This window comes from Ptychodera flava, chromosome 7, assembly GCF_041260155.1.
Source record: "Ptychodera flava strain L36383 chromosome 7, AS_Pfla_20210202, whole genome shotgun sequence".
NCBI classification, from domain to species: domain Eukaryota; kingdom Metazoa; phylum Hemichordata; class Enteropneusta; family Ptychoderidae; genus Ptychodera; species Ptychodera flava.
This window is the reverse complement of record NC_091934.1, coordinates 18,125,346-18,197,434: the sequence shown is the minus strand read 5'-3', so window position 1 is coordinate 18,197,434 and position 72,089 is coordinate 18,125,346. Positions and strand designations below refer to the sequence as shown.

Here is a 72,089-nt window from a genome sequence, read left to right as displayed (position 1 = left end):
TATGCAGCATACACAGATGTGTATCTATACCTATTAAATGTTACGAATTCACCATAGCCTGGACATAGTTTGTTTCAGTACGGCACATTACTTATTCACCGTTGCCAGTCCGGGACATGTATGTGTTTCTATACATCATTGTGCTAATTCACCACTGCAAATAGATGTCGATGGATCATTTCTAACTGACTATCTCATCTTGGATAGCTGAAAGTGGCTATACTTAAATTTGGGCTGTGTAGTATCTCGATAGATGATACGATGTATCTCAGTTTCTTTGATTGACGGCCCCTTCAGGTAGAATGCGCCTCGGGGACAGACATTTGGACTCTCAAATTTTTCTAAATCTTCCCTGTTCAACAACTTTGGGGCTCATTTTTAAGCCTTTTGGAGTAAGAAAAACTTTCACCGTCTTAGTTTTATGAATATCGAAAATTTTATTTTTCTTCAGTGGCCATTTTGAATTTCCAATATTATAGAAATAACGGACGCGCTGACCATTAACGTTTATTTATGGGCAAGGGCGAGAAGAAAGCCAAAAATTAATGGGCGAGGCTTGCCGAGCCCGTTAATTTTGGCTTTCCTCGAGCCCGCGCCCATGAATAAACGTTAATGGTCAGGGCGGAGTCTGTTATTTCTATTATATTATCAACGAACGCCAAAAAAGTCAAAATTTACGAAAATATCCAGTGCGAACGACAGCGGGGCCAAAGAACTCGTCAGAGAGTAGTGCGCGCTGCAAACATTTTGCAAATACGGAGATTTTTTTGAAAAAAGTGTCTAAACTTGGCCCCGGAACTTGGCCCACAAGTGCTCCATTTTATTTTGTGATTGATTATGATCTTTGTACAAATCACAATTTTCGTTTTAGCTGTAAAGTTACTATGTTTACGATGTTATTCATATTCACGGGCATGTAAACAGACCATTACTGTGTATTTGTGGACAGTCACGTGGTTCAGCTCGACCAATTAAAACGCGATGGACAGTGCATGGTAATATAATAGTAAATAGTGGGTAATTTGTTTCCCTAGTACCCAAATTTGCACGGTGAAGCCCGATTTTTGACTTTGAAAGAAAATGGTTGAAAGAGACATTGAGGAAAGTTTGAGCAAAAGTTAAAGTCTTTCACTTTCTAGGTACATACTACCTTAACGCGCAGATTGCATGTGCCACTTTTTCTTTGCAACTACATAAGGCCAAAGTAAGTAAATTCTTTGTTTTGCGTCCACTCAAAATCCTAAAAGGTACGCGGGTAAGCGGCTAAAAAACACACACAGAAAATTTAACACAAATTTGTTTGCCTTTATTGGACAATTTTTCTCAAACCACATGAATACTCCTGTCATAGTGTGACACACTGTGTGATCACTGTATGCATTTTCATAACAAATGGATCAAAATAAACAGCCATTCTTTGACGTTTGCTTTTCTCTTATTAGTTTTAGATTTCTTTCTGCGCACTCAAAGTGTCCACATGTCAATACCATTGCACAGTAACTTGACAGCCTCATCAAATTACTAAATCTGGACAGTTTGAGGAATGGGTACACTATAACAGTATACAGTAGCGATCTTTTGTCCTCAAGTTCTTGTACGTTTTTCAAGTTTCCTGTAATGTCTGTGCTCTGATGTAATGTCATAGTTTTGCTGAAAGGTGTCTGTTTTGAAAGAAAACAGCAAACAAAAATGTTAACTTGTAGCCTCTGCATTCAATTTTAGAAAGATGGGGCTCAGAGAAGAAGAAATTGGTTATATAAATGACAAAAGTATTCCCTGTAGGTTCCTCGGGACCATCCGTAAAACCAGCACCTTTCCTTTCCATCAAATAAAAGAAAACATTTCGCAATTGTCAGTCTCCACACACAGACTCATCAGACCCAAATTTAGGTGGAAGCTTCACATCTATATTCCTTGCACTTTCAAAGTACCACACCCCAGATTGATTGAAAGATGAAGTATCATGGCATAAATGGAAATATTCTACAGTGGGTCAAAGTATGATTGACAAATACAAAACAGCGAGTAGTCATAAATGGAGCATCATCTGAATGGAGAATACGTCACAAGTGGTGTCCCAAAGGGTTCAGTTCTTGGACCAGTACTCTTTCTAATCTACATCAATCATACTGGCGTTGAAATTAGTTCTGAACTCAAAAATTTACTGACAATACCAAGACATATCATCCCTTGCGAAATTGTAGTGATCCTGAAATTCTACAAGCTGATTTGGACAAGCTACAAAAAATGAGTGAACACTGGCGGACGCATATTGGCTACAACAACCCCTTCAATAAATACTCAATGAACAATATTTCACTGGGACGTACAACTGAAGAAAATGACTTGGGCGATCTACTTCATTCTACCTTAAAACCTTCAAGCAAATGTGATAAGTTTGCAAAAAAGCAAACAGAATGTTGATCTCATCAAACGATCATTGTCGATCAAATCAAAAAAATGTCATTCTTCGTCTTTACAAGCAACTTGAGAGCCCACAGCTTGAACATGCAGTACAAGCTTGGTCACCATGGCTACAAAAGGACATAAAATCTTAGCACGGCAACTAATACCTAAACTCCAACACTACAATTATCAAAATAGACTTAAAAAGCTTATTTTAATAACACTTGAACACAAAAAGAATTCCGGCGACACGATTCAACTCTAGAATTAGTTTTCAAAGGCCATGACCACTGTAACCTTTCACTTGAGTTAGCAGCCGACTCGAGAACTTGAGGACACTGTCCCAAACTTCGTAACTAACCGTTCGACTTAACACAAAACAGACACAAGAAAGTACTTTTTTCAGCAAGAGTTGTGGACATCTGGAATAAATAACCAGCCGATGTCATTAATGCAGAAAGTGTGACCTTCTTCAAGAGCAGCTACGACCGCCTACTACAAGTTTCTGAAGTTTGAACTTTCACAAAGGGATTCTAATATACTTTCCCATACCCAAACTGAACAAAAAAGTACGTAAAGGCCTTTCGTTTACACGATTGATCACTGGTTTATTTTTTGTTTCAAGTTTAAATGGACAATTAACCAAATTTTTGGCAAACCTAAAAGACCAATTACCAGGATAGGCTCAACACTTTCCGATTTTTCGGTCTGCCATACTCTCTAAGTCGTGGTACCCAAGTCCAATCGCGTTAATCGGCCGACTGAATCTCTCTCTGTTCAAGTCCCGATTGCTCACAGTGACCATGCCTTCAAGTTGCCGTGCAAAGGTTTCCTGTTTTTTAACTTCGATTTTTTCCCTGCTTTCATCCATTTTTTATCGTGACGACAAAGCCACAACAGGCAAAGCAACAACAAACAGGGAGAACGTGAGGCCCCGGCGCGCGTGAGGCTGAGAGTATCGACATGGGTAAATGTGTAGAGAGTACTGTTTTACGTCACCGCATGGTCCATTAGTGAAATCTGACTGCCGTAAAGGAGTTTTTCATCGCAAAGTTAAAAGCCACAACTTGTTTTTGCGACAAATAGCGCCACCAACGGCGAAATTTAGAAAGGGAAGTTTGTGTTTTTTTTTCCGAAAAATCTCCAAAAACCTAGGCGCGCGCGGACGCAAAACAAAGAATTTACTTACTTTGGCCTAATATACAGTAACAGATCGCAGGTCGGACAGGTCGACAAAAGCGGTGCAAAGACAGTCTTGCACTTGACCCGGTCAGGGTGAAGGACGCGTGATATTATCGTGCACTCGGACGAATGTTCATTTTGGAAGAAAATTATCCTCAGAAATTTCTTGGACACGTGTCAAATCAAATCCTTTTAAAGGGATACAGTCGTCGGAACTGCGCTCAAAGGTCGTATGGGACCCATACAACCAATGTAAACACTGTATCCAAGGTACGATGGTGATTGATGAAAGTTAAAAAGTTAAAACATGTCTGTCATAATCTACATCGTACAATTGAAATGTTGCAGCTATGAAGATGAGGTGCATCTAGATATCGTGCACGAAATACAGGTCCGACGACTGTTTCCCTTTAAGTTTGGTTACAGATTTACTTTTTTCACGCATGTCGCAAAAATTAAAAGTTATATCAGGTCATTAAAGTTCCATAAGCTGTATCTTTTGGCTATTTTTTCAGAACTTTTGTTTTGTGGTTTCCCTACACTTTCTGCATTGAATCCCTAAACTGTAATTTAATGCCTAGTATTTAGCATATCAACACAACCTATATGAGTATAATCTCCATTGTTATTGTTGACAATTGTATTCAAGTCCGGACTAGAATTCATTTGTAAACAATAAACAATGATCACTACACACATACAAGCTGTTTTGACAAAAAGAATACTCGAAATTTCAGCATGACAAACAGATTAGGGTCAGACACGGCAGTTGATATACAGAAGCAGAATACTGAAAAACTTGCCACAAGTTACAGGTTATGTCCCTTTAATGCGTGTATTATGGCCTTGACATTTTTTCCACTGAAGTCACGGGCAAGAAGCAGCACACCTGTGTCAAAGGACAGAGTCTGAAAAGGTGCGTCGACGTCATACATGTACTTAAAAGGTTAGCAGAGGAAGCTCGACCGAATTAAAATAAAATGAGGAACCAATATAAAAGAGTGCCTGCGATCGAGCGAAAGCAGATGAACTGTGTAATTGTCGCTACCTTGAATAGCTTTAGTCTTGTGCCACGGGGTCAAACTGCATGCCAGTGCATTGTTGGTGAAAAGCCGACTTCTCGCCCAAGAAAGAGTTTGAGATAGTGGTCTTATAAATAATATGAACGTACATACAATGTATTCATGACAAACAATTCTTTTTGCTTACGAAAATATGTATCTATTCCCTTTTAAGCATTTCTGCTATGCTCCTGAATAACCTACAACTTTAAATTGATTTCTTTAATCTTATTTTTTTATCTGTAGGCTGGAGAAAATCCAGCGTATTGAAAATTGGTCGATCGCCTGAGATTTTCATGACACGCTCATATGGCAAATAGTATGTATTTAAAGTACCATGAGAATTCTACCCATGACCCCCTTGACCTTGAATGATTGACGTTCTCTCAGTCAAGGTTAAGTTTCTCAGTCGAAGCTAATTTGAATTTTCGATAACGTGGTTGGCCCTCCATGCGGTCTTTCTCGTATGTCTGAGCTGCGGGTATATCTAGCCAGTTTTTACGGTCAAGTTTACCGCACTGAAGATTTCACGGCAAAATTGCAGATGGCTCAAACGGAACACAATCCTGTGGTTGACGGGTTCATGTTTTTGCCTTACTATGACCGGGAAAAACTAGAAAACCGAGCTGCCGACAACTTCAAGTTCCGACCCGGGGACGTAGTGGTCAGTAGTCTGCCAAAATCAGGCAACGTTTGGACGACGGAAGTCCTGAAGGCGATGTACGGTGACTGGGGTCTTCAGAAGTTTGGTGACACTGCAGCCGCAATGGTGCTCGATGAGCGAACTGTCTTCAAAAAGACACTGAGCAAAACGCGTCAACGCATCGTTGATGCAATCAGTGCTGAAGATCTGCCCTCGCCACGTCTTATCAGAACACACTTACCGGCCACTATTTTCCCTTGTCATGTATTGAAGTCCAACGATGTCAAAGTAGTCCATGTCACCCGAAATCCCAAGGACAACCTTGTGTCCTGGTACCACTTCCTGAAGACTTTTGCCTACGGTGCACTTACAACTGGTGACTGGGAGCGAACTGTCCTGGATTTTCTTGATGACAAACTACCATTTACACCGTGGACACAATATGTCGCAGGTTGGATCAAACTCGGCACCGATGATAATGTACTTCACGTTTCATACGAAGAGATGAAAGAAGACCTGCCTCGCGTTGTGAAGAAAATTGCAGTTTTTCTCCAGCGTCCTTTGACCGAAGGCGATATAGAGATAGTGGTCAATACTACTACTGTCGAAGCCATGCGAAATCGCCTATCGCAGATGATAATTACGGATGACGAGTTTGTACCTAAAGGAGAGAATCCGTACGTACGAAAGGGAATCGTTGGTGATTGGAAGAACCACTTTACTGTTGCTCAGAATGAACTTTTCGATTCTATTATAGGGGAGAAAGTTAACAGTATAAGTCCAAATATCCCATATCAGTAATTTTGTAAATATTGAAATTATGCGATCAGGTCTGTTGAAATCGGTAGAGTCTTATATGATTGTGCAACGCAAAACTATTTAGTGCGAAGAGTTATCTATGGCTTTGCTCTATTTTGCCCGTTCAGTCTGTGGTACTTGAGACTAAAATATATGTCAAATATTTACTACCAAAGGACTCGTTTTTCTTTATTTAATTCATTAATGGCAACTTTGATCACTCGGTCTCACGCTGCCGTTATCACAAAACAGACCCTATTTTAGACTGGCCCCCGTCGCTTTGCGTTCCCCAGCAGCAGTTATTGGCTGTAGGTCATTGCGTTCACCTCACTATTTACACAACAGCCTACCGCTGCACTGACGCGACAGTCTGCTGAAGTTTATTCCTTCAATTTACCCTGTTATGATATTTATATATGCCAACAGACTTTGAGCAAGTCGTACACAGACATGTGTAGAGTGCGAATGCTTGTACAAAAAACCATCGTAGCCTATGGTAAACAGGTAACAACCTTGGTTCCAGTTTTTGACAAATCGCAGGTCGCTGCGATTTCTTTGCAACTTGACAAGGGTCGCAGATCGCAGGTCGCCATTGACCTTCCATCATAGCAACAGTACTGTGTACTTATCTCGCGTTTCAAACAATAAGGAACTGGTGACGTGTGCTGATAACATCCACCATTCATGGTACAGGTTCGAGGATTTATTATGATTTATTTTTATGATTTATTTTGGTGCACTCTGTGGGAACGGGTTCGCTGTATGTTACGAGACAGCGATGCATTGTTTTTAGACCAGGGTCTCACGGTACTCTCACGGTGTGTGTGGCCGTATCTGTTGACTTCAAAGTTGGAGATATATCTATCGACAGAAGAGATGTCGCTTTTTGAAAAAAAATCCATCAGATCGAAATGTCAAAGCTGTCCACTGACGATCATCAGTAAAAGTCGAAGAACCATGAACACAACAAACAAACAAATAAACAAACAAACAAACAACTAGCATCAACCAAACAAGAACCTAATACGTTTGCCATTGTGTTAATACGTAACGAAATGCATTCATAAACAGAGACCCTATTGCTTCAAATCAAACTGTGATCAAGTTGCCATCACTTAGTTCTATACTCCAAAAACTTCTAGGAGTCGTTCTCCAAATCAATCACAGAGCTGATTTTAGTAGGCCATATATCCTGCCCCAATGCGATAAGTTTTGTGTATCTGTACAGTGCATAGGATGGAGACGAAATTCTTCTAAAATCGCTCTTTCACATGTGTGATGTTGGATCTGCACCGTGGCAAGCAGGTACCGCCGGTGAAATGTTCGTTGTTGAATGCTCCAAATAGTTCGTACGCGGTGGAAGTTGCCCTTACTTTGAAACATTTTTTTCTGCTAAAAACGACTTGGACATTTTATAAGTCCGGATTAGAATTCAGTTTTCAAAATAGCAATGGCCATTCGGCATTGCTGTCTTGACAAGCAGAATATTTAGCATTTAAGTATGCAATAGCGTCAGTTTTCTGTCATTAATATGCAAAAATAACTATTTGTCCGCATTTTCGGCAAGAACGATCGATGATATCAAAACCTGCTAGTGTTGTAATGAATACAAAAACTCACACTAATTCCTATGAATTTATGGCTCAGACTACAACTGAGCTGCAACAACGACCGCGCATGCAAAAATTTGTCCGAATTTCAGGCAGCGGTGTCTGAAGTCGCGCGTTCAGCTATATTTAGTAACAAACCTGACATCGCGATCAGCGCTATTGGAATTCGGCTAAAAAAATACTTGATACACAAAATTCAGAATAAATAGCAAAACAGTGATCAGGACTAGTATTTATTTGACACTTAAAAAGGAGGATTTGTACTCGAGGCTGTTATGATTTGTTCAGCTACCCACTCTTCTTACTGTAAAAATTGTAATTTTATGGAAGGGATAGTAGTTTCACCTTTTACCAAGATGTTTAGCATTTGTTTTCTGAGTGACAACTACTACTTTGTTATACTCAGTAACTTTTGCGGTTTTACATTTGGAATTTTTAGGTTTTGCAAGAACACCTTTTTGTTCTAAGCTTACCTCAACATGTTGAAATACATGATAGTGTACAGTTGTCAAAACAACTGTTACTACTCGTTTTTCTCCTATTATCTCATTACCTCATCTTTGCCTGCTTTTACTCATGGACTCGTCTTAGCTTGCTGAGAGGTGCGCTGGTAGTCTTCGATTGACTACACGAGATGTTCAGAGTTCGTTGGTACTACATAGACTTTATTTCTCGGTAGACAAGCTTGACAGCTGCCATCGCCCAAGATACGCTTCTCCAATTGTCTGTCCTCCTGCCCTGTCTGTTGCATTTTTCTCTCTTGTCCTTTGTATTCCCTTTCCTGTATTATTTTAGAATGGGATTTTAAACGTTATGTTTAAGGCTTGGTTTGGATCATGTGATAGATATGAATTAAAGTTGGAAATATACGTCCAATCGTAAACATCAAGACAGATCTCGATCTTAAATGTACATGTCATAATTAATATACAAATGTCACTTAGACACGTTGCAAATATATGAAGCCATTGCGTAAACGGTGAAGTTCTTATGTTCCTTCATTAGGTGTTGATTAAAATATATTTTGTTTTCTTAAAAACTTCGTAAACATCGTCGTAATACGTAATTTTTATCTTTTACATTTGTCGCAAATATGCTTTGTATTCATAATTGAGATCTTGTTATTTTAATTAATAGTTTTACTCTTGCCTATGACTACCTAGTGCATAACCGTCGTCAGAGACAAACTATAGATCTGCATAACACAACCAGTTGATTACTATCACACTGTACATGTGGTACATTAGGGCCTATGTACTGGTATAGTGTTTATTGCCATTGTTTATTATGGAATTTTTGTTCAGACTCACAGTCACCCAACTCTAAGTATGCTTGTTGTACTTATACAAATATAACCTTTGTTTCCAAGCATTGCTTTCAACGTGCTTAATGAAGAGCATAAGAAACACTGCATTGTAAATGTAACAGATGATTTTTCATACCTGTGACCCATAAACCGATGGGAAAGTTAAAGTTTATGCGATTGATCTATGTTGTGTTTTTTTCTGTGTTTGTTTTTTTTGCTGGCTGGCTTGTAGGTTTTTCAAAAATCCAAGGACAGCAAAAAAAGAATTTTCTTTACACGGTCTAATACATAAAAACACAAATATTGAGACATTGCCGTATGTGAAAGTAGTGGTGCTTTCATTACTTTTTTACTGTTTAGATTGATTTTGGCCTGTTTTAATTATTTAAATTTATTCATACATGATTTAATATTTTAATTTATTCATATATGCAAATTTTAGATCGTATTCATTCATCACCAGAATATAGGTTATCTTTGCCCCCCCCCCCCCCAACCGTGAAGTGCTTCCTACGCCCCTGGGTGTAACTTCAAGGGCGCACCCTGGCGATGTGATCTAGTAGTCTGGTTTGTATCAGCTCAAAAAGAGGTTTCTTTCAAATTTAAGCCTCAGTAGATGTAAAAATACTCAACAGTAAATGGAAATACTTCGTATGATAAAAAAGCATCTATATTCCGCAGGACTGAAACATGCTGAATATGTCTCATGAAAGGGTACAGTTCCGTAAGTCAAGTTTTCCAAGCATTGGAGAAAAACTTGTAACTAAATAACAGATTTTGGCCCAGCAGTCGACAAAGTCACTAGAATAAAGATGCCAGCTGATCACTGGAGACAAGCTAAGTCTTGATGGAAGCGGATGGGCACAATAATGAGGGCCAATAAAAGAAAGGTTTCCAAGTTAGAGGGCGCTCCTGAGGCGATTCCGTTGCAGAAAAGGGCGAAGGAGAAATTTGATTATTGCATGTACCTATATACGATAGAAATCTTTTGTGATATATACCACCCGTCGAAACAACGCATAATTTGATAAAGACTGCATTGTCACACAGTTACGTGCAGAAATTGATCAGCAGAATGCTTAGGATTTGATATAGACAAAACAAAGTTGGAAGGTTGATCTTTTAATATTGTTGACTTCCATGCGCTGGGTAAGTTGGCATGGGAACCACGATGCCGTGGGTTTATGGCTGGCCGAATCTCATCGACTACCATCAAAATGTTGCAAACAAATCAGAGACAAAATAAGCACTGGAAACAAAAACCTTCACGTTGTACAAATGTTGGCACCAGGGTAGGTATACAGAACGATGGTGTATCTATTGATGAGAAGAGTAAAATATATTCTCCACAAAACCCTACCAGTAATCATAATTCGACCTCTGTAAGCCGACTGAGTATGTTGCATTTTAAAACACACATTCGAAAAGTTGTTTTTAATTAGAATAATATTTTCAAGTGTCGCCAGATTGGGTTATTTCTTGTGTTAAACTTTGGCACGAGTATCTATAGTTGATATTACTATGTACCGACTCGAGCCATTGAAACAGAGAAAGGTTAATCATGTCCACAAAAACTGAAATGCCTCGATGACATATTATTTACAATGTCGACAGAAACCGGCGGCGTTATCTGTTGCGACTATCGGCCAAACTACACATAGGCAAGACGAGAAGTGTCGACGAGCAACGTGACAGGCAACTGGCGTTCCTGGTTTGTTGCCTCTTATAACTCGATGAAAGAACATGTGCATATCAGTTACAAATCCTTCGATGTAAACAGTGCAAATTCAGCCGAGGAGAACACTGCGGATATTTTTACAGGGCTGTCTCCGAAATTCATCGATCTTCGCTTCACAGTTGAGGCCAAAAAGATGACCAAATTGTATTCCTATACCTCAAAAGAAAAAAATAGGATACGTCGATGCGGTGTGTTCATTTGTTGTGAGGTGACCTGGAACTCAAGAAGGTGAGACAGATGCCGCCCCAAAATCTAATTTACTAAACACCGTGAGAATAGGAAAACTGTACTGAAAACTGTGATATCCATAACGTTTAGCACAGTCCTACAGTCCATGTACAGATGTCGATTTTAAAGTAATATGAGCCTTGATATTGAAAGACTTAAATTTTTGCTTAAATTTTCCTTTAGAAAACTTTTAACCAATCTCTTCACAATCAGGGTCACCTTGTCAAATGGCCACCAGCCCTGCGTTAACTCTATGGGAAAATGCATTTTCGATCTTCACTAAAACAAGAGGGTGACAATTTTGATCACCCAACCCATTCAATACGAGCCTATAAGTGCCGTAGATCAGAAAAGTATTGTCGTTATTTGAGGGTCATTATATATGTCCCCGGGGTGTGGTTTAGTGTCCAGTGTTTTTCGAATAATTCCAAACTTATTTAGTCCCATCTCAAAGAATGAGGAGGGAAGCTGTCAACTGTTTACACGTACAAAATTTATGAGAAACATCAATCTTGTGTAAATGATCTCGGTCCTCAAAGTAGGTGGGGCTTTCTGATCTATTTTGCATGTAACTACGTACCATGTTTAAGCCAGGGAAGACGTGCAAACATCCACCATGCGTTATATTCAATGACCGATCAGATTTTGTTTTTAAAATGTACGTGGTTCAGGGAGCAATCAGCGGTTACATCTTTCAACAACAATCAAACCAATGTCACTAAATCACGTGTTTAGTGTAAGTTCAAGTCAAACGTCGCAATGATTTTAGCGTCAGACTCTACAAGCTTTCAGGCTTTTGGGGAGGAAGGGGTGAGGAGGGTGAGTGATAGGTTTCATTTTCGCTAGCCAAATTTATCACCTCCGATCCCTTCATGCGTATCCAATCTGGTGACATGTAGAGTGTGTGAATATAACATGATTCACAGAATTCGTAACAGTCGCTTTTCACTTCCATCAAAAAGTTGCTTTCCAAATATTAAGTCGGCTGCTTTTCGACATTTTCTCATAACGCACAGCAAATGTCTTTTTGGTCAACTCGGAATTAAAAAAATGACCGTATGAACTACTGAAGTAGTATTACTTCAAGCGATTGCGCGTATAATGATACAGCCAATCAGTGAAAAACTAAGGCGTTATTAAAACTTTAATCATTGTTTAATGGTGAAGAAATTTATTTCGTATCAAATCTATTTCGTCCAGAAAAGAGTGTAGAAGCAACATTAAATCATGATTGTTTCGCTAAAATCTTTGTGTTTTCATAACGTCTAGACGTTGTAACCTCTACTCGTTGCCCATGTTTCATACCAGCACGGTGCCAATTTAAACTATCATCTATGAAACACGAAACTTTTACTCATACTAGTGACCACGATAAAACAAACAATTGCAATTTTAAGTCATATTATCGTTACTCTACTAATCAAAAATGAACTCTTGAAAACGAAAAAGAAATATCACACAGACACGACTTGCAAAGAAAAACGTCAAAACAGGAACGAAGTGATAAATCGGTGAAATTTCAACAGGGGAAATCTCTGTATACTGTGCTGGCTTTCCAGTGGCTGGGTGAATTTGTCTGCAAAATCCGGAATGTAGTCCAATGACGACAAAACGGGTATTGAATAAGACTTTGTTTACCTTGTTTAGGTCTGAGTGTGTGAAAAGGCAGCCATATGCTGAATGTCGTTAAGATATGATTCCAGGAATTACAGTATCTGTCAATTTCTCATTCTGTTTCTGAAGCGGGTTGAAGGTACGTTTTCGAAATCACACGTTCAGTGTGTGTGACAAGCTGCGAACCGTGTAGCTGACTTGTGGTTTCACACTCGACCAAAATAACGGATAGATACAGAGGTATTGTCCTCGAGTACGGAGCTTTGAACATTCTTGAATACACACAGTTTGGATCTGATAAGGGAAAAAGTCGGCCATTTTTCATGAATTTTGTTTGATACGAGATACTGCTTATATTGTTTGACATGTTGAAAGATACTGAATGAATGGGTGACCATGCATATATTTGACCCCGATTTTAGACAAATTAAATGAAACCATTGCGAAAATGAATTAATGGTCATGACCATTAATTCATTTTTGCGATGGTTTCATGTATCATGTCTAAAACCTGGGTCGAATATATGCATGATCACCCATTCATTCAGTATCTTTCAACATGTCTAACAATATAAGAAGTATCGTGCATCAAACAACATTCATGAAAAATGGCCGACTTTGTCCCTTTAAGGCTATACGCGCTTCGGAATTGAAAGTCTTCAACTTTTGCTAAAATTTTTATAAGGAAACTTTCAAGCGTTCTCTTTTAAACCAAGAAGAAAAATGAAAGGTTAACGTGCAAAAGCAAGTACAAGAGCAAAACTTTATCTAATATTTACCGACATTTGAAATTGAAAAACGCCACCATCCCTGTGTTAAGTCTACGGGGACACAAAATTTTCGATTTTCACAAAGATAAGCCAGCAAACACTTAATCTACTCGACGAGCTTCAAAATGAGGAATCACAAATGGTAGACTAAAAAGAATTGTAAAAGATCTTGAGTCAGAATATCTGTCTCCGAGTCACATCCTACAAAACAAACAAGAACTCAGAACATTGTTGAGTACATATACGTAGATACTGCTAAAAGACTATCTCATAAACAATAATTTCATTTTATCGCTGGAGACTGAGATGTTCTTGCTGGAGTAACCGTTTATCTTCACGACTTAAGGGGAGATGACATCCATGCTGCCACAGTGTTTGCGACGATATCTCGTGACGCCGACGACGATGGCCACCACTGTCGCCATGACAACCACGCCAACTATCACCGCAAGTAGATTTGTGGTTTTCTTGGACCCGTCTGGTGAGTGAAGGGAAAATTTATCATTGTGAAAAACTAAAAGAAAAAAAATATTCTACCTGTCACAGCATCTTATTTGTGATATCAATTGCAGCAAACAATACTTATTTCAGTAGAGCTGTGCTTGAATTTTAGACTTTTCAGATACTCAAGAAACAGGCAAACAGAATTTGGAACATTGCATTTTTAAAAGTCCCTTGCCAAGATAAAAGCCTGCTTGATAAAAAAACTTGTGAGCAAGATTCGTTTAAAAGATCATATTAAAAGAACATTTTTACAATGACAGCAACTTTCAAGATTTACACTGAGATATGCCTACCAATTTTGTCATCTTTGATACGTAATGGACCCCTGGACAGTCGCATGCTTCCTTGTTGCTTCTCAAGTTGGGATGAACGTCTTGATATTTTTGTCGCGCAGTCCTTGTCACACATCGACTGAATTTCATCGATATCACAGACCAGTAATTCACAGTGGATGTAAACCTGGTGGGGAGATGCGGCTAGTGTTATCAATTTTACCACTGTTACCTTCAGTATTATCATCACCATCGCTATCTCCCTTTCTGCCGCTGCCGCAGTTGTCGCGGTCATTGTCGTTGTCGGCGGCGTCGTCGTCATCATCACCATCATCATGACCATCATCATGACCATCATTATCATCATCACCACCACCATCACCACCACCACCATCATCATCATCATCATCATCATCATCATCAACATCATCATCATCATCATCATCATCATCATCATCATCACCACCACCACAACCACCACCACCACCATCATCATCATCATCATCATCATCATCATCATCATCATCATCATCATCATCATCAACATCATCATCATCATCATCATCATCATCATCATCTTCATCATCATGAGGTACAGGTTCATAGTTTTCAAATGTCTTTTACACAACAATATCGGGGAAATTGATTACCCCATTGAGATGGAATGCGCCTCGGGGACAGATATTAGGAGTCTCAAACTTTTTCGATTCTTTTCTGATCCAACACTTGTGAGGGTTTATTTTGAAGCACTTTGAGAAAGAAAGACTTTAAATTTCACCGTCTTTGTTTTCTTGAAAATCTAAACTTTTATTACTTTTTTATTACTTTATAGAGTTAACACGGGGGTGGCGGCCATCTTGAATTTCAAATATCGGTTATCTTTGGTAATTTGTTTCTCTAGTACTAAACTGATTTTCATTCTAGTTTTTGAAAGAGATTGGTTGAAAGGTTCCTTGAGGAAAATTTGAGTGAAAGTGTAAGTCTTTTACTTTCGAGGCGCATACTACCTTAACCAAATGTAATGTACAGGCTGCTCAGGGAAGCTGATTGGTGTTCTTGCCTCGGTATGATAGAGTTTAATGATTTGCATGTTACCTGGTTACCGACTTCATTGTCTCGGAAACGGAACGCCTCGATGGCAAACTTTTCACTCAGTGGGTCATCATCCGGGAACTCTACCAAAGTCTCGTCCATGGAACACCTGTGAGATCATAAGCGAGATACGATACAACACTGTGGATCTGTTTGCATGGACGAGTGCGTCGAAAATACTGAATGTATGCGTGTTTGTGTGATCTACATGTGTGTGCGTGTTTTTTTTTTCACTTTTTATAGATTTTTTTGTACTTTTTGCGTGTCCCAACGATGGACTGGTTGCACGCATTGATTTCTTTGAATCCGTGTGTCTTAGCTCTGATCAGATGGCAAGTGGGTAATGTACTAATCTTATCGTGCAATGAAACAAGGATATTTCCACAATGCAGGATTTTAATAAAATGAATGCCTTCGTAACGGATAGCTGACCCCCTCTTCTGATAAAAGAACGCAAATTAACTCACCCGTCGGCGAGGAACGTATAACTGATGGCGTTTTCATCATCCGGGTCAGCTGAGGACGAACCTCTGCAGGTATCGGTTCTCATTTTCCATCGCGTCTCCTCGTCCTGCGCAGAAGTCAGATCGATTCCAAAATATATTTCTTCGTTATAGTTCACTTCGACTGTGACTTCATCCGGGTAAGCTTCCTGGAACTCCTCTCCGTGGAAGAAATTGAACTGGCCCTGAATAAGCCCCACTTCGTTGTCCTCGTCGATTATCGTGTCGTATTTTTGCGGTATCTTGTATCGGTCGTTCATGTTGACCTTTAACCTTCTTGAATAGGTACAGCTGATTGGAATGCGGACGTCCGGATAGCGTCTTATCACAGACGATGGCGACAGTTCCGATGTTCTGATAACATTTTCGTAGATCATATCCTCATTTGTTTTCTTTAAATAGGAAAGACTACAGTCATTTTAAGGTAGAATGCGGGTGACAGTGACGTTAATCAGGATTTTTCTGAAACTTTCAGGAGATGTCTAGGATGAGATGAAATGTTAAAAAATGAGAAAAAAAGATGGGGTCCCCATGCAAATTTTGGAGATATGGCGCCCTTTATGTTGTCCCGCGAAAACATTTAGCTGAAATTGGTTAAAATGTTGTATTATTCGATTATCTAGTGTTATTAAATAATAAAACTGAAATATAGTAAAAACAATTTAAAAGATTTTATACAACACATGTCCCCGTATTGTATTGTATTAGTTTTGTGATCTGCATTTGAAAATATCAGAAAATATAGCAACGTTTCCATGAATAGTGCTTTTATAAAAAGAGCAAAGTTTGGCCAAATTTTGATATTTTCATTACAAATGTCATGATCTGAAATCTACGTTTTCTTTAAACTCTCGTAAATTAAGCCCAACAATATATGGATTGCGAATCAAACGAAAAAAATGGGGGTCACCGCACAATTTTTTAAGATATGGGCTTTTTTAATACAAAAAATGCTACACTGAAGCGCCCTCTAGCGACAGATCCCTGTTTAATATGATATTCAAAACTTGTTTTAATAGGTATGAAATAAAGTTTAGTTCACTCAAATACTGCGAATAATCCCACATTTGTCACACTTAAAACGGGCCTGTTACACAAAGTTTGCTATCTTGGTGTGAACTCTTTTGACAAACCAAATTTGAAAGTCGCACCTCAAAGTAATTATATGCTATATCGCGACAAAAAGACCACTTTCGGAAAGAACGTTCGTACGCGTGCGCAGATACGACGCGCAGTACGAATATTCGCGTTACCCGCAAGCTACGTTAAGGTAGAACGCGCATCGGGGACAGATATTCGGACTCTCAAATTTCTGATCTACCACTTGAGGGGGCTCATTTAAAAGGTCTTGGAGAAAGAAAAAACTTTCACGTCTTAGTTTTTCGAAATCCAAAATTTAATTTTCCCCAATAGAGTTAACACAAGAATGGCAGCCATATTGAATTACAAATATCGCAAAATGTTGGGTAATTTATTTCGCCAGTTCCAAACTTTGCACGGTATCCCCGGTTTTTATTGAAATTTCGATAAGAGAATGGTTGAAAGTTTTATTGAGGAAAGTTTGAGCAAAAGTTTAAGTCTTTCACTTTCGAAGTGCATACTACCTTAAAAATAATAGTAAAACGGTCGGAAACAACTTTCTCGCACGAAGAGAATTGTCAGAGCCACTGACGTACATGCAGATCATCTAATATCGTTCGTAAGAAAAGTCTATATCGCTGTTTTAGATTTGGGAGAGTATCGGAACTTTATGAATAATATTTTGTGCGATATAATTTCTTTCAGCACAAACAGAGAAGCTGAAATCTTTATGCGAAGCTGCAGCACCAGCAGTAGTACATGTATAGTGTAACCGGATTTAAACTCCTTAGGAACAAATAATTATCGAAAACGGGCGATCATGGTAGTTCTGCGAAAGAGGCGATATACACGTGTAATATAGTTCGCAGCTATGGCTGTTTATCTAGAGAGTCACATCCGCAAGGTGCTATATCAGAATCAAATCACAACTTACCGAATATGCACATAAACCGACTGAAAAATACTTACATTCAATGTTGTTCCACATGTCCCGATAGTGAAATTGAACATCACATGTGTGCCATTTTCGATCGGTCGACAGGACGAAGAGCGCAGACTCAGATTTGAGACGCCTATACTTAAAATGACATCCTTGATGATGACTACGTCGATATTCTTCTCGCCGCACGTCACAAACACGCCTGTACATGAGGCGAAGATAGCTATCATATACCATAGCCCCTGAATGGGGACTATTTACCCCAGGGCAGGTGACCATTTGCTCGCCGTCAGGTTTGCCAATGGTTACCTACCTCGAGGGTTTGTACAAGAAATCTCTTTTTGGAGCTACGTTTTTCAATTTGCTTTTTGGTTTGATATGCAAATGATAACCGTATTCTCGATTTCCATGATTACGAAACTCCGTAAGAAAATAAGACGATTTTCGTCATTCATCGGCGCATGAATACATTTCAATAACTGTTATGCGGTTATCGATTTTTCTTGCATAATTTGTACCAACCGGATTTCCTACGTAACAACGCAATTTGGCCACACCAAATATGAAATACATGTTTGGCTTAAAGTACGAAAACAGCGAAAGTATTGTCAAAAGTTACGGTTATTGCACCTTTAATTCGAATGCAAAAGGTTGGCAGTTTGGATTCAATTTTTCACTTCACGGTTTGGATCTGCCATTGCACACATAAAAAGCTCAATTGCATTTGCTTCACCAGAGAATAAGTGTTTCTTGAGGACTTCTTCATTGAATTTGATGAGCAATCTGATGTGAGTGAATTTGTGGTAAAATGCACTAGCTGAAAGAGTTAAACTTTTTTTCTCAAAGAATTGCTGGTTAATTCCATAGTAATATTAGGCTTCAAACACAATCGTGATATCAAATGAGCAAGATTATCTCTAAAAGCACATATTTAGAGTAATTACCAAAATATACAGCCGAAATGGCGGGAAATTGCGCACCTAATTAGCAGATTACTCAGCTATATAGCAAGTCATACTGCCCTGTTATCTTGGTAGATTGCTTATTACTTTAAAGATGCCAGTACCGTATAACTTTTGTGGCTTGCAAATTAAACATTATTTAGCGGTGTTAGTGTTTGATGTTATCCCGAATATGATATCTATGTTTCTTATGTTTATCTGTTCCCGCGTAGTAACAAGCAGACACCCCAATACTGAGTATTTTTACTGAGATAGTTTTATGGAAAGATCAACCACCTCCCATCCTTACTCCAATGTACTGAGTGTCTGTAATGGACTGAAACGAAAAACGATATCTTTGTCAAATCAATAAATACGTACGCTAAATTTACCAAATTTAAGTCGCAATATGGCCTTCTGTACCGCTGGATAATTTGCTGATTAGGTGCAAAAATCTAAAGGTACTTTGTAATCAAATACCTGAACAAAATGGAACTTCATCGCTCCATGTCCCGTCGTTACAAACGATCTCGTTGGCTCCGACCAATCTGTACCCAGTTTGGCAAGTGAAACGCAGCACAGAGCCATCTGCCGTTTTCTCGCCGTTCGCTGGCGTTCCGGGATCCACGCATACTGGCGCGATGAGAATTCAAGTGAAAAAAGACAGTAAATAGACTAAGAAAAAAATTGACAGCATTGAATTAAAAAATAATGTAAATTTTCACCGGCCAGGAGGGAATGTTGTGCAATTTTTGAAACATCTACTCCTTTGGGGGTTTGGGTAAAAGCTTTCTATGGAATTTACGTGCTTTGTTCTCTTTGCTTAACGTTTCCCTCACATTGGCCTGAAAGTGCCAACTTATCGGTAAAATAACATACTGATCACAATTTAGTGTTTTCTCTCAGATACAATGGTGATGGATGCATCACTCGGCGAAAATGAAAGTCTTAGATACTGATCAGGGGGTCCTTTGTCTCATTGCTTGCAGATTTGGTTCAAGCAATGTTATGATATGACGCTTGAGAAATATGCCGGTCACCTGTTCATGACACATAACATGTCTGTCTGTGGATCGGAGGTAATGGTACAGTTTATCGATGACAAATGTGTCTGCCTATTGCTGCTCTTGTTCCAAACTCTGCACACTGACCCCAGATTTGTATTCTTAATTTTGTAAGAAAGTGGTTGAAATTTTCATGGAGGAAAGTTTAAGCAAAAGCTTAAGTCTTTCAGTTTCGAGGCGAATATATGTATCTGCCTTAAATTTTATCTATTTGCCAGCTTCACAAAGGAAGGAAGCTAAGTACATGATTATAGTACCAGACTGGAATGGTGTGAAACTTGAAACCGAATCAAATTCATAAATTTTTGCTGTCCTCTTTCAGCAAAGTCTTGTGTCTGTCTACAAAACATGAGCCTCCCCTCCGTAAATCGGTTCGAAAGAAACTGTAAATAGCTGCCTCTAATGTCTTAAAGGGAAACAGTCGTCGGAACTGCACCTGTGCGAGTTTCTTGTTTACAAACAATGTATTTCGTGCACGATATCTAGATGTACCTCATCATCATAGCTGCAACATTTAAATTACTATACGATGTAGATTATGACAGACATGTCTAACTTCCATCAATCATCATCGTACTTTGGATACAGCGCTTACACTGGTCGTATGGGTCCCATACGACCTTTGAGCGCAGTTCCGACGACTGTATCCCTATATATGGTTATTTTGTCGGGAGGTGACAGAAAGTCTGTACGAAACAAAAACCCGCGTTGTTACTTTTATTTTCGGTCTTTACCTTGCGTAGCCTCTTCAGTTTGTCTGACGGTCGTCGTCCTCATGTCCAATTCTGTCTTATCACCATAGCCCGATGAATATTCAAGTGTGATTGGGTCTGTACTTAACTCTGTGAGGAGGTAATGATATTAAATATTTTATTATTATTATTATATCTTTATTTCGGACTTGAGCGTCCATATAAAGTCAAATAAGGCAATAGTATGAAAATTCAGTTACAAAGTTAAATTATGGTTGAAAAGATAGAAAAATTGATTATATCTACATACATAATCCAATGGGTTTCTTTTTAAACAGACATTTAAACAAAGAGTAATAGAATCTCACACCCCCAAGGACCTGGGATCAGATTTCTCACACGAGTTGGGAATATTTTGTCTCACACGAGCCGCAGGCGAGTGTGAGACAAAATATCCCCAACGAGTGTGAGAAATCTGATCCCAGGTCCTTGGTGTGTGAGATTCTTTTTCTCACATGACCACAAAATGCGTTAAATTCATATTGGACACGTACAATATTATCAAAAATCGTGACAACTCTGTCGTCTGCCGCTGTACTTTGACCTGCTTACTTTGTAGTTCTAGTCCATGTGTTACTCGTCGTGCCATTGGATAACATTTTGCGCGTGGAACAAAACAGACTGCTTATCATCCAATCAGAGGTCGTGTAATATTTACTGCAGAGTGTGGGACGGTTTCTGAGAGTGTGGGATCGATTTATCCCACACTGTCGATCCCGCACTCCCAGCAGCCAGGAATGTGAGAATAACTTATTCCAGTGTTTTACCATCTCTGAGTTGAAATACAATTATTTACATACATTTCGTACAGTTGCATTGCTACTTTTCAAAAGTCTTTGTGTCAGGCTGTTAATCTGATTTCTCAGAAGAGCATCAAAGTTGCTTATTCCGTTTAAACAAACATTAGACTCGCGCTGCTCCGTTTCTCATAACCCAATAACAGTCGTGCAGCATTATTGTAAGCAACTTTCAATTTTTTCAAGACATTTGCAGAATAGCTATTCCATATTGGTCCCCCATACAACTGATAACAATAGGTTTTAAATAGAATGCATTTAACATGAAAAGTACACATGTGGAATTTTCTCTTTAACATATTCGCTACTACGTACTAAATATGAGTACATATGCGGCTTATTTCATTCCTCCTGAAGCGACCCTTCACAAATGGATTTTGTTCATACTTGGCGATTGGAAGTCATCCATATTATCACACATTGGTGCTATACCTTGATATGGTGACGGGGCCTGACTTATATACCTAAGGAACTGAGAACATACAGGTATACTGCTTTTAGATCGCCGAAAGAAGAACGAGGTTAAACCTTTCTATTCAAGTTCATATTTCATGTCTCCCTGTAACATATCTTGATATTAACTATATCAGTCTTTGTGATTGACGTCTTCAACTGTCGCTGTTTTCACTTGGAAAGGTCTTTCTCTACTATAATCTTGAACTTCACACTTACAGGTTACTGATCAACATGCGATTAAAGGTTTACTGTCACATGTTCAAATTTTGCCACAGTTACCATGCAAAAGAGAAAATCTAACCAATCACAGATTAAAGCGCCCTCACACTGGCATTTTGAATACCAAGGAACGCCCCTTTGACCATATATGGGCACATTTAGATTACAGATGACTGTATACCTTTAAGGTAGAACGCGCCTCGGGGACAGATATAAAAAGTCTCAAACTTTTCCGATTCTTTTCTGATCCACCACTTATGAGGGTTTATTTTAAAGCCCTTTGAGAAAGAAAGACTTTCGCCGTCTTAGTCTTTTTAAAATCGAAAATTTTCTTCCCCCCCCCATAGAGTTAATACAGAGAATGGCGGCCATTTTGAATTTCAAATATTGGTAAATCTTGGATAATTTGTTTCCCTAGTTGTGAAATTTGCACGATGACCCCCGATTTTTATTCTTTATTTTGAAAAAGAATGGTTGAAAGATTCCTTGAGGAAAATTTGGACGAACTTTAAGTCTTTTACTTTCGAGGCGCATACTACCTTAAGGTAAATGCATCTGTTATAGAGTATGAGATATGTGCTGCATCATAGAACCATAACTGTGTCTAGTTGTATGCATCAGAAAACCAAGCCTTTCCTGTCTGTATGCCCCGACACGCTGCCATCGTGTTTGGCGATACTATCATAGACCCGGTCTGATCTTATTCATGACTTAACGTCACACTGGTGGTATAAACCAACCAATCAATGAAAAGATAAAGAAATATACAATATATGTAATATTTTTCTATGCATTTCTTTTTTTGCTGATCATTTTTACTAAGTGATTTATAAATCAATTTGAGGGGGAGTAAAATGGAGAAAGAATAGCGAAATGAACACAGAGTTACATGTAAATATGTCATTCTAATCCCTAGTTCTCACATTGGTGCATGTTTACATTGATTGTTCGTGTGATCTAATCTTTTGATCTTTTTTGAAAGTTGTTTCCGATTAATCAATTTGTTCATAGAATAAGCTAATAGAAATTGTCGCTTTACATTAGTTCACATATGTTTTTAAGTCACGTTGTCATCGAAAAGATATGGGTGCACCGCTTTTTACTGAACAACGTCATCGCGTATGTCTTTTTGCCATGGGAACGATTGTATCTACGGTAAAATTAAAAGTATTCATCAGACGATCATCTCTAAATCTTGCTGTGGTGGGAAGTGGACTTTTTTTACCAACAATGCATTTCAATATCATGCAGTGTGAAACCCTTAGCACAAGCAAAAGCTAAGCTAGAATTGTTACTACTGCAATGTTACATTTAGTTTCAGATGGGCTGAAGAACCCTTGGTCAATTTACGCACGTCACGGTCACAAATAAACTTATTTGAAAGGGAAATGTTCACATCCTATGCCATAGTTTTGTCTGGCAACATTTCTATAAGCAGTAGTTATGGCTACTCGTAAGGAAATCTGATCTATAAGCTGTATAAGGAGACATACCGTTCTCAAAATAACCTTATCAATGTTGTGTAGATCAATATAATACAATTTTCAAAGCTCACGGCCTTATTCATTTCCGGGAGACAGCGGAATCATACACATTTTTCTCAAATTTTGACAGCTTCTCTCCCCTACGATACAGTTACGGTAGAACGCGCCCCGAGGTAAGATATTAGGAGTGAGAAAGAAAAACTTTCACCGTCTTAGTTTTTTGAAAATGTTATTTTTCTCCATAGAGTTAACACAAGGATGGTTGTCACTTTGAATTTCAAATCTCGGTAAATCTTGGCTAAACTGATTTGCACGGTGATCTCGGATTTTTATTCTTGATTTTGAAAGTGAATGATTGAAAGATTCCCTGAGGAAAATTTGAGCGAAATTTTAAGTCTTTTACTTTCGAGGCGCATACTACCCTAACTTATCGGTTTGTTGTTTTGTGCTAGTTCGCAACTTTACAAACGGCGCCTGGCGTTAGCGCGTATGTGTATTACATACGATATGCTAGCCTGGTTCCCTGCCCACTTTCTTCGACATGATAAAAGAAATAAATGCACAGTCATGACCTTTTATTCTTTCTCTCGATGGTTTCATTTATCGTATCTAAAACCGTGGTCGAATATATGCATGGTCACACATTGACTCAGTATATTTCACCATGTCAAACAATATAAGAAGTACCTCATATCAACCATGTTGTCCCTTTCAGGAACCTTGACTTACGGGAGGCATGGGTTTTGATGGAACGTTGTTGTATATGTCAATGTCATTAAAAAATCACGCGTCACCGATAAAATGATAGTACTTTGTCCTTATATACTTCCGGCAAACGCCGAAAACCGAAACCTTTTTTGTAAAGATTGATATATTTCGTTTTCTGATACTCTGTTTAACGATGATATATAGATTAAGCATGCGTAGTGCAGTGTAGACCAATTCAATTTATTTGCATGCAGAAATGCAAGAAGTACATTTAACACGATTGGAACTAATTTGGGATAATCGGATGGAGAAGTAAGGTCGTTTTCACTTGCAAATGTAAGCTCATCTGGTTTTCTTTTTAAGTTACACACTTGTTTTTTATGAGTAATTTGTAATATTGCAACATTCAGCTATATGGCACCTAACACTTTTGAGAAATTTGAAAAATATGAAGATCCAATTATCCCAAATTAGTTCCAATCGTGTTATTTGTAATGTAGTCATTTTCTTGTAACTTTTACAAATGAAAACCCCGGAAGGAGAAGCGACACTTACAAATTTATCTTGAAAATTGCGTAACGATGCAATGACTAAATATTAGCTTCTTTTAGAATAAAAATCGGGGGTGGGGGAAGGTCAAATTTTGGTACAAGACAAACATATTTCCAAACATCTACGGACACTTCAATAATTCAAAATAGCCGAATTCATGCGTTTACTATAAAGGAAAAACTAAATTTTCGATTTTCCGCAAAAGAATAAACCGGTAAAGAGTTTATCAACTCCATAAACTTCAATCCCTACAAGTGATAGACCAAAATAGTATGTAAAAGTTGAAGAGTCCGCATGTCTCCCCGAAGCACATTTATCCGAGTCCTCCATGTGTTGATAACTGCACACAAGCATCTTAACCCTTCAAGTGCCAAAGCCAATTTTGTATAAGAATATAACGCAGACAATTTCTTTTCAAATTCAGTTTTTTTTCAGATTTTGCCCATAATTTTGATAAATTACTGTAGACACTGAAAAGTTAAGTGCATTTGATCCAAAATTATCAAAAACGTGCGGAAAAAATGGGAAAAAATGGTAAAATGTTTCACTGTGGTGATAATTTTGGTCCAGTGGGAAAAGTTACTGCGCTCAAAGGGTTAATGGCAGGAAAAGATCGAATGAAATGCACTTACCGAAGCATTGTATATTGCATAGTCCTAGAGCAAGAAGACAGACAACTGTAAATCCTGTGATTGTCTTGAACTCCATGCTTGAAGGATGGCGACTCCACATGACACAGAACGTCGGCGATTTTTATACCCTTTGCCGATGTGTCTGGTAGCCAATGTTTTTTAAGCGTCAGGGTTGGCAGCAAATGGAAATAAAACATTTTTGGTTTAAAACATGCCGTTTACAAAAAAAGCATCTGGATAAGGGTCACCTTAGCACTCGAACACCGCTCATCCACCCACCAAATCCCCAAACTGCTATAATGTCATGATGACTACAAATGTTTCTCTCGTGTGGAGTCAAAACCGACTTGGCAAGACAGAAAGGTCACGTCGGGGATTTGTGGCTTGATGATAATACGAAAATACAGGATAATGCATCCGTTTGATGCGATCTATAATTTGACATTTATTTATCCAGAAACGTGTGACTTAAAACAAGGCTCGATTGTTCGGTGTTTTTCGTTACGCCGCCAACAAGGCCGGGAACGATTTCTTATCTCGCGTAAGTATCGACTGTCCCGACGCCCTATATAGTGTTTGTGTGTGTGTGTGTGTGTGTGTGTGTGTGTGTGTGTGTGTGTTCGAAACAATAGGCCCGGGACTGTTTGAATTCGCGTTAAGGTAGTACGCGCCTCAAAAGTGAAAGACTTAAACTTTTGCTCAAACTTTCCACAACGAAACTTTAGACGATACTGTTACCACGTCAAATCAGGGGCCACAATGCAAAGTTTCGCACTGCAGACACAAATACTGATTTTTGAAATTCAAAATGGTCACGATCCCAGTGTTAACTCCATGGGGAAAGACAAAATGTTCGATTTTCGAAACAACTCAGACAGTGAAAATTGTTATTACTCCAAGAGCTTCAAAAATGAACCACCAACAAGTGTTCGATCAGAAAAGAATTGTGAATATTTAAGCGTCAGGTTATCTGTCCCCGAGGTGCATTCTACCTTAAGCTGACCAGTTCTGAACTGAAGTTGGCCAGGCACCAAATGAGGACAGCGTGCAATATGGTGTTTTCAAAAGTATGGTTGGGATATTGAATGGTCAACGTTATAAAATTCTCTGTAAAGTCATTTCATCCGAGGCCATAAAGTTCTTGACATTCAGGAAGTAGATAATGTATGGAGTTCAAAACCCACGTGCATCCAACAAGACAAATGAATGGCTAAAATCAAGTTCATGACAACCAATGAAAAACTACAAGTCAGTGCACATATGTATCGGAAAGGCATAGAAAAATTTTATTGAAGGCAGTCATCATTTTACAATTAATCACTACTTTACATAAAATACATTTTGATATTCATTGGAGGCTGATTTTAATCACATATATTACAAATACATGAAAGCACAGTTTTGATGCATCGAGAGAAAACTATTTTGTTTTAAGAAATAGGCTGTACTGTATGTTGAAGAACAGTGGCTGTGATACTATTCTGACAGTTTATCTTTGAAACCGTATCATAAATTTCAGTTTGTGAGTCACCATGCGAGTAACCATGGTAACATCAGAATTTGATACCTTGTTTATTTTTCAGCCCAAGTGACATTTCTTTGGAAACATTGCCTCTGTCGGTTTTTTGCTAACATGATTTTTCAGCCTACAAATCAACTCTTTAACCACCATGGTTTGATCAGATCCTATTAAAAGTTTGACCTGTACACACGAAAATGGGGTGAGGCGATTAAACTTCTCTGTAGTGAATACATTCCTTTTGAAAACCACAGTGGAAAATCATCCAATATTTCCCAATACTTCAAACTAAAATTACCACCATCTCTGTGTTCACGCTATGGAGAAACATCATCAAATTTACCATTCTCACAAAGATAAGCTGGAGAAAACTGTATTTACTCCATGAGATTAAAATAAGTCTTGCACAAGTTGTAGACCAAAATATCTGTTTGTGAGGCGCATTCTGCCATAAAACTAGAATATTGAAATATATCTTTCATCCTGGTCATAGGTCAGGAAATGTGTATCACTGTGACATTTGCAAAATTATGCAAACAGAAAAAAAAATCATTTTTTTGCTGCACAATGTTGTATATTTTGCATATATCACATATCTCAGCATTATACAATCTCATGGATACAATATTAGCTGACCAATGAGTGTAATACTTGGATACACATCTGTGAGAATGTACTGAATTGTGCAGACATGAGTAATAAATTGAATACATGGCATTTGTAACTTGGATAGCAGCTTACAGCTGATGGATAATTTAACACTATAGATCTACTCACTGACGCCTTATTGATTGGCATAATATTCAACTATTTTGAATAAAACGTTATGAAAAGATTACACAGACCATCCATTGTTGTCATTTGAGGGTGAACTGAATCCTGAAATCTGATGCATGTGTGTTGTGACAAACAAAGGCAAGTTCTGTTTTGTCTAGATTGTGTAAAACTAGGGAGAGTTAAGCAACAAGCCTCATAGTTTTTGAAAAAAAGGAAAAACAAACCACTTTCTCTGACTAGCCTGAAGCATACAGACTTAAGCTGGTAAAAATCTTTACAAAGAAACAAACAATTTCAAGAGTTCAACGACATCCTGTACTTGTGGGAAAATCACTCAGAGAATTCACTTGGAGATTAACAAACCAAATTATTATATTATTGCTCATCCCTAATTTTGTACAAAACTTTTTCTAAAATTACACTATCAATAGCTATACAATATTTTGAATGAGTAATCAGAACTGAAATATACAGAAAAGCTGCAGATCACGTCTGCTTTGTAACTCCCATAATGTACAACTATTCACTTCCACTGCCATAAACCACAAGCCTCTTCACATCAACAGCCGCACCAGTTACCACAGTTCCTTGAATTTTGCCAAGGTTGATTAACCCTTTGAGAGCCAAAATCAATTTTTGTCTCCTTTTATAAAATGTAATCCACTCAAATTTTTTTCAGATTTTTGCCAAAATTTTGATAAAAAACTGTTCCAAATGAAATATGATATCTGTTTGGTTCAATATTATCAAAAAAATTTGAGAAAATTTCATAATGATTTGTAAAATGTTGCACAAAAATTTTGGAGGGAAAAATTACAGCACTCAAAGAGTCAAATGGACATAAAGCTCTGGCTTGTGAAAATGTTCTCTCTGTAAAAATTGGCGTTTTCCTGACTCAGCCAATAATGTCAGTGATAACAGTGACCTTTGACCCCAACCTGAAAAAATACTGAACTCAATAAAGCTACAGGTACAGATTTTAAAATATTGATGCTACAAATCTTTTGCTTATTCTGTGTACCTGAAAGAGGGCTATCTCTGAACAATATTCATGCAAAACCAAACAAAACCTTTTTCATTTTGTGACCACTAGATATAATTATGCCATATGTACCACAGTTTACTTGCATCGAAGCGCGCGCGTACTACCGGTATTTGCACTGCAGTGCAAATACCAAAAACATTATTCCATACCTGCATGCAAATGAATAGAACAGCGCGTGATCCTTCTTTCAATGTGTGTCGCGTAAACTATTTAAAATGTGTTCGCTTGTTTTTAGTTCCTTTGATTTCTCGATAAAATAAACAGGGGGAAACATATGTAATAATAACAGAACCCCATGGCGAGCGAGCAAGCTTGCCGTACCTGGGGTATTTGCACTCGTGTTTGCGTCGAATCCGGCTGTCCTTTCACTCGCTGCGCTCGTGAAAGCACGACCGCCGGATCCCCCGCAAACACTCGTGCAAATACCGCTGGTACGGCGCGCTTGCACTCTCTCGCCATGGGTTCTGTCATATTATGCCATGACTTTGTAAAACTACATAAACTCTGACTTTTGATGCATTTTTGAAGTATTTTTTCTGTCACTCCAAAAGAGTTTCTAAATTGTGTGGAAATGCCTTGTATTCAACCTCTGGTGTAAATTCCATTGTCATTGTTGATAACTGATTATTTAGTCTGAACTATATATTGTAGATCAGTGCATTTTATTAAATTGGCAAGGCTAGTACTGTATATTTCAATATGCATTTTGGAAAAGAAACGCCTATTTGTTTTGAAGTACGAAAGAAATAAAAATAATAAAATATTTCAAACAGGTTCCAGCTACATCCCCTTTAAGAGACAATAGCCTTTCAGCTGCAGTGGTGTTGTAAGCTTCAAATTTAAATAAATGTCTTCTACTATCGCTCATGGACAGTTTTGCAGTGTACATGTGAAAGAGTCATTCCAATAGTATAACACTTAACATATCTGTCCCTAAGGCATATTCTCAAGTAAATTTCTATCATTTGAATGGACAGATATATCATTAAGCATTTTTAAGGTAATATGCACCTCGAAAGTGAAAGACTTAAACTTTTGCTCAAACTTTCCTAAATGGGTACTTCGAACCATTCTCTTACCAAATCAACAATAAATATCGGGGGTCAACATGCAAAGTTTGGAACTAGCGAAACAAATTGCCCAACATTTTGCGGTATTTGAAATTCAAAAGGGCCACCATCACTGCGTTAACTCTATGGGGGAAAAATTAAACTTCAGATTTTCGAAAAACTAAGGCAGCGAAAGTTTTTGTTTCATCAAGAGCTTTAAAATGAGCCCCAACAAGTGGTAGATCAGAAACGAAATGTAGAAATTTCTGAGTCCAAATATCTGTCCCCGAAGTGCATTCTACCTTAAAACATGCTGATAGAGAGGGTAACACAAAGCTTTTGAGGAAAGTTACCTTTTTGACATTCACAACTTGTTCACTTATCCTAACCATATCCCAGACCCTGGCCAAAATTGGTGGATGGAAGGGAAATGCATGATGGGTAATACATATATGTCCAGGAGACTGGTATTGCAATGCTTTAGGAAACATACACTTCAGCCTTGCTTTATAAGCAGAAATGTGGAGCTAGAGATGAACTGCTTTTTTGTATCTGTGAGAAATAAACACATATGCTATACGAGATAACCACTTCTCTGGCAAACTTAAAACAATAGAATAAAGTACACTGAGATTATACTTGACATTGGTCCTATCAATTCCATCAGTCATTACTATTGGGCAAATGCCATGTGCAGCAACTCACAAGGTTATAGCCAATTGGTAGCTTGTAAATATTAACCACAACTTAAGGAGTCTGACACTAACACTATTGTGAATCTGATTGGCTGTTTTGAAATGACCTAATGATGTCTGAGATGTTCATCCAACCAATAAGCTATGAGCTCATTAATAAAGCTTGCTAAGTATTATCTGAGCCATGGTTCTGAGAAGATATTCACGTATTTCCAAAATACTTAAAACATATTACCGCTGATATGAATATTATTAAGCTAATGATGGCACAAGACCACTAATTAATTTGCCATAGGCCACCACAGTAGCGTTGAGTGCAATATTGCATTTTAAAACATTCAGTGGCATGAATTCTATTGACAGGTGTTAGGTCAATGTCAGCTTGACTACTGATGAATTTCTCGTGTGGGCAAGTCCACAGAAAATTTGAGATAGCCATGAAAATAGCGCCCTCAGTGGTGTTTAAACAAAATTAAGGCTCTTTGTTATGATTTCTCAGGGCCTTAGAACTCCTCATATTACCACTGAATGCTTCAGCCATCATTCACAACAATCTGCATTTTGATTCAGGCAGAAAAATATCTTTACAAAAATACTTGACATTAAAGTACAAACCAAACAAGCATCCATGCAGGTATCAAAACTTACAGGTCTGCACTATTTTTCATCCAAACTATCTTCGGAAGTGAATTAGTGGTCTTGTGCCTGATGCAAAATTTGTCATTGTGATGAGATGTACAGTAATATTTATAGTACAAGAATGCAAATTTAGATTGTCAGTCACAAAAAACATGAAATATTCATGTGCTAGGGTAAGACATTTCATCAACATAGGTAGACATAATTCCTTAATAGTAACATTTCTGAATATAGCAAATTAATCCTTAAATTTTCTGGGAACATTCCCAACTCATGTACAATCTATTGACACTGATATTGGCATTTGTAATCTATAGAAAGACATGAAAATATGAACTGGAAGCAAAAAACAGCACAGTACATTTGCAATTAAGTCTTTGTATATAGTATCAAAATATTCTTTATCACTTGCTTCTGATTTAATTACAATCAATCTCCGTTTTCTCATTTACAATGTCAATATTCAACAGTGCTTTTGCCAATGGCCTCATTATAAAAAAGTAAAGCACTTCGAGAAAGCATTTCTTCCTGATATGTATAAATCTGATTGACCAAAAAAATGTCTTTCATTTGTCTTTCTGCTACTGGTCCCAGTCACCCTCTTTATACACGTACAAACTGACCTTTATGCTGTAGGGGAGGTCAGTGTACACATTGAACAAGATCTGTTTAGTCTGGTTTCAGGCTTGATTTGGCCACTGACTGTACTGTGTTTTAAACACAGATCAGGTATAGGCTGAAATCTTGACCAAAACGGTGGCTCAGTCACAACATACTATCTCATGACACAGTTGCAATCTGTAAAAAGTCATGCTTATGAAATCAAATCTTTAGCTTCCTGAAAAAGAATTTAAAGGAATCAACATGTTTTTTGAAGTATTGAATCAAATGCACAGAATAGATGGCGTATGCCAGATCACACAGCAGAGCACAGTCGAGACAGAGCTGGCATCAAGCTTGAAACCAGAGGGTAGACCACAGACCTTTGAGAGTCGAGGAACAATGAAAAAACACAGATATACATTTAAAACCAAATATCTGCGTCTTTACGCATTTTTCTTCAATAAGATATCATGCAGTTTTAATACTCCACACTATAGCTCTGACTTATGTCCATGTAGCGATATGACTGCGTCAATATTGACATGTGTCCGCCCTGAAGTCACACAGAAACATGGGACAAAGTTCACATTCTAACCACCATTTAAAGCCCCAGTAATGATAACTTTCGATGATTTTTTTCATTATTTTTATTTTATAAATCAATTGCAACTTCTTATTCAGCTCCCCAAAGAATATTGATACAACCACTATTTAGCTTGTCAACTTATCGTTCAAATGTGTAAAATGCGTTTTTATTGTTTACATTTGAAATGTAGTCTGGACCAGAAGTCACTTTTCAACAATAATAATGCAGTTTACAACCATAGGGGCTGAGTTGACAAGCTGGATACTGTGTATATCAACATTCTTTGGAGAGAAGAACAAGGAATTATTGTTTACCTTCAAAATAAAAATGGTGAAATTATCATCAAAAGTTAGCAGCACTGGGGCTTTAAATATGAATATCCTGCCAGTACTGTGTTTTATAGCTGCCATGTACCTGAAACCGTAAACTTTATTGCAGCATTGGCCTGTGAATGCAGAATGGTCAATTTATTACCCAGCTTGAGTGTTATTTCACAGAGATGGCATATAATGACCAATTTTGTAAATAAAGCTGTATGTACATGTAGTGTTGGCCATATTGTTGGATATGGCCAATCTGTATTGTACATCAATATTAAACCATATATTGATTTAACAAGTCTAACACCATGGCCTCAGGCAGACACATGTACAACAGCATGACATAACATTGGTTTGGAAATAATTCCATGAAAAATACTGAGTAAAGATGCAGATATTTGGCTTTTAAACTCTTCATGAACTAATTTTGTGACCTTTATCAATATAGTCAGTATACAATGATCATTGTTTAAAAATACATTCAATTACTATAATACCATGTCCCAATTTTCTTTCATTTTTTATTTTAATACTGGCTACGCTCCTTAAAACTTGACTAACTTTCTTTGGTTTGGTTACCTTCTTCCGAGGTTTGAGGCTCTATGGCAACAACCAAAGATCCTGTGTCATCTTTCTTAAAAGATGCCGTGTAAACTGAGAAGAGAGGAATTGCAAGAGATCAGTGATCAAATAAGTTTTCATCTCCAGAAGAGAGATATAAAAAGGACAAAAAAGTATACAACAAAATCTCTGAACACTGGGAGAAAAGTAATGGAAGGTGTCCATATTTTGTTTCCATAGCAACAGTGCATACAATAGCAAAAGGGCAGAGTGGGCAGCCATTTTGAAAATTAAAACATTGTTAGTTTGAAATGAAGCTGTACCTTATGCATAATAAGTATTCTGTAAAATGATATTAAGGCTGGCTATTAATACAGTAGCGTTTCATAGCGTAGAACGAGCAAGAGCAATGGCTGAGATATTCTAAGACTGTTTGATATCTTACAGAATTTTAAAGTTTATTTGCTGTTATGTTTCAAAATTTGTCGGCTGTCATCAAGTTACATGAACAGCCTGGCAAACGCAGCTAATGAAATGGTAAATTGGGCAATGAAACCATGTAAAAAACAAGAAAAAGCATATACATACATACATACATACATAGATACATACATACATACATACATACGTACATACATATACATACATAGATACATACGTACATAGATACATATGTACATACATACATATCGGTAAATGTACATACATACAGTATATACATACATACATATAATTTACAAATGCATCTAAAACATGGTGCCTGGGTGACTTTCTTTTAACTACATTCTTAACTTACACGATTGAAAAATAAAAAAAACTGAGCTATTAGTTTGTGTCTCATCCGTATGGGCTATCATCAGCACTGTTGTATGTAACAGGTTTGCCGTCTTCGTCATCGGGTAAAATTCTTGTTTCTTCTCCATTCTTACGGCTGCCGAAAGCTGTGTGGTGTGAGCATGATGGGAAGAGATTTGGAAAGGACAAGAGAAAGGAGACAGACAGTGGTGAAATTAAAATTTGGATTGAAATAGTTAATGCAAAGATGATCCATGCAGAGGGAAGTCAGATATTTTACACTCCCACTACCTGCAACTTTTGGCGTGTTTTCCCAGTGTATTAGTTTCATCTGTAAAATGCTGTTTATTGTTCTACTCTCCAGTCATGTAACACTGCAAAGTATGGCAACTTGTAAACACAGCCTTGTATTTGCATTTCGTCCAATATTATTGTTGACAATTGGGTTTGTTGGTAATACTATTCATTCCTCTAATATGATACAGCATACCATACATATTGCACATTTTTTGATAAGACTATGCTATATATTTTTTACTTTACTAACATACTATTACTTCAAGGAGAACAATACATAAAAATCGCTTGTTAAAAAGTCCAAAAATAATGAATTACAGCAAGGGTACTCCATCCTAGGGATCAAGTTTGTTCTAGTTTGTAAGAGGATTATAGATGTGTCATAGCCTTTCTTTTTACATTTAGATTGTAATCTAGTAAGTAAATTTCCTGTCAAGACAATCAGACACCTGACACAGGTTTTTAAAACAGCATCAAAAGTTGCAACTATGTGCTTTCAAATTTATCACCAATGCAGCTTTGTTTTTTGTTAGTTTGGCAAGCATGGTTTGATTGTTTGGTATTTCTATTCTGTGCTCTAAATAGAGGCAAAGCATGAATTCTAATGGTGATGATGATGTACATGTACGCTTGAGAGCAAGACTCCTTCAGAACAAAATGTTCAACCAGCTAACGCCATGCAGAGAGTTGTGCAAGTGAAAAAATAACCATGAAGAATTTAAGAAACAAAATATCAACACTCAAAGATATTTCACATCACTTGTTTGATGTGAAACACACAAAGATGACACATCACTTGTTTGATGTCACCATGCTCAAAATGCTGACACATATATATTCACATGGTACGATGACTGAATGGGTTGATGACATCATAGCGAACATAAGAATACTTTTTTTTCAGTGTATTTTGCATTTTTATTTTAGTCATTCACAAAATGTTTCATACTGGAGATCAGCTTTCAACAATTTTGCAAACGTTATCATACTTAAGTTCTTTGACCTGTAGACCACAAGGCATGGATATTGTGTGGACATAGTCTAAAGTTAGCCTCTTCAGCTTTTGAACTCCTGACCCTGCTTGATGACCTATGACATTATCTGGAGATTTACTGCCAAATAGGTATACAAAGGGTCAACATGACTGGATAGTTTGGCAGAAAGCAAGATAATTCAGGATAGTACATCAAGCCAAAGAGGAATAAACTGATCTGTCTGAAAGATGCCTTTGAGATAATTCTTCTAGGTATGGCTTTGCAAATGTCCCCATTACATTTCTACCTCAACTACAGAAGGGACCTCATTTTCAGTGTTTTATTTGCACAAACCTTTTTCTTTCAGTCCTTTCCCAAAGTTCAGATAAATCTTGTGCATTGTGACAACGAGGGTCACCCTGACAACCAGGGCTGCTGCAGCACAGATTACAGTCACAACAGCCAAGTACACACCATCTTTGGGCCAGTGTATACCAAGCTGTACAAAAATAGGAAACAGAAGAATTGATTACAGAATAATTTGACAAAAGCAAATCTTACATTCACTTTAAATTTCAAATAAATATACTGTATCTTAAATAACAAGTAAAAAGTTTAGTGCTCACACAAGGATTAACTTAAACTGTGGTTTGGAAACACAGAAAGTCTTTTGATATTCAAATTTTGAGAAGCAATTCAAATGCACATTTTCAGTTGAGGAATGGACCGTCCTTTTCTTCATGACATGTATTTTTGAATCTACTCATAGTTGCATATACAGTATAGAGACTGTTTTAATAGTCAGCTGTCCAATTTTCATGTATGTTTGTGACACTAAAGATCTCTCTTGTATGCTTTATGAAAGTGTTACTGTCCAATACTTACATCGACCATCTTGTAAACGATGTACGCTGGCTCAAGCACACTGGTCGCTATGAAGATCCACACTAGAACCTTCTTTTCAAAGCGCATCTAGAGTTGAGAGGAAGAACAAGATAAGTAAATGTATGAGATATGTTTACAATATCATACTTATGATGTGTATGGTAGGCTAAGGTTGTGTGCATGAGGTAATGCATGTACTGGATAAGCTATAAATATGTCAAGTATGTTACTAACAAGACATACCGGTATGCTGCTATATCTTGTTCATAAGACTTTCCCAAGTTTTCTGTATTGAGGCAATAAACCACATCCAGCTACAGCACACCACAAGATTTTGACCAGTTCACACCGTATATGCACAAGCGACAACAAGTGTATATATGGAGTGAACTGGTCAAATTGAGTGGTATACCCCTAGCTGAGGTGTTTTTTGCTATTATATCATAATATTAAATTGAAAGTCTGGCATGTCAAAAAGTCAAAAAGGGAATTTCTCTCCAGCTCCAGAGCTTGTGACTGTTCCAACCATGCTATATTGCAAATGCAGCACAGTTATTTTAATGTCTTGACCAATCAGATAGCAGTATTTGTGCCATCAATGCACTGGTATGATATAATTAAGCAATAACGTACCCTCTCCAGCCCTTAATGGAATCAAGCAGACTTTGCACTCCATAATGTATATATTGAAAATATTTGTCTTTGTATGATGTTAGTTAATTGTTCATGCACTGTCATGATCCCTGTATCGGTATCTGTAATTTGTATTGGTAAATTGTTCTTGCTTTAGAAGCCAAGATGATAAAAATTAAGAGATAGATAAAGGAATCAACTCAAATTGCCAAATGTTGGGATATGGATAACCTTAAGTACACATCCCAATATAATATGGTGGATTAATTGATTTCTAAGATTGTCCTTCATCTTGAATGCTAAAGCAGGAACATAAATGATTTAAGGTAGAACGCAAATCAGGGACCGATATTCAGACTCTTAAACTTTTTCAATTCTTTTCTGATCTTCAACTTGTGGGGGTCATTTTAAAGCTCTCAGCGTAAGAAAACTTATCATCAGCTTAGTTTTTTGAAAATCAAAAATTTTATTTTTTCTCCATTGAGTTAACCACAGGGATAGTGGCCATGTTGAATTTCAAATATCAGTAAATCTTCAGTAATTGTTTCTCTATTTCGAAAGTTTGCATGGTGACCCCCGATTTTTTATTCTTGATTTTGAAAGAGGATGATTGAAATATTCCTGAAGAAAGTTTTAGCCAAAGTTTAAGTCTTTCACTTTCGAGGCGCATACTACTTTAAAAACATGACAAGAGTTCTCTAGAGTCATGAGAATACCCGATAAATAACATACTCAGCTGAAAAAGGACGATCCTTCAACCATAAAATTTTATTCATTTCAAATTATTAGCTATCTTGTGATGGACTAGTGTGCAAACATCAATGAGGTTTGAACAGTTTGCAGTAATGTGTTCCTGTCGTTGAGGGCGCTGTGTCATGTTGAATACGGATGAAGTTAAAAAAAAGAAGTATTTGAAGTATTTTAGTTTATGATGAATTACGATTCATTTCTGATGAAATTTAAATCCCCATTATCAACAGGACATGACTTAACGATTTCTCTGAATTTCAGTTTGAGATTGGCTGACCAAAATTATCACAGGGAAATGGGTTCGAGAGTATTAGGAATATCCAAGAGAGTCATGTGAATGAATAATCTACAAAAGTACTGTAATATTCCAGTATCATGCCATCTAGTTCTGACTTACAGCAATGTAGCCCAGGATGACCCATGCTATAGAGTAGACCATGCCAGTAATTAGAAGAACCAGTTCCACTGTAGTTGTTCTATGGGTTTCATCAGCCACTACTAACACAAATATACTGATCTGTCAATATTCAATGAAAGATACACACCAAGTTACATTTTCACATAGGTTAACAGTGTTAAGTACAGTGTTGCTTGAACTGAGACAAATTTCTTTAGGAAGAATGTGCCTCAGGGACAGATATTTTGACTTCCAATTTTCTACAACACTCTTCTGATCGATTGTTTGTGGGGGCTCATTTTAAAACTCTCAGAGTAAGAAAGACTTCACTGACTTAGATTTTCTAAAATTTTAAATTTTCATTATTACATGTACCCACAGAGTTAACACAGGGAAGGCAGCCATTTAGAAAATTAAATATAAATAATTGTTGGACAAGTTTTATCTCTGGAGATAAAATTTGCACAGACTCCTGATTTTATGCTTGATTTGGTTAGAGTATAAGTTGAAAGTTTCATCAATTAAAGTTTGAGAAAAAGTTAAGGTCTTTCAATTTTGAGGCGAGTAATACCTTAGTGACAACTTCATTAGAACTTCAAAACTGAAAGGGCCACTTGGACTGCTCACATGTCTGATCCCCAAAAAAGCAGGTACTCAACAACAAATTAAACTGCGCATGCTCAGGAGTAAAGCTCCTTAGCTAAGTGAAAGTTATCACTTAGTCATATAGCATATATCTACCATTGTAATCTTCCTTGTGTTGAGGGTAAGAAAGTAACAAGAAAATTCGCCCTACGATAGGCAGGCAAACTAAAAGTGTAACAGGATTCTTGTTAACATCATTTCTGTTTCGCAATCCAGACATCATGGACAAAAGCCATAAAGATTGACCATTCAATAATGCTAACGGTGAGACTTGAATTTATCGCATTGAAAGAGCAATACATTGCTGTAGGGCAAGAAGATCCACTTAGCAGTACAAGTTCATGTTCATCTGCAGCTACTTTCTTGCGTGTTCTATGCCAGGGTATCATGGACATGGATGCTGCCATGCATTGCAACAATTATTCTTCACACAACTGCAATGAACTTGACAGAAAACAGGACACCAAAAAAAAGGAGTTTAGATGTGTCTTCAGTTCAGAAGCTAAGACACCAGGTCTCCCTAGTCTCCCTTCAAGCACCAGTCTGATTAAGAGTATTACGACATACATTACAATCTTTTTACTAGTCATCTGTTTACATGCATTGACATGTACAGTAGAAGCAAAAACTGCTTCTACTGTCCATGGTGCTGGCTAGCAGGGTTTATATCTCAAAAATCTTCACATGTAAACAGGACTGTAATACTCAGCAAGAAAATAACCCTCTTAAGTTCTTTCATCTGTACATGGTTTAGACCTTCCATTGAAAACAATGGGGCTAGACCAATGGACATTATGACAATTGACAGGGATACCGGTGGTTATTCTGACTAAAACATTGTTCCACTTCGTTATTTACTTTCGTTTTTTAATGTATTTTTTATAAATTTTCTCTAAATGACATTCAGCTGCTTTGCAGGATTTGGATCTTTGTCATTCCAAAGATACAATGTATTGGAGTTGTTTCTTATTCCCCTGAAAGCTGATTCTTAGCTCATGGTTTGACATACAGCTAAAATTTCAAGGACACTTTTCAACACTTTGTAAATGTTTGGCATTTGAATGATTGTTCAAATAATTTTCATACATTTATGTAGCTTTATAGCTCCCTTGAACCTAAATTGAATTGCACAGCATAGTTCCTAACTGTGTACACTGAAATCTTAAAACAAAAACAAAATTTGCAAACATCTTACCGCAAACTGAAAGTCAAACTTCAATAGGCTTCAAAGAAGAACATCAAGCTACACATATCTGAAAACAAATTGGAATCTGTTTTTAGCATTGCTGAGGTGGTAATAATTTGCTGAAAGTACATGTATTTACAACTGACAAACTTACTCTATCATACATGTAGTTTGAGCTTATGATCATCCCATGTCGAAAATGAGAGTATACACACTAATATTTTTAAAGTTCCATTGGAACTATAATACGAGACTTAAGATTATTTACCTTGAAGTTCAGTGTTAGCCCCAACTGTTCTGAAGATGAGATTCCGTGATTCATAATACTGTTTTGTCAACTTAATTCCAAGGACAATGTTCAATGGACCTAAGGCAATGACCAGGACAAGTCTTGCCTACAAATGGAGAGGCAAAAGTATAATATATGCACAATGTATTTGACATAAATTCTAACATTTTGTGAATAACCTCATATTGTGTTAATTTCTCCCTGGAAAAGACAGACACACACAACACACACTCTGGTAGAGATAGACATGTAAAATTACCTCATTTTATCACCAAAAAAATGGATACGGATCACTGTACGTACCAACAAATCACACATTTTCATTTATGTAGGTTTCACTGGAAGCCAACAAGCCTTTGCCATTATGTAAAATGGCACAACTGTAGCAGAAGCATGGTGTAAATATAATATAAACACTTACCGTTTTCACTGCATCAATCTGACCTTCCTGGAAAGTTCCCGCATAGTTGGTGATACAGTAAATGATAATGATACTGACAGCAATGATGAAGACTGCCAACTCATAGGCTCTTTCCCTGAAGACGCCATCAAGGGTGTAGTAAATAATAAACACTGTCAACAAAAACATGGAAAAAGCAAGTACAGCAATTAATTGAATAGAGACGAAATGTATTCCAGACGCATCCAAATGTCTGGAAGCAGATGCCATGTATAGTTACCAAGCTTGCAGAATGGATTTATTGTGTGCAACAGTTTAATATTTTCCTCGATCCGTAATGAAAAAGTTCAAATTCATGGAGAGTACATCATTGTTAAAGAGGCAAATCAAACAACAGCCATGCACTGCAGGGCCCATCGCAGCAGGCTACAGAAAACTTACCAGAGTTGATTAATATCAGCACAGCAAATGTAATATCAATATAATAATTCTCATCATGTATTTGTGCAATCCTGATGATTCTCTCGATGGTGAGACCAATGGTTGCCAAAAGACCAACCAATGAACTCACCAGAAATATAATCTCCCAGCAGTCAAGGTCAGAAAAATTTCTTCTCTGTGAAATAAAATACAGAGTTTGAAAAAATAGTTAATTTGTTTGTTTATTCATGTATCTATTTGTGTATAATACGGTATGTTCCCTACCTTTGTTCATTTCTTTCCAAATACCACAATATGGAAATCAACAAATATGAAAATGAACGAGACTACTGGTAGCTCTGTACATTTATCTAATTTATGGTAGAATGTGACTCTGGGACAGATATTCAAACTCAAATTTTTAAAATACTTTGTCTTGTCTACCACTTGTGCTGGTTCATTTTGAAGTACTTGGAGAACATGTAAGTAAAGTTTTCATCACCTTGGTGATTTTTAATATAAATTCTCATTTTTCTCCATAGACTTAACACAGGTATCATCTGGTGGACATTTTGAATTTCAATTCAAAGAACTGGTAAATTTGTTTCAATAAGTTTAAGCATCAAAATTTGCACTGTTACCCCTGTGATGTTTATTCTTGATTTGGGAAGGACATAGTTGAAAGTTTCCTCAAGGAAAGTTTGAACAAAAGTTGAAATCTTTCATTTTTTGAGGTGCATACTACCTTAAGTTGTAACTGAGAATATGTGATCAGTTGTCTGTGACTTGTCGCTAACACTGTTCATGGTTTGAATTCAATTTTTTTGTGTGCCCATTATTTTTACCATTGTTGTGCATATGACTTGTGTGCCACAATCAATCAATATATCGTGGGTTTATTGCCCCAAGTTACATGCTGAGTGATTAAGTTTCTTCAAAAGGTCTCTTGACTCTTTGATCCCTGACCTTCTAGTGACCTTTGACATCAAGCAGAGACTCTCAAGGTGCAAGGAATAAATCTTTGTGTAATCAATTTGAAATTTATTCACACTATTGACAGCCAATTGTGCCATTTTGGGCGACTGACTTCCCTATAAGTTATACGTGTGACACTGATATGGTGTGTGTCAACACAGCCTGTTATGAACCTTTGGCTCTTGCATGGTCACACAACAATCCGCAACAGTCTACATGTAGCTGTTACAACACTCACTCACCATAAATAACGGTACACTCACCATAAATACCGGTACTTTACATAATGACTGTCATTATCGATTATCATTTCACATTGTCATGACAATTCTCAGCACTCAATATGTAAGGTACATGCAGCATTATGTGTACATATTACAATACAGCTTGGTGCAAGTTATTGCCAACGTGCACAGTATCAGCACACTCTGCATGTTATAAATAATACAGCTGTATATTTTGATCACAACTGAACATGCAACACCACCCTGCTCTTAGAGTCTTAGTGGCTTGGACTGGCAATATCTTCACATTTTAAATGTTTCGTTGAATAATGAAATTTACCAACAACTTGAAATCTGTGGGTTATAAAACACAGAACTTTGATCCATATACCGGTATGAAGCTACCTGTGGCTAAGTGCACAATCTTTCACATTGAAGCAAAGGGTGGTGTGAAATACTGAAGACCTGAACAGGGCCATACTATGATCCTAAAATGTAAAAGCATACAGTAACGTCTATGATAAAAGGAGGAAGTTGGATAGGATGATGGCCTGGAAGGATGACTTGGCAAATATTATTGACAAACTACACTGTATTGCCTATCACTGTGAGTATACTGGGAATTGTGAATGGTGATGCAAAACTGGAAAAGCATATCATGCTCATGCAAAAAAGAGCCATGCTATTTCAAGCCCTGCAACAGTACATATACTACCATCACCACTTAACAGTACAATACTATTTTCAACCAAGTTTTCTGAAGGTGTGGCTGAACTTGCTGTTGGATTTCTCCCCTGCAAGTAAGCCCTCTGCGCTAATTTGATGTACCACAGATTTGTGGAGAGTTCCCTTGAACTCCGAGAATGTTTAGATCATGGAGGTAGTAGTACACTGGTCAAGGTTAACTCAAGGAATATTTCAAGAAACAGTAAAATTGACTTTTGACCTTTAGAAGTTGAGGGCATATACTGGCTTCAACAGTATATTCATTGTGCTTATATCATTTAGTAGAATTTTCTGCTAATGCAAGGTCAAAGGTCACTGATAAAACACAATCATTTGCCTCTGTAGTATCTGTACATCATACAATGCAAGCATAGTCAAATGTACCTTAGCGTCGTAAACAAACAAGTTGGCTCTTGAAGCAAATGGTGTATTTGCATAAAGTGAAAGAATAGCTAGTATTTTATAAATGACTCTATTGTCAATTTGGGAACACTCAGATATGGTACATAAAGAATAATTAACCACTGTGTATGGAACATATCACTTGGTGTTGATGTAATGGAAACATAATCACCAAGTCGAATGCATCAGCATGTCACCAAAATTTTGTCTTCAGTGAAATCGATCAGTGTTTTCAATCCAGAACTGCATGCAATACACCCCTGATGTTCTTGGCCAGTTTCCAACCAAAGTATAGTTTTACTTTCAGTATGCTTTCATATCATTGTCTGCTCTATAATTCATCCATCATGTGATTTTGAAATTGAAATGTTACAGTCTTACAATAATGTTTTCATCATGAATGCAATTTAGCATTAGTACGCTGGCAATATCTGATAACCTGATAGTTTACACATGTGTATGGAAGTAAATCTAAATCTATAAGAGTATTGTATTACATGGAAGACAGATGTGGATGTAGAAAATAGCCGGCAGCTGGCAAAAACAATTAGCTGTCACTAAAATTTGCCGGCTGTGAAAATTTAGTTTTAGTAGAAAAATCAGGACATTTTGCACAAACTTTATGTACACATACATTTGTAACCGTCTGTGCTTTGATTTTTGCCACCTGTAGGCAAAATTTTCTACATCCCTGTCAGTCATATGCTCTAGCAATGCCTATAGTCACAGCATTGGATGTGGTGTAATTGTGATATCTTTATCCGGTTGTTGTGTGATGTAAACCACTTCCTGCTGTATCTGACTTTTGAGAACAGGGAAAAACAGTGATCCATAAAGGAAAACCCTCTCATGTCATTATTCCGCTACTTTCACTATATTACTGACCATACCCTACACATACCTGTCCTTTGATACAACAAAAATTGTATTTGTGTGTGTCATGGATGGCACATGCATTCAGAAAATAGAGAGAAAAAAATTGCAGGGTCATCAGTGCATAGTTTGGACAATCAGAATTTCATGGTGGAAAAACTATGGAATGAAATTTTTGAATGTTGAGGGCACTGATCTATATTATCTCAGTTTAGTTTCACTTTCCTTTCATCTGCAAGTGCCTAACTCCTCATGCATTCATGCACATGTCATGAAATCTTACAGTCAGGGACTGGTCTTTCACGATGTGAATGTAACAATGGAAGGCCGTTAGAGCAATGTTAATAGAGGAAGCCTCTTTCATCACAATTGTGATAGATTGGAAATAAATTATTCATGTTTGATGACATTTTTTCAATTTTGTCACATGCCAGATGCTCATACCAGACACGCCATACACAAAGCTTATTTGACTGATGGCATAAAAATCACAGATTTATGATCAAAGAGTACCAGTATTTTTCACAATCACCATGGCAACATGTCTAGTTCAGTAATTACGCCTTTCAAATTAGACAGTTTCTCCTGAAAAATTGCCGGTCATATGGTAACTCCTGCTATTCATATATTTTCTTAACAGCTAACATACAAAACCCATTGATATTGCTCTGACTTACAATATCTGTACAACCATCATGACAACTGGTTTGCCCTTCTCATTCTTGACATTTCAGAACTCTATAAGTCAGAAATACCTTGGTGTCAACCATGTACTGTACTTGTAATGTGTAAGATTTTCTTGCAACTGCCTTGGGTCATTGGTATATCAATGTAGGGTAGCTTTATATTACAGAACAGAACAAAGCTTGGAGAGGACACATACATATACATAAGATATGAGAACATTGAAAGGTGTCACTATACATAAAATGGGAACTAACCAAAAGAACTGACATGTAACTAAACCACTTGTGGAGCTAAGACTTTATGCTACTGTACTTGACAAAATTGGTTCCATCAAAATGCTGCTCTACATATCATATGGATCACATTCATGTTTGCTTTGTCACCGAGACTATAAAATATGACAGCAAGTACTTCGCAACTGCACCGCACACAATACAAATGCTATCGAATACATGTACCGGTAAACAGCATTTGACATAAACAATAAGGTGGTCGGTTAGGGTAGAACTACCGGGTATATGTATAAAAAGCACAAAAGTTGCTCAGTTAAACTTATATGATTTGACGTTGTACACGCAAAAAAAATACTTCGTGATATTGTGCTAGGGAGTATCTAGCTGTAGGTCCATAGCTGTGGTGTTTTTTACGACTTTTATCCCTCCAGTTACAGCTGTGGTGGACATTTCAAAATTTGTAAAAGTCAAAATCAGCCTGTGAAAGGTAGGAGTATCGTCTGAAAACACCACAGCTATGGACCCATGCACAACTAGGGAGTATTCTATGCGACTTCTCCTATAAGACCAATAGAGCTGCTTCAATACGCGATTTCCTTGTCGGCCAATCGTTCTCTTTCTTCAATGCCGTTGTCAATTGCGTTTATATTCACTAAAATAGTAGAAAATGACATTTTAAAACCAAAACATCGAAAAAGAATGGTTTTAATTCAACTTGTCGGTAACTTATCGGTCCTTGTCGGTCTATTGTCGGTCCTTGTCGGTGTTTAGTATGTCCGCATGTTTTCAAAGGTTCCGCAACTTGGGTCAAATGGATAAAAAATGGATAAAAATTATTGACCCCGAGCTGTCGATATGATTCTACAACATTACACAGTTACTTTACCCCATTAAAGTTGTACCCATGACAGCAAAAAAGTGGGCATCAACTTGTCTGAAACAAGAAACGGACAACGTAGCTTAGCTCGGTTCTGAAGGTATTCGAGTAGGGTCGCGGGTCGAGGGGTGTCAATAGCCATATAGGGCAGCTCCTGGCTATTGACACCCGGGTGTCAATAGACACTCCGATTAGAGGGAAACATGGACACGACTGTTGTTTTATCCTAGGGCATTGTCACACATGGTACATCTGGTTATCTGAAGAAAATCCTGGGGACTGGTAGTAACTTTCACAAATACATGTGGTTGAATAAAGGTGGTGTGCTTAGACCATGGATGTACAAAAACTAGTACATCCATGCTTACACGAAAGAGAATGGGGCAGATCTCTTCCTCTCCACTATCTAGTCAAGTCAGCAACCTTCCTCCTTCACTGAATGAGTGGGTTGGGTGCATCGTGACAATATGTCACACATTTTGCCAACAGGTCCCTTATATACTGCTAGTTTCCTGCACTCTGTAATTTTATGTAAAATAAAGTAAGCCTTTATTGAAATCGTATCCCAGTTGGGATCTTGATCATAAAGTACAATAAAGGTTTTGCAAAAACAACAATGAAAGAGTATATATAATATATATATAAATATAAATATCTATACATGAGGTCAACATATTAAAGGTTCATAAATAGTTTACTTTGTATTTTTCATTTTGTCTTGTCTGAGTTTAAAACATGTATGTATGTATTTTCCCAATTCACATAGTGATGCTTTATCTGTCCTTGAAAAGATGCTTACAAGGTCTTGTGTGCCTCTGAATGCGTTTTTACAAATGTTTAGTTTACTGAAAAAAACATGTCTAATGTCTGTGTATCCTTTGCAATGAAAAAGAAAATGTATCTCATCTTCTACTTGTTTGTTTGGCAATTGGGCATGCTCTGTCTATGACATCAAGGTTTCTATATCTACCTGTTTCTATGTGTAGTATGTGTGCACTAATGCGAAACTTGCACAGGGCTGATCTGTGATCTGGGTTTTTTATAACATGAAGGTAGCTTTCGAGAGAGAAATCTTTTTTCAACTCTCTGTATGTGCGAAGTTTATTTTATGTTGCCCTTGTCTGGTATCATCATGAATCAATTCAAAATGACTTGGGCAGTTCATTTTGCATCACAGGGTCAACTGTTTCAATGCCTCGATGGTAGATACAATAAGACTATGATTACATGAAAAATTATATGTAACGAAACTGCACAGCTACTGTAGTTCCGACAGTGATTAACGATTACATATACCAGTGTATACTATGTATCATACAATAATCACCCGTATACATATGGTCGACCGTGCGCTGACATGCAAGACCGATCATTTACGCACCAATGATGTTGTAAACTTCAAGTGATACTTGTAATCTCAGATTCTGTTATGGTATAGATGCATATGGCACGGCGGAAAGGTAGACTCGCATCGGCCGACTAAAACTGTAGTTTCGCAATGGTTTTTGTAGACTGAGATACGTGTTTGACAAGAACATAGTCCCTCTGTGCAAGAGAGACCGTAACTCGGAAGTAGAAATGAGCTACACATGCATAGTACACTAACCTTGCCGAAGTAAGAATCGGTCGTCGCCACCCTGGGTGTCACCCCTAAATCGGCGAAAGTGATATTCTGGTCACCAGATGACTCTGCCATTTTAGTTGGGTTATTTTACAGTAATTCCATTACATATTGACCAAATTATACCGAAGAATATGAAACGGTAGTGGCTAAATATGACACTTCCGCGTGAGCTGGTGAGCCCACACAGTACCTCCTCCGTCATGTGACTGTAGCATGACCTAAAGTGACCTGACAAAGGTCATAAATACAGGGGCAACCTCGGGTCACTCCGATCAAAAATGCCGATGATTTACAAAATATATGCTTAAATATGTCGTTTCAGTATTTTACAGTTTCGGAACATTGTCTACCTCCGTTTCATAAGTTTTTTTCTTTCAAAGGACCTTTGTTGACCTTTGTCCGTCTGCTGCATTGGAACATGCGCAGTTTGAGTGACAATATTTCAACATGGCGGAGAAAGAAATTCGAAGCGAGGAACAGCTCGGGGTAAAATGGGACCAATGCATATATGATACGCTAGTGAAGACAGGTTTGTTATAAATATGATGTATATAAACGTAGTACTGTCTGCTTGTTGGATCAGAAGCATTACTGCGCAGTGCTGTACCCTTGAATTACGTAGATCAATGGTTCTGGTACCTCCATGATACTGTGCAGACGAAGATGTTGTATGAGGTTGTAGCTGCAAAGCAGTTTCATGTACTCGGATTCGTAGCCTACAACTTTTCCGGCGATTTGGGATGGTGGGGAAATATGTAGGGCGTTGTCCCATCTTTCCCTACCACCCAAACTGGCGAGGAAAGATGTCGGCCAGGGAACTGTAGCTAGGATTGGAGGTAGCTGACCCTACTGCGGTACCCGGGCTGCGGTATCACGTCATCAGGTCATCATAATACTAGCTTTTCTGTATTTACTGTATATCATGCCCTTTCATACATAGATTTCATCCAATGATGGCAATCACATGCCCTACTCAAAGAGCAATGTCGCGGCACACTTAACTCATTCACAGCGCCCTCTAAAAATGCAGTACAGTATAATGACTGTAGCATGTGACAGTCTATGTCAACCCTAGCTGCAGTACAGTAGCTTGAAGTTTTGCCTGGGTATTAGGGTCAGACAGCAACACTCTGGTTTTGCTGTCCGACCCAAATACCCAGGCAAAACCTTGAGCTACAGTACTGCAGCAATGTCAACCCCCACCCACCCCCACCTTGTCAATAGTGGGGGATTTGGAAAATAGTCTTATGAACTTTTGTAAATGCCCTACCCCCTTGGGCAAGACAGTTGGGAAAATCCCCACATTTCCCCCAACCCGATGGGTGGGGCATTCATAAATTCTGCGCGTGTCCATGAAAGTGAGTAGTGGGATCAATATGAGGCAATTGCTGCACCCCCTCAGGCATAGTTCCATGGCAAACACAGTCTAATCCCCCACATTTGTACCATATTGCCTGAGATGGGGGTCCCTCATGGATTACGACACATTGACTGCTGCATAATTCCATCCCAGTGCTGTAAGTACAGTTTGAATACAACAGCTTACCAGCACGACTTGTCCACAACCTTAAACCACAGTTACTATTGCCTAGGCTTCTAATCACTTCGACCCCCAACTGTTTTGACTGGGGACACCCCTGGTCACCTTGATTGGTGGAATGTAATCACTTCAACCCCTGCATACCTTTCCTGGCATTATTGAGGAGACAAACTAGCATCATTATCTTGTAATTTAAAAGCATCCAATTTGTTTAATTTTCATAGTGCTATGCAGGGTCATAGTAGAAGCTTGTACCACCACCATTTGGGTTAGGCCCATGGCCATGGAAACACATATTCATGTACATGTAGGTGCAGTGTACAGATCCAATCGTTACTCCATACGCATAGACCGGGGTGCATGCATTTTGTATATCAAAACAGCTGAATGTTGGTTTGAAGAAAGAAAATTTCTTTATAGAAACAACATTTCTCCCAGTCAAGTTGCGTTATATTTTAAGTGTTGTCATACAACAAGAAAAGTATGATGAGGTCAAAGTGACCAGGGTATTGGGATTGAGGTGACTACAACCAATAACTAGAGGGTGTGAATTACTTAGCTTGAAACAGTCAGGGGTCAAAGTAAACGAAAGACTCCATCAAGACAAGAGTAAAGAAGTGGTCTGATGTGTAATAATTTCCTCTAAAATGCCCAAATCCACTGTCTCTCCACCAAACCAAATACTAGTGCTAGATGGGTGATATAATCTTGGCAACATTCAAATGGAATATCATCTGAACTACACCTGTTATTGCATTACTCTTGTACAGTTAGAAGTTTATGCCAAAGCATGTCAAAGTTACAAAGCTACATCCTGTTGATTTATAACTGTAGAGATATAACAAAAACTCTTGTAATAGCCATGGCTTATGATCTCTTTCTCTTGCCTTCCTTCTAAATAGGTACTGGACTTGGTCTTGGTGTTGTGTTTTCAGTTTTTCTTTTCAAGAGTAAGTATCCAAGTGTGAACATAAACAGTGTTTTTTGCTAAGGTCGGGGAACATTGGTAAATGATTTGGGAAAACTTTTTTGCTATCCCTTATCTTATGGATATAATGGAGAACTCAATCAAATCAGTTCCAGCGTTCATTTTCATTGAAGGCAAGTAAGTCACAGGTCCAAGAAACAAACAAACGAAACAACAACAACAAACACACTGACAAAATCAATAGTCCAATCTCAAACCATTAGTTAAGTGGTTGTAAAATGACCGGGGAACACTAGTAAAATAAACCTGCTTCCTGACCCTACACTGATAAGAATGGTACAACAGAGGTGATGACAAGAGTAAATAGGCACAAGGTTCTCATAATGACAAGCCAGCAGGTGTTACTAAGGTACAGTCGGTGAATTGCAGTTGATCATATTTGCTTCTCAGGCTACAAATGTGTTACTTGTAATATGTCCTACAGAGGTAGGGTGTGTAAGTAAGTAGGACTGTTCTCCAGTCTTGCTTTTAGTCTTCCAAAAGAAATTTGCATTTTGTTCTAATATTGATGAGAATCTCATGAAAATGAAAGTGAAAAGAAAAAGTTAAGAGTTTGGGGTTTGGATCTGGCAGATTACGAGAAACATTATTTTTGTGCTCATAATCCGACACATATAAGTGTTTCTTAAGGTAGTATGCACCTCAACAGTGAAAGACAAACATTTGCTCAAACTTTCCCGAATAAAACTTTCAACCATTCTCTTACCAAATCAATAATGAAAATTGGGGGTCGCCGTGCAAATTTTAGAACCTGCGAAACAAACTACCAAGTATTTTGTGGTATTTGAAATTCAAAATTGCTGTCATTCAGGGGGGAAACAAATTTGGATTTTTGGAAGTTAAGACCATGAAGGTTTTCTTACACCAAGAGCTTTAAAATGAGCCCCCACAAGTGGTAGATCAGAAAAGAACTGTAAAAATTTGAGAGTCGGAATATATGTCCCCGAGGTGCGTTCTACCTAAACTGCTTTGCTCTCTCATACCCTATCAAAGGTATAAAAACAATGTGAAGTAAAGGCCTGTCAGACAACAGTGTTTGTAAGAACTCAAAATAGGAATATTCCATGGACAAGAGCCAGATTTTGTATGCTATAGTGAAATTGATGTTATTTTGTTTTATAGGGAGGACATGGCCAGTGGCCTTTGGTACTGGAGTTGGAGTTGGTATAGGTTATGCAAATTGTCAACATGAATTCAAGGATCCTTTTTCACTTCGAGGGAAACTAGTCAAGGTGAGAAAATTCAGATCTTTTAAGACAAACCAAGTGACTGTGTAGAAGTTTCTTAATTTTCTCTTTAGCTGCAGACAACAACACCAGGTTGTCCAAATTCACACTTCAAAATCTACAGTAACATGTACCGTATTCTTTTCTATCAAATGACATCATGTGCGTATTTCGAATTTCTGGCTGACAAGCAATTTGCGCATTCTGCGTGCAGTATACAGTGCTGCAGTGCAGACGACAATGCTATGCCATGCTTGACACATGTTGCGTATTAAGGCTATAAAAATTGATCAAATAGGGAAGTTTTGATTGACACTTTCAGGATACCAAAGGAAGTTGTACAAAAGAGTGAAAAATCGAGAAAGTTGAGTAGGCTTCGAGGTGAAAAAAGGCTTGTCAATCTGTAATCATCTGGTACCATGTTGTTTTGGCCGTCACTTGGTAACAACAATGTTGTTGATCACATGTCCAGGTCACATGATTGAAATGGCAGGGATATAGATCAGGCACCACATAGCGATCTGCTCATAAGTCACTTTTGCTGTTCATATTCTTTACTATTTCTGGGAAATGATTTTAATACTTTAAAGATGTACCTCTCAGAGACTATCATCAAACCACACTCATTGTTACTATAAAGAAGTAATGAAGAAAGGTTTTCAACTCTAATTTGAAAATTTAGAGTTGATATTTTGGCAGTAAAATCAGTCAGTGTTAGCTCAAGTGCCTGACTTTTTAGCAGATCAGATTCCCAATATGTTGGTGTTGAAATCAGAGACTCATTTTGAAAGAAAAAATAGAAGCAGAAGTTGAGTTTCACAGCATCATGAACCGCTAGGTCATTGACATTTTTTGTGACTGATTTTACAACTTCCCTGTAATGCGATTGAACATCGGACAGTGAACACTTTTGAAAAGATCAAACTGTGAGATTGAATGATAAAATGGTAAAAGCACAGTTTTTTCTCCAGGATTCCCTCATAAGGGGGGAATGTCCCCCTTGATTTTAAAAATTGGTGGGGGGGTGGATTTGGTTCTGATTGACGAGACTGTAATAAATTATGCAAATTCAAGGTATTTGAATTAAAGTTTATCAAGGTATGAGCACATAAAGGTTAAAGTGTGGGTCAGACATTAAATTACAGACTGTCTCCTGTTTCTTGTTCTTATCCGTGTAGCACATGATTAATGAATATATTTGAAGCTTTACACTACATGTAATCACTCACACTTGATTCATATAAGTTTACAGAGTTTTGTGATCTGGAGGCAAATGTATGATATTAAATCATAGGCACTAATCATGGTGCAGAATGCCACTATCAATTCTCTATGTATATCAAAATCTCAAGCTCTCATTTCAGTGGTGACATCACATGCATTTGTGTTGATATCAAGTGGGATTCTGAGTTGATAGAGGGCATTCAGACAATCACACACTATGGAAAAAAGAAGCAACCAAGAAAATGATTAAGTGACATTTCACATACAGGATACAGGCGCAAAATCTCAAGTAACACAACAAATAAATGTATGAATTGCACATAGGTCTTGGAATACATCCTTTAGTCTTGTCACAGTTCCATCTTTCTCTCAATTGTTCATCTACTTACTTGTTTATTTATTATTATTATTTCAGGTGATGCCCAAAGAAGAGTAGAATACTAGTGATTTTGAAGACTTTCATGCAGACAGAACAAGGAATGAAACCCCTGTGGCCCTGTTTGCAAAACTTAAGATTTTGAATTTTTCTGTGAAGTGGTATTGGTGTGTGTGATGAGCAAGGCAGGGCAGCTTCAGCCAGATTTCTTTCAGCAAATGGCAATGATGATGAAGAGATATCACACTACTATCAAAAACAACCCAAATCCCTTGTATCAGTAACAGTATGTTGTGAGACAAGCAGGCGAAGAATCACTTTGCCATAACTGTTGTCCTGTATACGACAGTCACAATTCCTCTACAGTATTTTAACCCATCAATACAGCGACAAATCTTCTTTGTGACATCCCAGCATTTGTAATTTGTGAGTCTCCAGAAATTGTCATCAACATTTACATTTAATTTGCCATGGTTGAGAAACTCTTCACTGTGTGGCATCATCATTGAACTTCCTGTATGCTTCACCAAATGAAAAGCTGTCGTGAACAATCCTCCCTAGTTTATAATCTCAATATATTGTTTTGACTGCATAAATTTTATAGACATGTAGTGATGTACTGTAAATTTCATGCTGAGGGCATTTTCTGACTGGCCGTGATTTTTATGTCAAGATTGTCATACAATGGCATTAAAATAAACTACTACCTTTCTGAGATTAAAAACAGCCTCGCTTTGACTACATTTGTCTACAGTTTTGCTGTTTTTGTTTCCATATTACCACAAGTATAGTACAGACCACGACATACAAACATTGATAATGTGTTTCCAAAAGGTGCCATGTACAGTAAGACTGTCATATCTCATTGGTGGTGTACAGTTCAACATATCAGCTCCAGTATCCTGAGTACATGGATTTGGACATAGCCCAAATATTTTGCTATGAAAAATTCTAAGTACAAAATCTGTATGTGCTATTGCTACTCTCAAGGGAGAGTGCAATTTGAATTCCATATTCGTTCTCAGCACTTTCCTGTGAATTGTCTATGATATGACTTGTAGCTGAGGGACAACTTTTAAGAGTGCAAAGTAAACGACTCTGTGCAAGGATGAATTTCAAACTTGCATTCTGTGCCAAGGTGTGTGTGTGAAAGCATCTTACAAGAAACTTCTGTCGAATAAATAAAAGAAAAACGGCACGGCAAAAAACCCCAGAAACTCATCTGTATTGTAAGTTTAGTGTAACTGTGGACAGGATCTTTGGTTGGTTCGGTGGATTGGTGTTAGAAGGATGGGTGTTTTGTTTGCTAGCGTAGCAATACCCATCCTAGATGAACTGTGAGGAAAGCGTAATACTGCTATTATCTGTAGGAAGTCCCCTATAGCAAATTACCGGTAGTTCAGTCTGCATATTCTCATTAAACAATTTCTTTGTCAAGAAGGCACTCACAAGTAATATGAGGGCATCATTTGGCTATAGGCTTTGTTTGCATTTGTGCATGCGTGTGTTTGCGTGAGTGTGTGTGTGTGTGTGAGAGAGAGAGAGAGAGAGAGAGAGAGAGAGAGAGAGAGAGAGAGAGAGGCAGAGAGAGAGGGAGAGTGTCCAAGCCCAACCTGTGCATATGGTAAAAGAATCATAGTAGCTGCAGTGACATTGAACGGCTTTGTCAGAATTCAAGCTGTGGTCTTTTTGCATCGAGTCACACAGTCATCTGGTGTCATTTGATGAAATCCCTGAAGGCTCGTATCCCTTCGTTGAAATTTACTTAACTATCTTCAATTCATATCACTTGGTTAAAATTGACTTCAGTAGACTTAAACATCAGTTTAGTCATTAGCAGTAACGTTTGATGTATTTTACATCTTTGCTTAGATTCTTGTCAGTAATTTTAGTTTGGACTGAATCAGGCAAGTTCTTTGGTCGACATAAACATTTCACATTTTTACACAATGCGTCGTGTGTGCTTTGTAATTCAACACACTTAAACTGTTCACCCCAATTTCCTGTAAACGAGTCAACAATTTCCATTGATAACAAAGAGTTTCGGCCAAACTATGGTGGTGGAAGGGTTAATGATATGAAGAAAATGACTCGTATAATAGAACCAAAATGATGAAAATTTTATCAAAACTTGGAGGGATTTTCCCGTTATGAATCTACACAATTCATTCTTTACACCAGTGAACGTCCAACTCTTTTTACCTAGCTGGATATAATTTCTTCTCTAGCGCTCCCATTCCCCATAAAGTGTTGTTTCAGGGCGACACCTTTTTCTGGCGAGTAAAAATAGTGATCTGAATATGCGGATTAAAAATAGGTGACAATGAAGGTGAGTCGCCACCTTAATATAAGACTGATGTCAGAAATTTTATGATTTATTTCATTTCAAAAATTCAGAAATTCGTCAGTGGAGAAGATGGCTTACACAACGATGTGATACATCTAAAAACGTTTAAAGAATCTAAGTTTGTAAAACATCACGAAACCAACATGGCGAATGAGAATCTGGTAACGAAATGGCAGACTTTTCATCACTTGTAAAACTCTTCCTTTTTTCAGTTTTGGATTAACATGTGCTCTGGTTGTGGTACTTTAGAACTGCGGTGTTTAACGTTGCGCGTGGTTCATTTAAAGCACCACTAGAACTCGTTCAAAGTTTTCCAGGTTACCATAGCAATTTTCCAAGGGCTCTACCAGAAAGAGGTAATAATTCTGTTCTAGAGTCCGGGGCCGACGTAGGCCAGTTTATTTGGCGTTACCGGCCCCGGCCCAGTTAGCAAGGCGATAGTCCCAGACGTTGCACCAGCCAATAGTCTAGTCTTGACGTCGCTCGGAGACTGAGAAGGGTCGTCGGCTATTATCACAGCAGCGATACCTAGTGAGAAAATAATGTTATTGTCAGGGACCCTCAGACAGGATAATAGTATCAAATTGAATCTAAAGCGAGATATAAGACTTCGAAATTTAAAGTTCTTTGTTTTAGAGCGACAGGTTTCACTGATATTTTATTTCGGTGGTATCTGTCGGGGAAAGCAGTTTACCGAATTGACAAACCATTCCCACATAAATATGTGTAAAGTAGAGATAGAAGCATACTTCGGATTTCGAAAGTGACTTGCCACAATGATTACATCTCGAGCAAACACTATAAAAAGGTGTGTTTTTGCGTAATACCTTTAGAAAACACACCCTGTATGATTTATGCATGCATTTGTCCAGATTCATTTATCGCTGTGGAGAAAACGTGGTAAAATTGCCAAAAAGACACGTTCTTTTGGAAAATTCTGTTACAAATTCAGCAAGGGCAGATTGGTTTATCTTCATAATTTCCGTGATCATATAAAATGACAAATGCACATCATAACATTATGCTCTTGGACATATCGTCGGACGGTCCGGGGATTCGAGCAACATAACTCTGTGAACCAATTCCAATCCCGAGAAAACCGAAAATTTGAGGTTTTAGACACTTACTAAACCTCTCTCGCATTTTCACACTGGACAAATAGGCCAGATATGACTATGTGACTGAGCATCGTATTTTCATGGAGTTTTCTAAGGGGACACATCACCACCAAACGACATACCTGCCACTATGGCTGCAGAGACAGAAGTGCCTGACCTCGGCCCGTGAGCTGTTGTAGAAGTGATATCGGCTGTTTCAACATCGAAGCCCGGCGCAAATAGATCGACACACGGACCCATACTGCCATAAATATACAAATCACCTGGCGCAGCCGGCAAGGCCGATGATACCTGGCTTACTCTGATAACCTGAAAGAATTCAAATATGTCTTAATTCTGGCGACAAGGAACTACAAGTTTTACAAGCGATAAAAGTTAACATCTTTAAAATTATCCTGTATTGAATCTCTTTCTCGAAATTTTCCTTCTTTCGGTGAATTCGCCATAGTGAAAATTAGATAATTCCTCACAAAGTGTTGACATTCAGTAATTCGGAGCGATTGATATGAAATATCCATCCACTGTGACAAACGATTATTACGTCCTTGGTCAGACCTCAGACATGGACTCTTCTTCTTTAATTGCAGTTCTTGAGTTTTTTCGGTCATTTTAGACAGCAAAAACTCTGTCATCATCTGGAGGCCATCTTTAGCTTATTTTAGACAAGTCTGGCTCTCTTAGAAACGGTGTTGCGGTCAAGAGTTGCAAGACTGTGTTCCATCAAACACACAGCCGTGTAATAACTGGTGTAGTTCGACAAAGTGAAGGAAACTGCTTTCCAAAACCATTTGAATATTATCTTCAAGAGATTGTGATATGACTGACATTAAACTTGGAAAATTTGCTTGATTTAAGATTTCACGTACGTGCTGTGCTTGGCCGAGTAGACTGTCACAGCCATCCTGATAGCCAGCGGCAGCAACCAATGTAAAACCCAGATTGTGCATGATTTGGGTTGCTGCGGTCAATGTGACTGATTCATGAGCCCCGTCTGTTCCAAATGCCAGTAGGACGACGGCTGGAAGAGCGCCGTGATGGACAACCATGTCAAGACCTAGAAGGATGGGAAAATGAATGGATGGATGGACGGATGAATAAATGAATGAATGAATATATGAATGAATGAATGAATGAATGAATGAGTGAGTGAGTGAATGAATAAATGAATGAATGAATGTGGTTTGTTCACGGGAAATCCTGGATTGCTGTTTAGTCAATAAAGCACGCACGTTATAGTAGAACATATGTTATCTTTGCAAGATAACTTACATCGTAGGTAATACATATCATCTTACTGAACTACTTTATCAAACGCTACTACCAGAAGAAGTGTTTTTCATCAAGCTAGCGATCACCAACGTCTGGCTGAGCAAACTTCTCCTGATGACTAAAATCTGCGTGAGGTTATTCCTGAACTTAACTCATTGTTGTCATCTTGTGGAGAGCATTAGAAAAATCACTGAAGACTCTGGAGAAAATATTTACAAACAAACCATGAATAGCTTCACTGAGAAGGTGGTCTCCGGAGTGGCACCTCCCGACTAGCACACGAACGTCGTACAGGGAAACATTCTTAGCAACGCCGTAGGTGTTTCCTCCGACAAGCGCCGCCATACCGGTACCGTGCCAACCGCATAAATCTTCCTGCGGAGTCTCTGCTGACTGGCCCTTTAAGTGAAGAATATTGATAAATTTGCAAGAATGTCACTCAAGTTAAATTTCTAACAAAAGTCAGTGGTGCTGGCGATGATTAAATTTATCAAGGTAAGTTCCCATTCATGACGCTTGTCCAGTTTACCGACTCGAAATAACGTAGCTTACCTGCAAGAAATCACATTTTTCACTTTCATCTGGGACAAACTCAAGCCTTCCACTAAATTCCTCATGATCTTCCATGATACCTGTGTCGACAACGTAAACACCAACTCCTCGTGCATCGCCTTAGAAAATAAAGCGAATAAAAAATTCCTTTTTTGTGGTGAAAATACTGAGTGTGAAAAGTGACCCCGATATGCATTGTGCTTGAGCAAAATGCGAGTTATAGTTTTAACGTTTTCATATTCGACATTCTACAAAAGGGAAAAGAGTAAGCTTATAGTCAATGGAAAATGGTTGTTATAACGGCAGAACGCGCCTCGGGGACAGATATTCAGACTCTCAAATTTCTACAATTATTCTTTTCTGAGCTACGTGACCACTTGTGGGGTTCATTTTAAAGCTCTTGGAGAAAGAAAAAAAATACCGTCTCAGTCTTTTGAAAATTCCAACTTTAATTTCTTCCCATAGAGTTAACACTGGGATGGCAGCCATTTTGAATTTCAAATGTTGCAAAATATTTGGGAATTTGTTTCTTTAGGTCTAAACTTTGAACGATGACCCCCGATTTTTATGAGTTATTTGGTAAGAGAATGGTTGAAAAGTTTCATTGAAGAAAGTTTGGGCAAAAGTTTGTCTTTCACTATCGAGGCGCATACTACATTAAAAACGAAATTAATAATTTTATCTTCTCCGACTTTATCTGCAAATCATTGTTTACAAAATTCGCGATCACTGCATTATGTGATGTTTACGCTTTAGAAATATCATAAATAAAAAAGCTTTAATTCACCGATTGGATTGTAGGAGGCACCATCTAAGGTTGAGCTCCGTTGATCTATCCGGTCGAGATGGCGAGGTGTTGAATATTCAACAACTGAGATATCTTGTTCGACATACTCGACTTCCGCGTACTGTCGGACCTACAGGGAAGAAACAGTTGAGAACAAAACGGAACAGATTGGTAATCTACCATAAAACCCTGTCAAGGACAGGCCCAGCCATGTAAACGAGGGAATTGACAAAAGGAAAAGCTAGACCTCTGTGAAGACTGCAAGATGCATGAAACTTAAGTAACACATTGTATTATTACAATGTAATTGAACTAATTCGTATTATTGTTTATAATGATATCTGCTTTTGTCATTTACCACGAGGACTATTGACGGGCGTTACTCGCTACATACCATGTCTAAAGTTTGATCATCCATTTTGGCGCTGAATCCCAGGAAGAGGTTTTCGAAAAGTCTCTCAATTGTGACTTCACTGTTTTCTTCAGCGGCTTGTTTTACCGTCCGAGCGGCTACTTTAAGAAGTGTATTGGATGTGTATTCCTGGAAGAAATGAGATATAATGTAATATAATGTGATGTGATAGTAAGTGATGAGGTAGGGATCTGGTATTTCATTCAATGACATGGTATTGTGTAACACGGCATTATATGATATGGTATATGCATGGCATGAGAGGTATGACCATATGGTATGATGGGTATATATGATACCACATGAAAGGACTAAACAAGATTCGATAAGATGCGAAACAATACAGTATGATATGGTTTAATATGATATGACTGTCATTTGATAAATAATTCGAAACTGCTCAGGAAAAATATACTGAGCCATACTTATTCTTTCCCCTCGCATCGGCTTAGGCCTACATACATCCCTGAGCTCAAGAAGAGTGACACTTTAAAAAAGTATCTTGTGTAATCGTAAATTATGCTCTGAAGCAGTAATTTTTCAAACTTAAGGAATCGAATGCTAAAAATTCGTGTCTGTATTCCATATATATGTCAATAAATGTGAATTAAAAATGTTGCACCGTTACTGTATATTTATGTCCTAAATCTAGTTTTTTTCTTTTTACGGACACAGAACTACGTTGTTCTCTCTCGATTCTTGATTTCCAATCAGCTGAGAGAGCTTCAAACTAGACGTATAAGGTAGCGCTCTCTACACATACACATACCTGTTTCAAGATGACCATGTATGAGTCTAAGGCTTCACTGCTTACGTAGAGAGTTGCTTGCTGCCCGTCAGTTATGCCGATTAGCATTCCGATGACAAACAGGAAAGGTTGCCAACCATGCATGATTGTGGACGGTTTGTTTGTCAACCAAACACCTACAAGTTCAGGGGCAAAATAATGCATCTTGGAATTTCTTAGCAAGAAAATGTGACACATGTACAAAGATCTCCCCAATAATATAGGGTATCGAATGCAAAGCAACTGCTAGTATAATGAGCATAAACCCTCCCAAAAAACGGAGGGTCTATGAATGACGATATTGAAGTTTTGAAATATACTTCAAACAGATATTTTCACTACCATGCCAAGTGCAACCGCGGGAAAATGTTCCCAATATAATACACTTCGAAAGTTACAGAGCGGATAAAAAAAACTTGCAGGGGCTCATACTGATTTTGTTGTATTTTGAAAATCGAAAAAAATGACGGCAGTTCAGCGAGGAATAATTCTTAAGTTCTGCCTTGTCAATAATGTTTGACGAGTAGACATATTGTAGAACATCACATTATCTACCAAGAACGTTATAAGGGACTTGCTTTTTGCCAGTGAACTTAGTCAGTCTCAAAATAACATCAACACGGTAACTCCTTAGTAGAATTTGTACCCTGAACTTATGCACGATCTCTATCTTTCTTTCGTCGAGTATAACACTTTTCTATCGCCTTTGAAATTGGAGACTTCGCAATTACAGAGGCGTCAAACCGTTTCGTTGATAGTCTCACCTTGAGTGTAGAAGATTGCGACAAGTCTTACTTTTTAGGTACAGATTAGTGAAACTTTGAGTCGCAGAAAAATACATTCACCTACCTTCGAGCAATCGCTTCTCAGGAAAATGCTCGCAATGACTGCATAAAAGCCAAGTTATATATGGAACAAAAATACGCACTGACAAGATCCGTGTAAGTTTTTAATATATTCGATAATAATAATGGCTGGATTTTAAAAAACACCATACGGCCCATCGCTTTGCAATTGTAAAACTTCCAACTCCATAAGGTCTTGCCTATCTGACGAGAAAACAATGAGAATATCAATGTCATAAATTCCCGATGCACTATCATCGAAGATACAGACCACGGACAGACAGAAGTTTTGAACCAAAGTTCGACGAGTCAGGAGCTATTTATGAATGCCACAGGTGATAGTTTACTACAATGGGCATGTTAGAATTCTCTCTGACGGCGTAACAAAAATTTGACTGATTATTATTTTGTTAGTTTCAAAATGTCAAACAAATCCGAGTGATTCATAGGAACTTCCTGTCATGAATGAAATGGTTTTGCGATTTCAGCTAACTTCAGTTGAAGGGTAGGAAATCTACAGTACTGGACGGAAAATATTAACTTAATATGTGTAGAATTTAGCAGTCCCTTGCATTTAAAAATATATATAATATTCCAAGTTTGCTTCAGTGGTCATGACAACCCGTGAGTCGCTTAGCTCATAATTAATCAATACTAATGAAATGAATGAATAGGAGAACACAAAATATAGAAAGAGGCATTTGGCGAAATTCGACTTGGGGGGGGGGGGGGGGGGGGGTTTAGGCCGTGTATGAAGCTTCTGTGAAATCAATGTTCCGCGTATTACATTGAAATCAAGACGTATAGTTTGGCAAAGTTGAACATGAATATCAAACGAATCATCAAATTTAGTAAACTCTTGGAAAAAAAATGAAATCATTCACTTTTCTATGATTAATGGCAGGCAGTATGCCAATAGACCTTTATCCGGTTATCCCACAATGCATTGCAGTGAATGTATCAAACATCGTAGATAAGCTCAAAACAGCGAAAACATGCTGATTGTGTTGTACAACGGATTGTTATAGAAGAATGACACAAATTTGCAATGCCAAATAATGCCCCATGTATAATCTAACCATCAGCAATGAAAATATAGGTCAGGATGTACCCTGCCATAGAGTTCTATGATTAACGTACCCTGCGTGTACCCTACGGCTAAAAAGTTCTATGCGTAACGTACGCTTTGTATACCCTGGCGCGCACTGCATCATGGAACCGGTAAAAGAACTATACAGTTGAAAGTCTGGTCAAGGCCTAAGATGAGCTGTCGCTGAATTAGAATGCTACCGATATTTGTCAGTGTAAACAAGATTACGGAGGGCGGTTAAGCGAGCTTCTTTTATTAATAGTGTTAGGAAAGTGAACACAATACATTCATAGGCGTGCTCTATGCCCGGGAGTAAATATTTTCTCTTCAATACTTGCTTCTACCTAAACTGGCTCTTGCGGCTTCCACGCAAGTTACTATACGTGTTATCAGCTATACACAAAATACCGTAGACTTGTCCAATTCCATTGAAATTATATATTCATATCATGCGATGACGTCACCACACATTTTTGAGAAGGCGTTTTCTCCTTTTGTTGCACACAGAACTATCAGTCACCTTTGTACCTTTAAATTTATTGGAGCCAGTCACTGAGTCACCATTTGACGCCTTTACCTCAGTCATACCACCGATGAATAAACCTTGCTAGTTCTCTTAAGTGCGTGCGTACAATATCTATCGTGTAAACACTATATCGCACATCTGAAAATCACGGCAGGGCCGGGGTTAGGCTAGTTTCTAACAAGCTCAGGAAGTTTACCTTTTTTACATAACAGTGACTCTTTACAAGAACAACGTGATTAGTTTGTCCCCATGGCGTAACCTTTTGGCAATGTATATCTACCTGTCACCATTTAACAAAAGCTGACAAATAATCAATAAATATTTGAAATACTTTGATAACGAAGTCCTTGTATGGGTTCGTGATGTGATTGGTCAATCAGAATGGACAGATTTTGCGTCATGAGGGACCTTTCAGTGATTGTAAGGGGGAGGTGATGGGACAGGAGGAATAAGGGGATGGTCCGTATTTTACAAACCTCAGGTGCAGCCAACGAACAATGCACTTTTAAATGGGTCCTTACTATGACAAGTATATTGTGTATGACAAGCAATGTGAACTGACTAATTTTAAATCAAGAGGGTAATTAATAGCTGTTCATAATTTGCCCTCCCACTAAAAATTTGTCGACCTACCCTCCCGCACTCAAACTTCATTTTACCCACTCCCCACTATTTTTGCCTGTTTCCCCTCCCCACTGTGAATTTTTGAAGCTCCCCTGCCCTGTGGCGAAAAAAACTTGCCGATTTCCCCTGCCCTGGAAAAAATCCCCTCAAAATTTTGTCATTCTATTTCCCCTGCAGACATGAAACGTTATAAGTACTTGCCCTATGTCCCGATCCCCAGAAACACCATCGCCTCAACTTCCCCTGTCCCCGTTTTAAAAAGTAGCTTTCCCTGTCCTCGTTTTTCGCCAAGCTAGGACAATCAACCAATATCTGCCCTGCCCTACAAAAAAACCCTAAAATTTGCTCCCCGCCACTTAAAAACATGTCCCCTGCCCGAGCAAAATTAGAATTTCCCCTGCCCTCAAAAATTGCTCCTGGAACAGCTTTTTCGATGAATAGCTCCGTTGGCTGCACCTGAAACCTGCGTAGAGGGCGGCTCAAATTTTGCAAAGTAAGCCGGGGAAGGTCATATTTTACATTTGCTTCATTTGTTATGAATGCAAATTGTCAACCTGTTGTTCACAGCAATAAGAAACGCTTAACAAACATCCTAGTAGGATTGTAATACCTGTCCCACAGTATATAAACTACAAATAATTGATTTATGTGTAACCAAAGGACACCATTATTTTAATAACAGAATAAAATACGTCTATCTTGTGAATTTTACAAAAACAAAGTGTTCAAATATAGCAGACAAATACAAAGAGATGTATATATAGAATTTTGATTCTATTGGATACAAAAGTTTGGATCTATGTGACTCGTACTTTCGAAGTCAGATATCATTGACTTGTGAAGGCTTATCTAGAACAAAGTCCTGGACAACAGACACTAAAGAGACCTAAGGTAGACACTGAAACGACAATGATGTTTGCCGTAATGATTGTGATAATAATGTTGATTATCAGATGTACCGAACAGTAACCAGTGATTTACACTATCATGAACCTAAAATCAATGATAACCAAACTTACCTGGCTGATTATACGATACTGTGATCTTTCACGAGACATAATTATTCGGCACTATAAGTGCGTTTGTGCCTTTGAACTCCTTAAAAATATAGTATTTCAAAATTCATACTACATAGTAAATAACATGTACATTAATTTTGTACAATGATATAAGCTTTAGGGTCAATTGAGACAAGTTATTAATCGAACTACCAGTTATTTGAAATGTCGAAGAGAAGGAAAATGAATTTCAGAGGTAAGGGTCTCACTCTGTACATGTAAACAAAATAATTTTATCAAAGTCATGCTCGCATTTTAGCCTTCATCTTTAGAGGGGCGGTTGTTAGGTTTTATAAAAAGGAAAAGGGGCAGGTTACGTTTTAGAAACGGGAATTGGAAAGAGTAAAATTTTACAGGTGAACCTCCCTTGTTTCCAATAACTGAAAGCCCTCTCAAGAGATATAAGCTTATTTTTCTCAAATGCGTGGGGGAAATTTAACATTATCCGTTATTTCTATCAGTCTGAGACAGTAAATCTCTGTCGCAAGTCTACCATACTGACAGAACATGGTAACAACATATCACATGAATGTCTACAATTATAAAGCAGGCAGTGATACGACCGTGTTCTTGAATGCTATCCATCAACGCATGTCTGAAAATAACAGTTTCTCTAAAAACAAACATGAAAGTTACCGATCGACTGAGAGGAGTATGCATGCGATCCTGTTACCGTGGGAACCGCAAGAAACCATCAGCAATCCACATCCATTTATGTTCTAAAGTCATATGACAAAATCGGGACAGCGAGCGGTTTGTTGATATGTCATTCATTGCAATAGTTATACAGGGTATTTGCGTTGACTCGAACTCGTCTGAATATCTGAATACTGTTCATCTCTTACAGGCAGTTTTAGTAGAAACCAGGCATTGCTGCATAATTGGGATGGGATCCACTAGCGTTTCCCACGTGTGTATCGTAAGAGCTTGCTTGATAGCGATGCCAGACAAAATTATAAGAGCATTCCATTCAGGGAAGGGAACTCAGCGCGGACCACGGGAGAAGACACAAAATTGAAGTACAAAACATGGTACAGTTTTCAATTTTCTCTTTTCTGTTTCTTTTTACCCATCAGATTATCATGTGCCCGTCATTGAAGACAATCATGTTGTTTAAATTATGAAGAACAAAAGCCTTAACATCTATAATATTATAATAACCATACAAAAGGGCCTAACATCAGAAACTAGCCTTGTGTTTGACAATACGACGCCGCCAAAGCGATTTGCAAACTACCTCGAGCACAAACATCGCAGTCTTACATCACGTAATACGTTGATTAGCAGAGCGCAGCGTCATAAACACGGTCAGGTATACGCGGAAACACTATACAATGAAAAAGAAATCATCGATAGAAAATGGACCCTTCATTTTTTTTATGTATCTACTTTGTGTATTTTCTGTTACAATTTCTCAATAGGCAGGACGTGACTGTTGTAATTTTCGGTCACAACATGAGAGATTACCTAAAACGAAATTCCTCGAGTCCTCTGCGTGTGTAACTTACATGTAGATACACATCTTTACGAATGCAGTGATTTACAAAGTGAAAGAGCCGTATGTTCAGGTGCAGCCAACGAACAATGCACTTTTAAAAGGGTCCTTACTATCATAAGATATATTGTGCATGATAAAATATGTGAACTGACTAATTTTAAGTCAAGAGGGTAATTAATTAGCTGTTCACAATTTGCCCTCCCACAGAAAATTTTTCGACTTACCCTCCACACCCAAACTTCATTTTTTACCCACTCCCCACTTAGTTTTGCCTGTTTCCCCTCCCCACTGTGAATTTTTGAAGCTCCCCCGCCTGTGGCAAAAAAAACTTGCCAATTTTCCCTGCCCTGGAAACAATTCCCCTCAAAAAGTTTTCGCCAAGCCCTGTCCCCAGGACAATCAACCGATATCCGCCCTGCCCTACAAAAAAAACCCCTAAAATTTGCTCCCCTGCCACCTAAAAACATGTCCCCTGCCCTAGCAAAATTAAAATTTCCCCTGCCCTCAAAAATTGCTCCTGGAATAGCTTTTTCGATGAATAGCTCCGTTGGCTGCACCTGTATGTTAAATACAGAACGAGTAGAGATATGCAACAACAACTCCTCGGCATGAAAATATGGTGTAGTTGCCGTGATTTACAAACAAAAGGTTGCCATGCATTAATAAAGCATAAGAAGGGACATGCAATATCAACTCCTTAGCACTGAGAAACATGGTGGACTTACATCAAAATTTTTGGATGATTAAGAATGTAGCTAAGCGAGTACTATCTTCTGCAGATCTTTAAAGCCATTCTAGTGTCTTTATCGCATACGTAGTGAGTTTGCCGTAGACGATAAATCATAATCCATGACAACACTTTTATGAGACAGTTGCTAAGAAATTTGCGTCGAGTGCAAGTTATGAATGGAAGTTCTCTACAAGCTGTGCAGTCTAGTTATGTGATAAGGACGTGAACAACTGCTTTAGGGACTGGTCAGTTTCTTCGGCCGGGGGGGGGGGGGCGGTGGATTATTTTTTGCCGACGTCAAAAAGTGGCTGACCCCCCTATTCCAATTTTGAAAACAGGGTGACCCCACCGCACGCGACAATTGTAATATATAATAATATGATACTGTAATATATATATATATATATATATATATATATATATATATATATATATATATATATATATATTATATTTTACATACATTTATATTTTAAGTCATTCTGTGTTTTAATGAAATTGTTGGCATGTCAGTTGTAAGATAGGAATTTCAAAGTGTCAATCTTAAAGTTTGAATACAGTACATTTTGAATGAGCTGTGAATGTATTTCACACTTTCTATGCTTAACCAGATGTCCTGAACTGTTGTACAGAAATGGATGTCAATCATTAATATCAAACAGGAAAAAGCAGTAAATCAAAAACTTTGATGGGTGTTAAGACTTGCCAGCCATCCAATTAAATCTCCTGAGGAACCATAGAGAGGCATTTTAGCCAAATCTGATGTGTGCAGAGTCTGAGATGAACTTTTCTTGTCACATTGATATTTGTGCATGTTGCTTTCTCATACTGAATTCTCATAGAGAGAACAGAAAAGTATCAGGAATTTGTCATGCTTTTCATATGAAATGCAGATTTCATAATAGTACACTTTCACTTAGCAAACATCAAGATATCTCTGGCATATATCTCTGATTTATTAAAGTATGGCGCCCGAAGGGCGCGGAGAAAAATATGAAACATCCTGATATCTCTGATATATATGTCTTGTATATTAAAGTCATGCACAGGAAGGGTGTGCTTAAAATGTCTGATATATTAAAGTAATGCACTCGAAGAGCACGCTGAAAAATATTGAACATACATATATCTCTGATATATGTATGCCTGATATGTTAAAGTTGGGCGTGCTGAAAAATATGTCTGATTATTAAAGTTACGCGCCCGAAGGGCGCGCCGAAAAATGCAACTGGATGGAATTTGTGGCTGACACGATGCATTTTAGGCAATGATGAGCCTGTGTCGAAATTCAAAAACACACTGACCCCCCCTATTGGGCATTTCAAAAACATGGTGACCCCCCCCTATCACCAAAGTCAAAAACAGGGTGAAACCCCCCCCCCCATGAATCCACCGGCCCCCCCCCCGGCCGAAGAAACTGACCAGTCCCTTAATGGTTCACTCCCGATTTTCCAGTAACTTACCAGAGCTACCCTTATGGTGTTTGGGCCTGAATGGCTTCTCTTAGTCATGGTCATTGCAAGGTTGAAAATTTTGTGTACGCATAATGGATTTGTGAACAGTGGGTAGCACAGCATTTGTTTTGCCATTTATTGCACATGTAAACTATCAAGAGCCCTAACGCGCTTTGCGCAAATTATAGCCGTTTTATTTATAGTTTCACCCTCCTATAGGAGTGAAGGGAGTCAAGCCATAAATACAATTGATTTTATGCAGCGGAACATCCGGGACATTGATCGCGCTGTGGCATACCTGAGGAAGATGAGTTCAACGTTCTAATTAGCTAAAAAGTGTTGTATTTTATGCCACTTTTAGATTTGTTACTAACCCGACGTTAGTATTTTTCAAATTACGTCCTATGTTGCAAACCTAATGATTCCCAGATACAATACAGTAGTTTCAATCCGGTTCAAACTAACAACGTACGGTACCAGTCACCTAACGGAGAAGCCACAGACAAAAACCACTGGCCAAATCCCCAATCTCAAAAAGATTTGTTCAATAACCGAGCTAAGTTGGTAAAATTTTTCTGACTGCGACCCCTCCACACGCTGTACAATGTTACTAAGTTTGGAGATGTCAGCAGTGTAGGATAATTGACCATATCGTATCGAATGGGATCATCATATGGCAGGAGCACTTTAAGTTACGCCCCCCGTTCCAAATCTGGATTCCTTCACCGGATTAATAGTTAGAATTAGAGCCGGCGTTTGGTCACGGTCCAGGCGAAATCGTCTCGTCCCCTGTAACTTATTTTGTCGTAGGTCGTACAAATGCTTCAATTGCTGTTAGAGCATACACGTCGAGGTCGGCCAGTTGATTGTTTATGACATAAACAATCAAAAATTGCCGACCTCGACTTTAGCGATTAAAGGACTGGTCAGTTTCTTCAGCCTGGGGGGGGGGGCGGTGGATTCATGGGGGGGGGGGTCACCCTGTTTTTGACTTTGGTGATAGGGGGGTCACCATGTTTTTGAAATGCCCAATAGGAGGGGGTCAGTGTGTTTTTGAATTTGACACAGGCTCATCATTGCCTAAAATGCTAGTGTCAGCCACAAATTTCATCATTCAGTTGTATTTTTCGGCGCGCCCTTCGGGCGCGAAACTTTAATAATCAGCATATTTTTCAGCACGCCCAACTTTAACATATCAAGCATACATATATCAGAGATATCTGTATGTTCAATATTTTTCAGCGTGCTCTTCAAGCTCATTACTTTAATATATCAGACATTTTTCAGCACGCCCTTCAGGTGCATGACTTAAATATACAAGGCATATATATCAGAGATATCAGGATGTTTCGTATTTTTCGGCGCGTCCTTCGGGCGCCATACTTTAATAAATAAGAGATATATGTCAGAGATATCTTGATGTTTGCTAAGTGAAAGTGTACCATTGTGAAATCTGCATTTCATATGAAAAGGATGACAAATTCCTGATACTTTTCTGATACCTTTCTGTTCTCTTTATGAGAATTCAGTATGAGAAAGCAACATGCACTATTATTTCACAATATATATTTGATACAGTGACTTATTTTAGAGATAGGAAAATGAAAAGATATCTTTCCTTCTCAATGATGCAACTATTTTCCTTTGTGTCTCAGGTTTTCTGTAGAAAGATGTTTTTATGAACAAAATAACAGTTAAAAAGCAGTTTTCGTCATTATTAGCTGTGCTTTTATGGTTTCAATGTTACAAGAAAAGGTCCTCTCAGACACTGTACACATCAGATTTGGCTAAAAAGCTCTCTATGGCTCCTCAGGAGATTTAATTGGATGGTTGGCAAGTCTTAACACCCATCATACCTTGAAGTCAACAGATTAGGAAGTCTCATCAGCTAGTTATCTTGGTGTAACAATTGACAGTTCCTTTCCTGGAAACCACACATTAAGATGTGATAAATAAAATAACACCCCAAAGTTGGAATTATCTCACGTCTTCGACATTTCGTTCCAAAGTTTATCCTACTTCAACTCTACAATGCCTTCATTCTACCACACTTAACGTACTGCTTAGAAATATGGGGAACTACTTACACTACTTTCCTTGAACCTATTTACCGCCTACAAAAAAAATTGTCCGTTTGATTACTTTTTCTGATTTTCATGCCCACTCATATCCCCTCTTTCGTCAACTAAACATCCTTCATATTTTTAAACTAAGTAATTACTGTTCTTGCCTTTTTGTTTTTGACTTCCAAAATAACGGTTTTCCAATCACTATTAACAATTGTTTTGACCTTCCTCGCCATGGGTACTCTACACGATCAGTATAGCATAGCAATTATTGTATTCCTAAACGAGGCTTACAGTCACTCAACACAACATTAAGTATGCAGCAATTAAACATTGGAATTCTCTACCTTCTTCATTTAAGCAAATAACGTGTAGATAAAGGTTCAAAGTAGAATTAAGAAACTACTTAATGAACATATAACGATATGTGTCTTTTTTCTTGAGTTGTTTATGTATCTAATGTATTTTATTTCCTCTTTATCTCCGATATGTATTTTTGTCCTACTTGAGCCCTTTATGGCATCATCGTTTGCAGTTATTAGCTGAGTAGTGGGCCATGGACTCGACTAGTCCTTATGGACTATTTCTATGGTCCAAACAAGGTAAAGTCATACTTTCACAGTGACTGTAATATTTTCTTGTAATTGTCCGTTTATCTGGTTGAATAAACAATTCATTTCAATTCATTTTTCATCAAAGTTTTTGATTCACTGCTTTTTCCTCTTTGATATTAATGATTGACATCCATTTCTGTACAACAGTTCAGGACATCTGGTTTAAAGAGCATAGAAAGTGTGAAATACATTCACAGCTCATTCAATATACAAGCTCATTGAAAATGTACTGTTACCTGGTATTCAAACTTTAAGATTGACACTTTGAAATTCCTATCTTACAACTGACATGTCAACAATTTCATTAAAACATAGAATGACTATTTAAAATATATGTAAAACGTAAAATGTAATATATATATATATATATATAATATATATATATATATATATATATATATATATATATATATATATATATGTAATTTAGGTCCACCTTTTGTTTTACCTATGTCACGCGCAGGGGGGCGGTCACCCTGTTTTCGAAATTTGGAATAGGGGGGGGGGGTCATCCTGTTTTCAAAATGTGGAATAGAAGGGGGGGTCAGCCACTTTTTAACATCGGCAAAAAATAATCCACCGCCCGCCCCCCCCCCGGCCGAAGAAACTGACCAGTCCCTGACAGCTATCAAAGCGTTGTGTCGTTAGATTTTACTCGATCAGAAGGAATTCTGAACAAGGGGCAGATGTGAAAGTGTAATGCCCTTACAGAAAATCAGGGTCGTTATCAACAACCTTCAACATACCAAGTCGAAGTTTCAATTTATTTAACCTTTAGATTTTCCAGGAAGACAGGGAATGTCTTGAATATTCAATATCAAGAAGACTGCCGTACCTTTATGTCAGGCCATTCAATATATTGTCGATTAAACTTTCTCGCAAGCGTGTATATCGCACCATAAATGACGTCTGCGTTGCATGAGTCCACGTACTACAAAGCTACGCCGTGCATTGGCAACAACCGGAATAATTAATCATTCTTATCGCAAGAGGGCGTTACATAAGGCAACATTGGAAGCTCTATGGTTAGCTCCCTCGATGCTCAAAAGGATTTCGTTACATGTATTCTGTTCCAGAAGGGATGACACTTTTAGCAATGGGATACAGTTTCCTTGACCAGATGACCCTTTTGCAGTGATATTTACTGATATAATGTGCAAATATATACATGAAACTTAGTTTAACAGACCCAGTTAACAGCAACTATAATAAGAATCACCTTCTGGAACACTCAGATAGACCCGTGTGGACTAAATAGGAACCGTCCTTTATTGTTGTGTATGAATGCTTACCCATTTCACTCTCACTTTCAATAATTACATCATTTTGGAAATGTAGACTTTGTCAATATCTACAAAGTTCCCATTTGTGGCCTATTTAGTGTCACGGTAAACGTGTAATACAAAGATAGCGCAGCATAGCTGTTATGCTTTTAATTGTTTATCATAAAATAGACCGACACAATATACACTTCTGCGTAATGTATTGCAGTCATGATGTTCACAGTTCTTTGAAGGCTA

The 72,089-nt window shown here is 37.9% G+C and overlaps 5 protein-coding genes across 7 annotated transcripts; 2 read left to right on the top strand and 3 right to left on the bottom strand.

Moving 5' to 3' along the window:
- Positions 1-5,193: 5,193 nt before the first annotated feature.
- LOC139136348 (sulfotransferase 1B1-like) lies at positions 5,194-6,093 on the top strand. The gene has a single exon (XM_070704072.1). It carries the CDS (start codon positions 5,194-5,196, stop codon positions 6,091-6,093), a length of 900 nt encoding a protein of 299 aa, XP_070560173.1.
- Positions 6,094-13,648: 7,555 nt separating this feature from the next.
- LOC139136347 (oncoprotein-induced transcript 3 protein-like) lies at positions 13,649-20,321 on the bottom strand. The gene is made up of 7 exons (XM_070704071.1): positions 20,309-20,321; positions 19,169-19,321; positions 17,777-17,949; positions 15,692-16,119; positions 15,228-15,333; positions 14,154-14,319; positions 13,649-13,834 (listed from the first exon to the last, which is right to left on the bottom strand). The coding sequence occupies exons 1-7, from the start codon at positions 20,319-20,321 to the stop codon at positions 13,698-13,700; spliced, it is 1,176 nt and encodes a 391-aa protein (XP_070560172.1). The 3' UTR covers positions 13,649-13,697.
- An 11,141-nt stretch (positions 20,322-31,462) lies between these two features.
- LOC139136926 (uncharacterized) lies at positions 31,463-47,642 on the bottom strand. Of its 3 annotated transcripts, XM_070704785.1 has the most exons (10): positions 47,421-47,642; positions 40,839-41,013; positions 40,419-40,570; positions 39,977-40,103; positions 39,718-39,775; positions 37,878-37,997; positions 36,098-36,184; positions 35,567-35,711; positions 33,943-34,087; positions 31,463-33,239 (listed from the first exon to the last, which is right to left on the bottom strand). In XM_070704785.1, exons 1-5 carry the CDS (start codon positions 47,508-47,510, stop codon positions 39,738-39,740), a joined length of 582 nt encoding a protein of 193 aa, XP_070560886.1. In that variant the 5' UTR covers positions 47,511-47,642; the 3' UTR covers positions 31,463-33,239; positions 33,943-34,087; positions 35,567-35,711; positions 36,098-36,184; positions 37,878-37,997; positions 39,718-39,737. The 3 variants fall into 3 exon arrangements, with proteins under 3 accessions (XP_070560886.1, XP_070560887.1, XP_070560888.1); XM_070704786.1 differs by lacking the exon at positions 33,943-34,087; XM_070704787.1 differs by lacking the exons at positions 31,463-33,239; positions 33,943-34,087; positions 37,878-37,997 and having other exon boundaries at positions 35,563-35,711.
- Positions 47,643-47,859: 217 nt separating this feature from the next.
- On the top strand, positions 47,860-53,518 carry LOC139136927 (MICOS complex subunit Mic10-like). Its single transcript, XM_070704789.1, has 4 exons — positions 47,860-47,967; positions 49,881-49,928; positions 51,089-51,198; positions 52,832-53,518. The coding sequence occupies exons 1-4, from the start codon at positions 47,886-47,888 to the stop codon at positions 52,850-52,852; spliced, it is 261 nt and encodes an 86-aa protein (XP_070560890.1). The 5' UTR covers positions 47,860-47,885; the 3' UTR covers positions 52,853-53,518.
- Positions 53,519-54,894: 1,376 nt separating this feature from the next.
- LOC139136140 (aqualysin-1-like) lies at positions 54,895-60,981 on the bottom strand. The gene is made up of 9 exons (XM_070703903.1): positions 60,914-60,981; positions 60,047-60,201; positions 59,260-59,406; positions 58,866-58,995; positions 58,079-58,197; positions 57,751-57,925; positions 57,124-57,311; positions 56,380-56,566; positions 54,895-55,667 (listed from the first exon to the last, which is right to left on the bottom strand). Exons 2-9 carry the CDS (start codon positions 60,167-60,169, stop codon positions 55,510-55,512), a joined length of 1,227 nt encoding a protein of 408 aa, XP_070560004.1. The 5' UTR covers positions 60,170-60,201; positions 60,914-60,981; the 3' UTR covers positions 54,895-55,509.
- Between the last annotated feature and the right edge of the window lie 11,108 nt (positions 60,982-72,089).

Bases quoted from the DNA above. Each gene is read 5' to 3' on its own strand.
- LOC139136348 (XM_070704072.1), top strand. From the start codon at position 5,194: ATGGCTCAAACGGAACACAATCCTGTGGTTGACGGGTTCATGTTTTTG.
- LOC139136347 (XM_070704071.1), bottom strand. The intron at 17,950-19,168 runs GTATTTGATTAC...CCTCATGTACAG, and splicing joins TGAAGTTCCATTTTGTTCAG to GCGTGTTTGTGACGTGCGGC. The intron at 14,320-15,227 runs GTAACATGCAAA...TCTCCCCACCAG, and splicing joins ACAATGAAGTCGGTAACCAG to GTTTACATCCACTGTGAATT.
- LOC139136926 (XM_070704785.1), bottom strand. From the start codon at position 47,510: ATGGCAGAGTCATCTGGTGACCAGAATATCACTTTCGCCGATTTAGGG. The intron at 40,571-40,838 runs GTAAGTTTTCTG...TTTTGTTGACAG, and splicing joins GCTGATATTAATCAACTCTG to TGTTTATTATTTACTACACC. The intron at 40,104-40,418 runs GTAAGTGTTTAT...CTCCATTTGTAG, and splicing joins AGATTGATGCAGTGAAAACG to GCAAGACTTGTCCTGGTCAT.
- LOC139136927 (XM_070704789.1), top strand. From the start codon at position 47,886: ATGGCGGAGAAAGAAATTCGAAGCGAGGAACAGCTCGGGGTAAAATGG. The intron at 47,968-49,880 runs GTTTGTTATAAA...CCTTCTAAATAG, and splicing joins TGATACGCTAGTGAAGACAG to GTACTGGACTTGGTCTTGGT. The intron at 49,929-51,088 runs GTAAGTATCCAA...TTTGTTTTATAG, and splicing joins TTCAGTTTTTCTTTTCAAGA to GGAGGACATGGCCAGTGGCC.
- LOC139136140 (XM_070703903.1), bottom strand. From the start codon at position 60,169: ATGCATGGTTGGCAACCTTTCCTGTTTGTCATCGGAATGCTAATCGGC. The intron at 57,312-57,750 runs GTTTGTTTGTAA...CCATCCTTCTAG, and splicing joins TCTCAGTGAAGCTATTCATG to GTCTTGACATGGTTGTCCAT. The intron at 55,668-56,379 runs GTATGTCGTTTG...TTTTCTCACTAG, and splicing joins CTCTGCAGCCATAGTGGCAG to GTATCGCTGCTGTGATAATA.